We start from the raw sequence: 72,089 nt of genomic DNA on the forward strand, positions 1-72,089 counted from the left end.
TATCTTCAGATGCCATGAACTTTTTAAAAAATTAAGACAGGTCATATACGTTTTAGATCCTATATATCTAATATTCAAAATTTGGGCGATCAACGTCAATAAAAATAAAATGAAGTACGACGACGGCCAAACATGTTTTGAGACTTCAAGGATGTTTCAAAGAAGAGAAGATAAGATTCATGAAATGTTTAGACGAAGAATAGTAAAGAACAATCTTAGAATTTCCGTAAGTAAATACTAAATAGATAATTGGTGATATAACATCAGAGAAATTTGTGACAACTTAATTTCAAAAATTATGATAAGTTGGTAATAAAAACTATGTGGGTTATCAAGCAGATAATGAAACTCGTGAGAATTAGGGGATGAAATTGTTGGAACTTTGATCGGCAAGATTACAATGTGGGACTTATCCCATATTAGTGGAAGAGAAAACTTTATCCCACTTTATAAGGTTTGTCTCACTCACTTATTCAAATGAATGAAGTAATGAGTTGAGCAAATTGGGTTTGGGTTGTGGTGTTTGACTAGTTAAATTGGGCTAGTAGTAGGCTTGGATAAAAGATTAACTGCAATTAGTTTTTTAGCAGTTAATTTCGAATTTAAGGGGCTAAGTAGGCTTGGATTATTGAATATTAATGGTCAAAGATAGGGCATTGGGCATTGACTAAATAATATTTTTTATAAATATAATCCGAATTTAGTTAGTAATTAATTAGTTTTTATTTATTAACTATAAAATAAATTCTGTTAGATAAAAGATTAACTGCAGTTAGTTTTTTAGCAGTTAATTTCGGTTGGTGGTTTATAACCACAATTGCAAGCCTATAAATGGAAGATTTCTGACAGAATTTAAAGGGCTAATGAACCACAAACACTTTCTCTGAAAAATCATTCTTGATGTCAAAAAGGATCATGGTGAATTTCGACAGATTCAGATCTGTTCTTGAATTGGATTGCTGTATACTCAAGACAGACCCATTCCAGGGAAATTTCTGTCTTAGGACACTGCAAAAACAGGCCTCAATCTGTATAATTTCGAGATTTAATTTCCTGTGTAATCAACATTTCAAGTATGTTTTCTGTAATCTTATTCTTGTATAATATATATAATTGAATTTCGTTTATTTCATTTAAATTACTTTGTTGATTGTATACTTTTGTATTAACAATCTAAGACAGAAATTAAAGAGTGAAGAATGGATCAAAATTCCATCATCAAAACACATGTGGAAAAGCCTGAGAAATTCAAAGGCTCAGATTTCCGGAGATGGCAACAAAAGATGTTGTTTTATCTAACAACTCTTCATGTTTCCAATGTTCTCACTAATGATTCTCCCTCTCCTCCTATTGGTATAACCACTGCAGAAGGAACAACACCACCCAGTGAAGCCCAATTGGCAGAACATCAAAGGGCAGTGGAAACTTGAAACACAAATGAATATAATTGCAGAAATTATATTCTGAATGCCCTGGATGATTCTCTCTATGATATCTACTCTACCATGACTACTGCAAGAGAGATATGGGAATCATTGGAAAAAGAAATACAAAATAGAAGTGACATGTTCCAAGAAATTCGTGATTGGAAAATTCATGAATTTCAAGATGGTGGTACCAAATCTGTCCTCAAACAAGTGGAGGAAATTCAAGTCATTGCACATGATCTGGAAGTTGAAGGTATGGGTGTAAACTCTAACTTTCTTGTTGGTTTAATCATTGACAAACTTCCTCCTTCTTGGAAGAATTTCAAACTATATCTTAAACACTTAACTGATGACATGAGTTTTGAGCAACTTGTGTTGAGAATTTGTGTGGAAGAAGATAACAGATTGAATGAGAATGTAGATGCAAATTCCTTGGAACCAAGTGCAAACTTTGTTGCAGAAGCAAGTTGTAACGACCCAAATTTCACGTCCAAAAATTTCGTTATAACACATTACATAAAAAGCATCAATAGTTAAAACATTGTTTGATTAAACCATTTCACATCGAAAAGCAAATTGAAAACCAAACAACCAAAATGTCAGAGTGTCAATCCCAGAATAAGCTAATAACTGCGGAAACAAGAGTGTGTGTGACATGCTGCTACCGTGTCGGCTCCTTCCCCTTGGCTAAAGAGGTACCTGAAACAACAACTGAAAAACGTAAGCACAAAGCTTAGTGAGTTCCCCCACCGTACCACATACCACAATAACCACATAACACACATATATTGTCAGGCATATCTGGGTGCCTGACCTACCCCTTTGGTCCTCTCGACCGAGTATTGCCAAGCATATCTGGGTGCTGGCCTCCCCTTCGGTCCTCTCGACCGGATACTGCCTAGCATATCTGGGTGCTGGCCTCCCCTTCGGTCCTCTCGACCAGATACTGGAGACTATCTCTCCCCCTCTACTACTACCACATAGCACATATCACAATATCAGAATCCAACTAGCATGACTGGGTATAACTACCCCTTCGGCCCTATCGACCGGATATCTTGGGGACTATCTCCCCTACCACTACTAACACATAATATCATATCATATTAGCACATAATCATACCACAGGTAGTAGTAACCCCTAGATGAATATCACAGAGACAAACATCTACATACAACTCCTACTGGTGGGCCGGCATTGTGGCCGTAGACCCACCGCTACTGGAAGGCAACTCACCTCGAAAAGGCTGCTGGTCTGTGTGGGAATTGACTGTCTACTGCTGCTGCTCCGGACGTGCCCCGGCTATAATTCCCACAAAACGATCAGTCAAACACCACTAGATGTTCTTAGGGTAAAATGACCCTTTTTACCCCTTACGAAGTCAAGTCCAGGTCAAAGTCAACTTCCAGTTGACTGGACTCGCCGAGTCCGCGAGCAACTCGCCCAGTCCATCCCTCACTGATCCGGTCCCACTCACCAGGTCCCTCTCCCCACTCACTGAGTCACCCTTGACTCGCTACCCGGGACTATGGGGCCGACTCGAGTCCCAACTCGCCGAGTTCCTCGAGCAGATCCCTTGCTCGCTTTCAATACACACCAGAACACCCCATACGAGGGTTTGGGGTTTCGGGACTACGCTACACAGTTAATTCCGCGCACAGGTACGAAGGGTTGAGCCTTCGATGCTTAAACCCCTCGTGTTCTGTGGATGTTCATATGACTCGCCGAGTTTGAAGAACTACTCGGCGAGCTCCAGGCAATCTTCATAGGACTCACCGAGTTGTTCTTCAAACTCGCCGAGTCGACGACCATCTTCATAGAACTCGCCGAGTTCCACTTTGGGACTCGCCGAGTCCTGCGACCCATTCCCTGAGTAGGCCAGATCTGGGACATGCAACACTTCAAAACCACAGATCCAAGGTCCTAGGGCTCATTTACCACGTAAAGTTGCAAACTTTACGTGCATGCATGGCCCTATCAGCTCAAACATGCAATTCCAAGCTCTTTAAGAGGTCCTATACTCAATGGGGACCTCAATCACCTCAACCACAGAGACTTTATGCTACTAGGATGACCAAAAGGTCCAAATCCGAAGTCCTTGCAGAACATTAACCATAGAAACATAGAGATTTAGGTTCTTAGGGCTTAAAACCTCATTTTAGGGACAAAAAGGGGACTCAATGAACTAAAGATCAAGGTAGGAACTTTTCTACCTGAATAGAAGCCCTTCACAGAGTAGATTCCGGATCTTCTTCCCTTCTTGCACTCTTCAACCTTCTCCTTCTTCTCCCAAGCTCTAAACCACCTTCAAAATGCTAAAAAAATCACCCACAAGGACATAAAGGGGCTAGGGTTTCGTTCTACAGATCTCTGGGAGTGCTAAGGGAAATGGAGGCTGGGTTAGATCGTTTAAATAGGGTGCAAACACCCGGGTTAGGGTTTAAGTCCAGACAGGGTCTACTCGCCGAGTCCCTCGGACCTACTCGCCGAGTAGACCGAGTAGATCCCGCGTCTAGCCCCGCTTCTACTCGGCGAGTTAGTCCTTCAACTCGCCGAGTCCAAGGTTAATCATGCAATATAAGGAGATTTAATAACCAAGAATACATACCAGGAACCAGGTGCTACAAATCTCCCCCACTTATTTTAGAATTCTTCCTCGAAGTCTGCTGCTCGATCCTGAAACAGCTCGGGATAATGCTCCGTCATCTCGTTCACCAGCTCCCAAGTCCATTCCGAACCCTTGCGGTGCTGCCATTGCACCTTCACTAGCTCCACCCTCTTGTTCCTCAAATCCTTCGGCTTCCTGTCGAGGATTGCGACTGGGCGCTCAATGTAGTTCAGGTTGTCATCAACCTGAATATCCTCTAAAGGCACTACTGCTGAATCGTCCACTAGGCACTTCCGCAGCTGAGAAACATGGAAAGTGCTGTGGATCTGGCTGAGCTCGACTGGCAGATCCAGTTTATACGCTACCTTGCCCACCCGGGCTACAACCCTGAACGGTCCGATGAATCTCGGGCCCAACTTGCCCCGCTTCCTGAATCGAATGACGCCTTTCCAAGGCAACACCTTCAGGAGAACCATATCCCCGACTTGGAACTCCAAGTCGGATCGACGCTTGTCGGCGTAACTCTTCTGTCGACTCTGAGCAGTCTGAAGCCTGCTCCAAACCTGCTGGATCCTCTCGGTCGTCTTGAGCACCACTTCGGTGCTCCCCATGACTCTCTGGCCAGCTTCACCCTAGCATATCGGGGTCCTGCACCTCCGTCCATACAACATCTCGAATGGAGGGCGGTCGATACTCGCGTGGTAGCTGTTGTTGTAGGAGAACTCGGCCAAGGGAAGATAGGTATCCCAGCTACCACCGAAGTCTAACACGCACGCCCACAACATATCCTCCAAGGTCTGGATGGTCCGCTCGCTCTGACCATCCGTCTGCGGGTGAAAGGCGGTGCTAAAATGCAAATGAGTGCCCAACTCGTCATGAAATCTCTTCCAAAATCTGGAAGTAAAACGCACATCCCTGTCCGAGATAACCGATACTGGCACCCTGTGCCGCGCCACGATCTCCCTGATATAGATGTTGGCCAATTTCTCGGCCGATATGCTCTCCTGAATCGGGATAAAGTGATCACTCTTGGTCAATCGATCCACGATGACCCAAATCGAATCCACTCCACGCGCGGTCCTGGGAAGTTTCATGATAAAATCCATCGTGATATCTTCCCATTTCCACAGTGGAATATCCAATGGCTGCATCTTGCCATGCGGTCTCTGATGTTCAGCCTTGACCTTCCTGCAGGTCAAGCACCGCTCAACGTACCATGCCACATCCCGCTTCATGCAGGGCCACCAATAATCTAAACGAAGATCCCTATACATCTTCGTCGCCCCAAGATGAATAGAGAATCGGGACTTGTGCGCTTCCTCCATCAAAATCTGGCGCACGCCTCCGTGATACGGCACCCACACCCTACGGTGTAGTGTCAATAGTCCTCGGCTATCATAATCAAAGGAGGAAACCTGACCCACCACACGCTCACTCTTCCGATGCTCCTCCTTGAGAGCCTCCTGTTGTGCCTCCCGAATTCGCTCCAACAGGGGAGTCACCACGGTCATCCTCATGCATACGTCCCTGATCGGCGCCGCCTTGCGGCTAAGCGCATCGGCCACCACATTGGCCTTCCCTGAGTGGTAAAGGATCTCGCAATCATAATCCTTCACCACGTCCAACCACCGACGCTGTCTCATGTTCAGATTCGGCTGATCCATGAGGTACCTCAAACTCTTGTGGTCCGTGTAGATGTTACATCAAACCCCGTAGAGGTAATGCCGCCAAATCTTGAGGGCAAAAACCACCGCCCCTAACTCCAAATCATGCGTCGGGTAGTTCGCCTCGTGAGGCTTGAGTTTCCTCGAAGCGTAGGCAATGACATGCCCCCTCTGCATCAGTACTGCGCCCAACCCTGAAATGGACGCGTCGCAGTATACCACAAAATCCTCTACGCCCTCTGGCAGGGCTAACATCGGCGCCTCGCACAGTCTCTGTCTCAGTGTCTCAAATGCAGCCTGCTGCTCGGGTCCCCACCGAAAGACCACGACTTTCTTCGTCAGCCGCGTCAGGGGTACGACTATCTTGGAGAAATCCTGAATAAACCTCCGATAGTAGCCTGCTAATCCCAGGAAACTCCGAATCTCATATGGAGACTTCAGAAACTCCCATCTCATCACGGCCTCGACCTTGGCCGGATCGACCAGAATCCCGTTCTGGTTGACGAGGTGTCCGAGAAATTGCACCTCGCGCAACCAAAACTCACACTTGGAGAACTTGGCATACAAGCTCTCCCTCCTCAGGGTCTCTAACACCTCTCTTAGATGCTCCTCATGCTCCTCCTGGGTCTTGGAATAAACCAAGATGTCATCGATAAAGACTATCACAGACCGATCCAGTATCAGTCTACATACGCGGTTCATGAGGTCCATGAATGCGGCAGGAGCAATGGTGAGCCCAAACGACATCACCACGAACTCATAGTGGCCATAGCGCGTCCGAAACGCGGTCTTCTGTGCATCCTCCTCCCTGACCCTCATCTGATGGTATCCCGAACGCAAATCGTTTTTGGAAAACCAAGACGCTCCCTGAAGCTGGTCAAAGAGATCATCAATCCTCGGGAGTGGGTAATGGTTCTTCACCGTTACCTTATTCAGCTCCCGATAGTCTATGCACATCCGATGCGACCCATCCTTCTTCTTCACAAACAGGATCGGGGCTCCCCAGGGTGAACTACTCGGACGAATAAATCCCTTGTCTAGCAGCTCCTGCAGCTGCGTAGACAACTCCTGCATCTCGGGAGGAGCCAACCGATACGGTGCCTTGGCTATCGGAGCCGCACCAGGAACGAGGTCAATCCTGAACTCCACCTGTCGCTCCGGAGGTATCCCAGGAAGCTCCTCTGGGAAAACATCTGCAAAATCTCGAACCACCAGAACCTCGCTGACTGTCGTCTTACCCGCCTCCCGGGTATCCATCACATACGCGACATATCCTGTGCATCCCTGCTGAAGATAGCGCCTAGCCCTTGCTGCTGAACATACAGTGGATCCGCCATGTGGCCTCTCGCCATGAATCACTAACTCTCCCCCACCTGGGGTCCTGACTCGCACTAGCTGTTGTGCGCAATCTATCACTGCCCCCATTAGGGCTCAACCAATCCATGCCTATAATCACCTTGTTCCCACGCAGCGGAATGGGAACCAAGTCTACCAAGTAACGCTCCTCAAACAAACGCAGTACACAATCTCGAAATACCATCGATGCCCGCACCGATCGATCATCAGCAATCTCTACCTCTAAAGGGCAATCTAACTTACCCGAAGACTCCTGAAACTTCTTGCTAAGCGCAAGGGAAACAAATGATCGGGGCGCACCCGAGTCGAACAACACCTGAACTGGGATGCCGTTCACATGGAACGATCCTAGTGCATACATATACATACGGAGCACATATCAATATCATAACATTATAAAAATAAAAGAGAGGGAAAGAATCATACCCGTCACCACATCGGGTGCGGCGCGTGCCTCCTCGGTAGTCAGCTGAAACGCTCGGCTCCTCACCACTGGAGCCTCTGCCTTGCCCTGCCAGCCATCTGTGATCCGTAGGGTCGCTGGAGCTGGCGCCTTCACCGGCGCTGAAACTGTCAACTGGGGGCAATTGGCCTTCTTGTGGCCCCTCTGGTTGCAGTGGAAACACAGCAACTCAGACGTCTGAATAACTGCTGCCGGAGCAGTGCAATCCCTGCTAAAGTGCCCAGACTTGCCGCACTTGTAGCAGCCTGATGATCCCAACCTGCACGCCCCCTCGTGCGTCTTGCCGCATTTCCTGCAGCATCCCCGTCCCTGTTGGCCTTTCGTCCCCGCATCTGATCCCTTGGGATTCTTCCCCGAAGCCCCTCCTAACTGACCGTCTTCTGCCTTCCGTTTCCAGATGTGTTCCAAATCTATCTCCCTCTCCCTCGCCCTGGCAATCATGGAGTCCAGGGTAGGGTAAGCCGAAAAGCTAACATGCTCCCGAATGTCAACTCGTAGCATATCATGATAACAGGTCCTCCTCATATCCTCGTCACCAGCATACTGGGGCACCAACAAAGCCCTCTCCCGGAACTTGGCGGTGATCTCCGCCACAGTCTCCATCGTCTGTCTCATGTCTAGAAACTCCCTGGCCAGCTGCTGAAGCTCGACAGCCGGTGCAAACTCTGCCCTGAACCTGGTCACAAAGTCCGACCAGGTCATAGCCTCGATAACTGAGGCTCCCAACGAGTCACCCACTGACTCCCACGAATCACGAGCTCGGTCTCGCAAACACCCTGCTGCATACCTCACCTTCGACCCCTCGGGGCAGAAGCTAGTCAACTGTGCAGACTCGATGTCTGCAATCCATTGCCTGGCAGCAATGGGGTCTTTCACCCCATGGAAATCTGGCGCACCACTACCCCTGAAGTCCTTAAAGGATAGTGTGCGAGGACCCGACTGGCCAGATGCCATGTCGCTCCTGAACGCCCTGAGGCGATCCTCCATCAACTCGATGATCCCTTCCTTGATTGACCCGAAGATAATGGGAGTCAACTCAAGGATACCCCTGGTGATCTTTGACGCGATGAACTCGCGTAGTCCCTCATCTACCTGCTCGGAACCTGATCCCGAACCTGACCCCTCTCCTGAACCGCCATCTATCGGCCTCGATCGAAGTACCACCATTCTGCAATACATAATAACACATTAGTTATATTGATACTTCCTGAGGGATCACAACTACTTACAAGTTACCTGGTCTCGGGTACGGATCCTCTGCTTTCAGTAGTACGGGCCCATACTACCTTCCACATCTATCCGTACCTTCTTCAAGGACTGCCTCGACCCCACCAGATCCCTTCCACTATGGCTGATCACTACTATACTCATCCTAGGCTTGCCCTAGGGAAATCTCCGACTCTACTTGATCCAGTCCTCAGCTGTTGCAGACCTCCTTGTAATGCCAATTAGCCACTACCCGAGTACCATTACACGTGACGAGGCTCAGATAATCCTTCGAGTACCCGACTTGTCCCTACAACGGTTGGACTCAAACAAGAGCTGCGCAATAGGATCAAATCCGGTACTCTAAGATTATTCAACCCTAATCACCTATGACGTGACGTATTCACCTAATGGCTAATTCCTATTATTCAGAATCCCACATAGCACGAAACAAGCAACATTCAGACGAGGGAAACAACCTCAAGCAACTCCGCTCTCATAAAGAGAAACTGAACTAGCACACAGTGCTAAACTCATACTATCAGGCATAACCTAAATAGGCTACCCTACTGCTGTCTACTCGATACTAGCATGCAATTCTCATACAACTGAAACACATAAACCAGGCACATAAGGCATCACTCCTAGATCCTTAGTCCTATTCTAGCATGCTGATAAACATAACATAACTTGTATGGGTACTTTGGGGAATACTTACTTGAGCTCGGCCGGTCGCGCACATCACACACTTCGTTCTTTCTCGAAACTCTTTTCTCAATTTTTAGAAAACATTTTCTTTTAGAAAATCCTTTAATCCCTCGGTTTGAGTTCAGACACCCCCGAAGGTGTGTCCGAATCCCTCAAACCAGGGCTCTGCTACCAACTTGTAACGACCCAAATTTCACGTCCAAAAATTTCGTTATAACACATTACATAAAAAGCATCAATAGTTAAAACATTGTTTGATTAAACCATTTCACATCGAAAAGCAAATTGAAAACCAAACAACCAAAATGTCAGAGTGTCAATCCCAGAATAAGCTAATAACTGCGGAAACAAGAGTGTGTGTGACATGCTGCTACCGTGCCGGCTCCTTCCCCTTGGCTAAAGAGGTACCTGAAACAACAACTGAAAAATAAGCACAAAGCTTAGTGAGTTCCCCCACCGTACCACATACCACAATAATCACATAACACACATATATTGTCAGGCATATCTGGGTGCCTGACCTAACCCTTCGGTCCTCTCGACCAGGTATTGCCAAGCATATCTGGGTGCTGGCCTCCCCATCGGTCCTCTCGACCGGATACTACCTAGCATATCTGGGTGCTGGCCTCCCCTTCGGTCCTCTTGACCGGATACTGGATGTGATAACCCTATATTTTTCCAAAAGCATTGTAACGCTCGAAAGCTAAGTACAACGAAATTAACCTCGAAAATAAAGTGTTCAAGTATCTAAGTTGGGATGCATCGAATATTAGATATCATGCCAAGGTTTCCAAAAACATAAAGAACGCTCAAAACCGGGTTATATTGAAGAAATTATAACCACTCGTATATTTACGACGCGACGTTAAAACATTATTTGACGTAAAAAGTAAAATCTCAATAAAATGCATTTTAAGCCTTAAGTATCTAAACAAAAGTCATAGATCTCGTTGAAAGGCGAACGTGCATAAAAAGATCGCCCAAATTGGACCTCGTATGAAGAAGTTACGAATTTACAAAGTTTCATAACGGTAGTAGAGGGCTAAAAACTCGGATTGAAGATCGAGTGTTACTTAGCTAACGCAACCTAAACGAAAGTTGAAGATCTCCTCAGTAGTAATAACACAATAAAAAGTCAAACGAAAACCGACGTCGAATAAAGAACCTATGAATTTTTAACGAACTTTAGGAGGTCCGGCCTATTAAAAATATATCATTAAAAATAAAGTCAAAACTAGCCGACGAAGTCTAAATGAAAGTTGTAGAGCATAATCTCACCTACGCGTGGATATAAAGAACGCGAAAAACGGAGCTCGTACGCGAAAGTTACGGAATTTAGAAGTCGGAAGCAGGGATTACGCCCCGCGTAATCTGGGAGTACGCCCCGCGTACTAGACCCAGAGTCGAGTCACATCGGCCTGCCCAAGCTACGTTTAGCTAGACCCGAGTCGTAAGCCATGACGCCATTCTACGCCCCGCGTAACCAAGAACGCCCCGCGTACCGAGTACGCCCAGCATACTCCGGAAGTACGCGCCACGTACGAGGGTTTCCAGCCCTATAAATAGAAGGCATGAGCTCGAGTCTTTGCACACCTTTCTCAATTCTTCAGTCACTCTCACACCCTTCCAAGCACCAGAGACCATTCCCTCACCCCGGTTTCCGCACTCGAGCCCTGACGAAAGATTTACGCTGTAGAGATCCCCGAAGAGCCCGACGACGCGACCATCCGCGGACGAAGTTCTGCTCAACCCTAGCCTCTCTCTTCGAAACGAGTGAGTTCATACCCCTACTTTTCAATTCTTTTCATGTTTTAGGGGGGGAATACAAGTACATTATAAGTCAAAGTATCGTTTTTATAAAACATCTTTATGCTTAGAGGGCTATTATATCACCAAGTTATTCTTACTAAATGGAAACATACTTTTGAGAAGCTATAACGAGCATAGCTAACAAGTTATTCATACATTTTACATATACATCTTGACAAATGAAATACTTTCAAATGAAGTAAAGTCTTTATCATCGTATATCTGTTTATACCAAGTAATATGAGACATTCAAACTTCAACGTACTCGTATGTATGCATTTCAAGTCCTGTATTATATACCATAATCTCTTGTAGGGAGAGCGTGATACTTGTGTATAGATCTATACGGGATTGACAATCCCACACCTAAGTTGTTAGCTACAGCTAGGCCGGCAGGCCTGGGGTGACAAATGTCATAACAGTTCCAACGCCTGAAGAACGTTGTTACAGGCCAACAATGTCATTAGCATGGTTATAAAACTCACATAAAAGTATAAAAACAAGTTAGATTTACGAGATTCATATATGCATTTCAGTTTTCCATTTTATCGTTAATACAAATTTTATCACTATTATTCAAGTATGGAAAACACAAACGCACTCCAACACGGGAAACTTTTCAAATCATTTATAAAAAATATTGGATTTTCTGAAAACCTCATTCATCGGTTTACTATCAAAAAGGACATACTTTTTCAATACAAAACGCTTATGAACTCACCAACTTAATTGTTGACACTTTTTCGAAACCACTTGTATTTCTCAGGGAATCAGTAATACAGGTAACCACCAGCTTTTGGAGAAAGGAACACTAATGATGTTTTATTATGGAACATTTATCATCTCATTGTAATATTCTTTTGCCATTATGTATAACGCAACAACATACGTTTTCATTATATATGTGATGGTTGTGTTACTTTCTTTACAATATTCAATGGTTGTGATACTACGTGAAGTCATCCACCCCCGAATGTTTCCGCCATTCTGGTTTGGGGGTGTGACAGATTGGTATCAGAGCATTGTTTATAGTGAACTAAGTATATCGAACCACATACGATATACAAACTATAAATACAAAGGGGACCAAAAACCCTCTGATGAAACATTTTCATGAACAAAATACATTCTTTTAAATGATATACATTTTTACAAGCATGCATAAATCTCGTATCATAACAAGTTTTACTAAAAAGTATTACGGCAAGTTACGACACTACGATTGAGCCTCGGGGTATGTAATCATGTCGAGAATAAATATAGCCTGATCAACTATATTTATCCTGTATTTGACCAACGTACGTCGAGGAATGGTCGTAGTGGACAACAAGCCGAAAACTTACCAAATACAAAATTGTTCTAGTTTCGCCAAGTTGAAATAGTATAGAAGTATTATTAAAAATAGTTGTACAATAAAAATTATAGTTAAAAATAATAAGTCGCTAAATATAAATTCTTTTCTTATAACGTTCTCATACATCTATCCTAGTACAGACAAATGGCCGGATTCCATTTACCAGGAGATCCCTACTACCCAAACCAAGGCAACGGCGGTTGGATAGAAGAAGACCCGGAGGAAGACCCAGAGGAAATCGAAGAAGAGGTCGAGGAAGAATTCGAAGTCGAAGTTGGAGAGGAGTTCGAAGTCGACGAAGAGATTGTGGAGATTTCTAGCGGGACAGACTCCGAGCCAGAAGTGTACGACCCTCCCATCCCTCATCCTCCCGTAATCAGACCAGATCAACTGGGACCCATCCCCATCTGGGGAAGCCACCTCTACTACTGGATCCGCCAGCAAGGTGTACGCCCTCCATTCGGCATGTGTCGGGATTTTTACAACGTCAGTGGGGGAGGCTCAGCAGATCGAGCACTTCCTGTCGTCGTGAATGCTATAGCTAACCAGAACTACGAGGCGGACCAACAAGCAGCCAGAGTTCGTGAAATCAATGCTGCTACCCAAGGTAACGCCGCTGACATCCGCCGTTTGGAAGGACTACATGAGAATACCCAAATCTACACGGGAACACTTCAGAACCAAATGATAGTGGCTCTGGCAGAAATAAGAGGAATGAAGGAACAACAAGCAGATCTCGAGAGGCGACTGATGGGAGTCAAACGGTCGGATGCCGAGTCTAGCTCCAAACGCCGCAAGTAGAGCTTGTTCGATGCCCAACAATTTTGTTATAGATTATGATCTCGGATAAAAGTTTTTCCCTTATTTCCCTTTAGTATCTGCAATCGGAGACCTCTAGGAGGGTCAAATTTTTCCCGAACAAGATATGTAATGTAACACACCTCAAGTGTGACCTATATGAATGAATATGAAGTATTTCTTATTATATACCTCTCAAAAATTACGAGTTTTAAATTTCTATGCCTACCTTGAAACCATAAACTAAAGTCAAAACAAATTACAACTAACACACGATTGTCAAAACATTAGAAACTTATAGTATTCATTCTTATTTTTCTCTACCAGAACATGCCTCCTCGTAGATCAACACACAGAAACTCAACTTCAACACCACCTCCACCACCTCCTCCAATTATGGACACCGTTATGTTCCAGACTGCTGTAACCGCTGCTGTAACTGCAGCAATGGCTCAAATGAGCAACAACGGATCGGGGGGAGGAACAAACAGTTTTACAAATGGCCAAGGTCAAAGCCGTTCAGGGGTATGCACTTACAAAGACTTCACCAACGGAAAACCTATTCCCTTTTACGGGACTGGGGGAGTATTGGCTCTATCTCAATGGATAGAGAAAACAGAAGCTGTATTTGAAATCTGTGCATGTCCTGAAGAAAGCAAAGTAAAGTTCGCCGCTTTTACTTTCTCTGAACGCGCCCTGACATGGTGGAACGGCCACGTCCAGACACTAACCCTGGTGGTGGAAAACTCCATGGGTTGGGAAAACCTGAAAAGAATGCTCCTTCGAGAATACTGCCCAAGAGGCGAGATTCAGAAGCTTGAACAGGAACTGTGGAACCTCTCGATGGTAGGATCGGACATAGCTGGTTACACCAACAGGTTCAGTGACTTAATAACACTTTGCCCAGGAATGTTAACCCTGGAGAGCCAAAAGGTTGAGAGATACATTTGGGGACTATCCCCCCAACTTCGAGGAAGTGTGCTAGCTTCCAGACCCTTGACTTTCGCCAGCGCCAAGGAACTAGCGCAATCTCTTGTTGATCATGGTGTCTGTCAAGGAGTCGCGGCGATTATGGCTGAACCAACCAAAGGGAACAGCAACAATGAAATCAATGCCAACAACAACAACAAGAAGAAATTTTGGAACAAAAGGAAGGGGCAAACTTCACAAGAACCTTCAAAGAAACAAATGGTTACGGTTCATGCTGCTACTACCCCCACCACAACTCCTGCTACCTCTGCACCAACAAAACCATATGCAGGGATTCTGCCCAAGTGCAGCAAGTGCAACTACCATCACCATGGTATTTGTCGCGAGATGCACTGCAAGAACTGTGACAGGAAAGGGCACACAGCCCGTTTCTGTAAAGCACCGACACGACCAATTACTCAGGTTTCTGGCACTGGGGTAAGCCGGGCTTGTTATGGGTGCGGAGAGACTGGACACTTCAGGAGGGATTGTCCTAAGGAAAGGAATATTGGCGGTGTAGGGAGAGTGTTGGCAGTAGGACAGAATGAAGCAATAGCATACCCGACGGTGGTTACGGGTACGTTCCTACTCAACAACACTTATGCATGCATACTTTTTGACTGCGGTGCGGAGAGAAGTTTTGTGAGTCATAAATTCAAACACCTACTTAATCAAAAACCCCAACCACTCAGTAAAATATTCACTGTAGAAATGGCAAACGGTAAAACAGAACACGCAAACGATTTATACATAGGGTGCACACTAAATTTAAACGAGCGTTTGTTTCAAGTCGATCTTATGCCCATTTCCATAAGAAGTTTCGATGTCATCATCGGTATGGACTGGTTGAGCCTTCACCATGCCGATATCCTTTGCCACGAAAGGGCTGTTCGCTTAAATCTGCCAAACGGCGAAACTCTTGTCATTTATGGCAACAAACCTAGTTCAAGTTTACAAATCATTTCCTGTATTAAAGCACAAAAATATCTTCGTAAGGAATATCATGCCTTTCTAGCCCACGTAGTAGACAAGAAACGAGAATCGAAAAACATTAAAGATATTCCGGAAGTCTGCAACTTCCCGGATATTTTCCCAGAAGATCTTCCAGGAATCCCACCCGAACGTCAAGTTGAGTTCAGAATCGACTTAATCCCCGGAGCTACCCCTGTAGCAAAGTCACCGTACCGTTTAGCCCCAGCCGAGATGCAGGAACTATCCAGTCAATTAAACGAGCTACTGAGCAAGGGATTCATCAGACCGAGCTTCTCACCATGGGGAGCGCCAGTCCTGTTCGTGAAAAAGAAGGACGGATCCTTTCGCATGTGCATCGATTATCGGGAACTAAACAAACTCACGATCAAGAACCGATATCCCTTACCGCGCATAGACGATCTATTCGACCAACTGCAGGGAGCAAGCTACTTCTCAAAGATTGATCTAAGGTCTGGTTATCACCAACTGCGAGTACTGGAAGGAGACATCCCCAAAACGGCTTTCCGAACACGTTATGGTCACTACGAATTTGTGGTAATGCCCTTCGGATTGACGAATGCTCCAGCAGTGTTCATGGACTTGATGAACCGAGTATGTCGTCCCTTCCTGGACAAGTTCGTGATCGTGTTCATAGATGATATACTCATCTATTCAAGAAGCCAGGAAGAACACAGCAAACACCTCCGCCAAGTACTGGAAACATTAAGGGCAGAGAAACTTTACGCAAAATTTTCCAAATGTGAATTTTGGATTCGGGAAGTGGATTTCCTAGGACATGTTGTAAGCAAAGAAGGAATACACGTGGACCCCTCCAAGATAAAGGCAATAGATAGTTGGACTACTCCAAGAACCCCTACAGAAATCCGACAATTTTTGGGGCTCGCCGGGTATTACCGAAGATTCATACCGAACTTTTCAAAGATTGCCAAGCCACTTACCACCCTAACCCAGAAGAATGTGACCTTCGACTGGGGAGAAAAACAAGACAGTGCATTTCAGACACTAAAGCGAGCCTTATGTAGTGCGCCCATCCTAACCTTGCCAGAGGGAACGGAGGACTTCGTGGTCTATTGTGATGCATCAAACCAAGGACTTGGGTGTGTCTTAATGCAAAGAGGGAAGGTCATCGCCTACGCCTCAAGACAACTAAAGACGCACGAAGTAAACTACACAACGCACGATCTTGAGCTAGGAGCAGTCGTCTTCGCTCTGAAGATATGGAGACACTATCTCTACGGCACAAAATGTACCATCTTCACTGATCATAAAAGCCTCCAACATATCCTAAATCAGAAAGAACTCAACATGAGACAGAGGCGATGGGTAGAACTACTTAGTGATTATGAATGCGAAATTCGATATCACCCCGGAAAGGCTAATGTAGTGGCTGATGCACTCAGTCGGAAGGAGTACTCAGGTCGCCGAGTGAAATCCCTAACTATGACAATCCATTCACACCTGTTCACGCAAATCAAAGAAGCCCAAATAGAAGCCTTGAAATCCGAAAATGTGACAGGAGAAGCCGTAAGGGGAATGGATAAGAACCTTGAGACCAAGAACAACGGAATTCGTTATTTCATGGATCGAATTTGGATACCGAAGTTTGGTGGATTCAGAGAAATCGTTATGGACGAAGCCCATAAAACACGATACTCCATACATCCCGGCTCCGATAAGATGTATCTCGATCTCAAGAAGTTGTACTGGTGGCAAAACATGAAAGCCGAAGTTGCTACCTACGTAAGCAAATGCCTGACATGTGCCAAAGTCAAGGTGGAATATCAGAAGCCCTCGGGTTTATTACAACAACCAGAAATACCCGAATGGAAGTGGGAGCGGATAACCATGGATTTCATAACAAAGTTACCCAAGACAACAAGCGGACTCGACACCATTTGGGTAATTGTCGACAGGTTAAGTAAGTCAGCGCATTTCCTACCGATCAAAGAGACGGATAAATTGGAGAAGTTAACAAGGACATACCTCAGAGAAATTGTACGACTGCATGGTGTGCCCATATCCATTATCTCGGACCGAGATAGTAGATTCACCTCAAGGTTCTGGCAGTCGTTACAAAAAGCTTTGGGGACAAGACTAGACATGAGTACCGCTTATCACCCACAAACCGATGGCCAGAGTGAGAGAACTATACAAACCCTAGAAGACATGCTGAGAGCTTGCGTAATCGATTTTGGCAAAGCATGGGACACACATCTACCATTGGTCGATTTCTCGTACAACAATAGCTACCACACCAGTATCAAGGCTGCCTCGTTCGAAGCCCTCTATGGACGCAAATGCAGGTCACCTTTGTGCTGGGCCGAAGTGGGGGACACGCAACTAGCAAAAGGACAAGCAACTGACAACACGCTCACTGGACCAGAAATCATAAGGGAAACTACGGAGAAGATTGTTCAAATCCGAGAACGTCTAAAAGCATCAAGGGATAGACAAAAGAGTTACGCAGATAAAAGACGAAAACCCTTGGAATTCCAAGTTGGAGACCATGTCCTACTCAAAGTCTCACCTTGGAAAGGTTTAATACGCTTCGGAAAACGTGGGAAACTGAACCCTAGATACATCGGACCATTCGAGATCCTTGCCAGGATCGGTCCAGTAGCCTACAAACTTAGACTACCTCAGGAGCTCCACAACGTACACCCTACCTTTCACGTATCGAATCTGAAGAAGTGCTTATCCGACAAGACCCTTGTCGTCCCTCTAGACGAAATTGCAATAAATGAAAACCTCCAGTTTGTGGAGGAACCAGTAGAGATCATGGATCGGGAAATCAAAAGGACTAAACAAAGCCGAATACCCATTGTAAAGGTCCGCTGGGACGCCAAGCGAGGACCTGAATACACCTGGGAACGCGAGGATCAGATGAAACAAAAGTACCCGCATCTTTTCCCAAAGCTGTAAACGCTATCTTAGAGTAAATTTCGGGACGAAATTCCCTTAACAGGGGGATGATGTGACAACCCTATATTTTTCCAAAAGCATTGTAATGCTCGAAAGCTAAGTACAACGAAATTAACCTCGAAAATAAAGTGTTCAAGTATCTAAGTTGGGATGCATCGAATATTAGATATCATGCCAAGGTTTCCAAAAACATAAAGAACGCTCAAAACCGGGTTATATTGAAGAAATTATAACCACTCGTATATTTACGACGCGACGTTAAAACATTATTTGACGTAAAAAGTAAAATCTCAATAAAATGCATTTTAAGCCTTAAGTATCTAAACAAAAGTCGTAGATCTCGTTGAAAGGCGAACGTGCATAAAAAGATCGCCCAAATTGGACCTCGTATGAAGAAGTTACGAATTTACAAAGTTTCGTAACGGTAGTAGAGGGCTAAAAACTCGGATTGAAGATCGAGTGTTACTTAGCTAACGCAACCTAAACGAAAGTTGAAGATCTCCTCAGTAGTAATAACACAATAAAAAGACAAACAAAAACCGACGTCGAATAAAGAACCTATGAATTTTTAACGAACTTTAGGAGGCCCGGCCTATCAAAAATATATCATTAAAAATAAAGTCAAAACTAGCCGACAAAGTCTAAATGAAAGTTGTAGAGCATAATATTACCTACGCGTGGATATAAAGAACGCGAAAAACGGAGCTCGTACGCGAAAGTTACGGAATTTAGAAGTCGGAAGCAGGGATTACGCCCCGCATAATCTGGGAGTACGCCCCGCGTACTAGACCCAGAGTCGACTCCCATCGGCCCGCCCAAGCTACGTTTAGCTAGACCCGAGTCGTAAGCCATGACGCCATTCTACGCCCCGTGTAACCAAGAACGCCCCGCGTACCGAGTACGCCCAGCGTACTCCGGAAGTACGCGCCGCGTACGAGGGTTTCCAGCCCTATAAATAGAAGGCATGAGCTCGAGTCTTTGCACACCTTTCTCAATTCTTCAGTCACTCTCACACCCTTCCAAGCACCAGAGACCATTCCCTCACCCCGGTTTCCGCACTCGAGCCCCGACGAAAGATTTACGCTGCAGAGATCCCCGAAGAGCCCGACGACGCGACCATCCGCGGACGAAGTTCTGCTCAACCCTAGCCTCTCTCTTCGAAACGAGTGAGTTCATACCCCTACTTTTCAATTCTTTTCATGTTTTAGGGGGGGAATACAAGTACATTATAAGTCAAAGTATCGTTTTTATAAAACATCTTTATGCTTAGAGGGCTATTATATCACCAAGTTATTCTTACTAAATGGAAACATACTTTTGAGAAGCTATAACGAGCATAGCTAACAAGTTATTCATACATTTTACATATACATCTTGACAAATGAAATACTTTCAAATGAAGTAAAGTCTTTATCATCGTATATCTGTTTATACCAAGTAATGTGAGACATTCAAACTTCAACGTACTCGTATGTATGCATTTCAAGTCCTGTATTATATACCATAATCTCTTGTAGGGAGAGCGTGATACTTGTGTATAGATCTATACGGGATTGACAATCCCACACCTAAGCTGTTAGCTACAGCTAGGCCGGCAGGCCTGGGGTGACAAATGTCATAACAGTTCCAACGCCTGAAGAACGTTGTTACAGGCCAACAATGTCATTAGCATGGTTATAAAACTCACATAAAAGTATAAAAACAAGTTAGATTTACGAGATTCATATATGCATTTCAGTTTTCCATTTTATCGTTAATACAAATTTTATCACTATTATTCAAGTATGGAAAACACAAACGCACTCCAACACGGGAAACTTTTCAAATCATTTATAAAAAATATTGGATTTTCTGAAAACCTCATTCATCGGTTTACTATCAAAAAGGACATACTTTTTCAATACAAAACGCTTATGAACTCACCAACTTAATTGTTGACACTTTTTCGAAACCACTTGTATTTCTCAGGGAATCAGTAATACAGGTAACCACCAGCTTTTGGAGAAAGGAACACTAAGGATGTTTTATTATGGAACATTTATCATCTCATTGTAATATTCTTTTGCCATTATGTATAACGCAACAACATACGTTTTCATTATATATGTGATGGTTGTGTTGCTTTCTTTACAATATTCAATGGTTGTGATACTACGTGAAGTCATCCACCCCCGAATGTTTCCGCCATTCTGGTTTGGGGGTGTGACAGATTGGTATCAGAGCATTGTTTATAGTGAACTAAGTATATCGAACCACATACGATATACAAACTATAAATACAAAGGGGACCAAAAACCCTCTGATGAAACATTTTCATGAACAAAATACATTCTTTTAAATGATATACATTTTTACAAGCATGCATAAATCTCGTATCATAACAAGTTTTACTAAAAAGTATTACGGCAAGTTACGACACTACGATTGAGCCTCGGGGTATGTAATCATGTCGAGAATAAATATAGCCTGATCAACTATATTTATCCTGTATTTGACCAACGTACGTCGAGGAATGGTCGTAGTGGACAACAAGCCGAAAACTTACCAAATACAAAATTGTTCTAGTTTCGCCAAGTTGAAATAGTATAGAAGTATTATTAAAAATAGTTGTACAATAAAAATTATAGTTAAAAATAATAAGTCGCTAAATATAAATTCTTTTCTTATAACGTTCTCATACATCTATCCTAGTACAGACAAATGGCCGGATTCCATTTACCAGGAGATCCCTACTACCCAAACCAAGGCAACGGCGGTTGGATAGAAGAAGACCCGGAGGAAGACCCAGAGGAAATCGAAGAAGAGGTCGAGGAAGAATTCGAAGTCGAAGTTGGAGAGGAGTTCGAAGTCGACGAAGAGATTGTGGAGATTTCTAGCGGGACAGACTCCGAGCCAGAAGTGTACGACCCTCCCATCCCTCATCCTCCCGTAATCAGACCAGATCAACTGGGACCCATCCCCATCTGGGGAAGCCACCTCTACTACTAGAGCCGCCAACAAGGTGTACGCCCTCCATTCGGCATGTGTCGGGATTTTTACAACGTCAGTGGGGGAGGCTCAGCAGATCGAGCACTTCCTGTCGTCGTGAATGCTATAGCTAACCAGAACTACCAGGCGGACCAACAAGCAGCCAGAGTTCGTGAAATCAATGCTGCTACCCAAGGTAACGCCGCTGACATCCGCCGTTTGGAAGGACTACATGAGAATACCCAAATCTACACGGGAACACTTCAGAACCAAATGATAGTGGCTCTGGCAGAAATAAGAGGAATGAAGGAACAACAAGTAGATCTCGAGAGGCGACTGATGGGAGTCAAACGGTCGGATGCCGAGTCTAGCTCCAAACGCCGCAAGTAGAGCTTGTTCGATGCCCAACAATTTTGTTATAGATTATGATCTCGGATAAAAGTTTTTCCCTTATTTCCCTTTAGTATCTGCAATCGGAGACCTCTAGGAGGGTCAAATTTTTCCCGAACAAGATATGTAATGTAACACACCTCAAGTGTGACCTATATGAATGAATATGAAGTATTTCTTATTATATACCTCTCAAAAATTACGAGTTTTAAATTTCTATGCCTACCTTGAAACCATAAACTAAAGTCAAAACAAATTACAACTAACACACGATTGTCAAAACATTAGAAACTTATCGTATTCATTCTTATTTTTCTCTACCAGAACATGCCTCCTCGTAGATCAACACACAGAAACTCAACTTCAACACCACCTCCACCACCTCCTCCAATTATGGACACCGTTATGTTCCAGACTGCTGTAACCGCTGCTGTAACTGCAGCAATGGCTCAAATGAGCAACAACGGATCGGGGGGAGGAACAAACAGTTTTACAAATGGCCAAGGTCAAAGCCGTTCAGGGGTATGCACTTACAAAGACTTCACCAACGGAAAACCTATTCCCTTTTACGGGACTGGGGGAGTATTGGCTCTATCTCAATGGATAGAGAAAACAGAAGCTGTATTTGAAATCTGTGCATGTCCTGAAGAAAGCAAAGTAAAGTTCGCCGCTTTTACTTTCTCTGAACGCGCCCTGACATGGTGGAACGGCCACGTCCAGACACTAACCCTGGTGGTGGCAAACTCCATGGGTTGGGAAAACCTGAAAAGAATGCTCCTTCGAGAATACTGCCCAAGAGGCGAGATTCAGAAGCTTGAACAGGAACTGTGGAACCTCTCGATGGTAGGATCGGACATAGCTGGTTACACCAACAGGTTCAGTGACTTAATAACACTTTGCCCAGGAATGTTAACCCTGGAGAGCCAAAAGGTTGAGAGATACATTTGGGGACTATCCCCCCAACTTCGAGGAAGTGTGCTAGCTTCCAGACCCTTGACTTTCGCCAGCGCCAAGGAACTAGCGCAATCTCTTGTTGATCATGGTGTCTGTCAAGGAGTCGCGGCGATTATGGCTGAACCAACCAAAGGGAACAGCAACAATGAAATCAATGCCAACAACAACAACAAGAAGAAATTTTGGAACAAAAGGAAGGGGCAAACTTCACAAGAACCTTCAAAGAAACAAATGGTTGCGGTTCATGCTGCTACTACCCCCACCACAACTCCTGCTACCTCTGCACCAACAAAACCATATGCAGGGATTCTGCCCAAGTGCAGCAAGTGCAACTACCATCACCATGGTATTTGTCGCGAGATGCACTGCAAGAACTGTGACAGGAAAGGGCACACAACCCGTTTCTGTAAAGCACCGGCACGACCAATTACTCAGGTTTCTGGCACTGGGGTAAGCCGGGCGTGTTATGGGTGCGGAGAGACTGGACACTTCAGGAGGGATTGTCCTAAGGAAAGGAATATTGGCGGTGTAGGGAGAGTGTTGGCAGTAGGACAGAATGAAGCAATAGCAGACCCGACGGTGGTTACGGGTACGTTCCTACTCAACAACACTTATGCATGCATACTTTTTGACTGCGGTGCGGAGAGAAGTTTTGTGAGTCATAAATTCAAACACCTACTTAATCAAAAACCCCAACCACTCAGTAAAATATTCACTGTAGAAATGGCAAACGGTAAAACAGAACACGCAAACGATTTATACATAGGGTGCACACTAAATTTAAACGAGCGTTTGTTTCAAGTCGATCTTATGCCCATTTCCATAAGAAGTTTCGATGTCATCATCGGTATGGACTGGTTGAGCCTTCACCATGCCGATATCCTTTGCCACGAAAGGGCTGTTCGCTTAAATCTGCCAAACGGCGAAACTCTTGTCATTTATGGCAACAAACCTAGTTCAAGTTTACAAATCATTTCCTGTATTAAAGCACAAAAATATCTTCGTAAGGAATATCATGCCTTTCTAGCCCACGTAGTAGACAAGAAACGAGAATCGAAAAACATTAAAGATATTCCGGAAGTCTGCAACTTCCCGGATATTTTCCCAGAAGATCTTCCAGGAATCCCACCCGAACGTCAAGTTGAGTTCAGAATCGACTTAATCCCCGGAGCTACCCCTGTAGCAAAGTCACCGTACCGTTTAGCCCCAGCCGAGATGCAGGAACTATCCAGTCAATTAAACGAGCTACTGAGCAAGGGATTCATCAGACCGAGCTTCTCACCATGGGGAGCGCCAGTCCTGTTCGTGAAAAAGAAGGACGGATCCTTTCGCATGTGCATCGATTATCGGGAACTAAACAAACTCACGATCAAGAACCGATATCCCTTACCGCGCATAGACGATCTATTCGACCAACTGCAGGGAGCAAGCTACTTCTCAAAGATTGATCTAAGGTCTGGTTATCACCAACTGCGAGTACTGGAAGGAGACATCCCCAAAACGGCTTTCCGAACACGTTATGGTCACTACGAATTTGTGGTAATGCCCTTCGGATTGACGAATGCTCCAGCAGTGTTCATGGACTTGATGAACCGAGTATGTCGTCCCTTCCTGGACAAGTTCGTGATCGTGTTCATAGATGATATACTCATCTATTCAAGAAGCCAGGAAGAACACAGCAAACACCTCCGCCAAGTACTGGAAACATTAAGGGCAGAGAAACTTTACGCAAAATTTTCCAAATGTGAATTTTGGATTCGGGAAGTGGATTTCCTAGGACATGTTGTAAGCAAAGAAGGAATACACGTGGACCCCTCCAAGATAAAGGCAATAGATAGTTGGACTACTCCAAGAACCCCTACAGAAATCCGACAATTTTTGGGGCTCGCCGGGTATTACCGAAGATTCATACCGAACTTTTCAAAGATTGCCAAGCCACTTACCACCCTAACCCAGAAGAATGTGACCTTCGACTGGGGAGAAAAACAAGACAGTGCATTTCAGACACTAAAGCGAGCCTTATGTAGTGCGCCCATCCTAACCTTGCCAGAGGGAACGGAGGACTTCGTGGTCTATTGTGATGCATCAAACCAAGGACTTGGGTGTGTCTTAATGCAAAGAGGGAAGGTCATCGCCTACGCCTCAAGACAACTAAAGACGCACGAAGTAAACTACACAACGCACGATCTTGAGCTAGGAGCAGTCGTCTTCGCTCTGAAGATATGGAGACACTATCTCTACGGCACAAAATGTACCATCTTCACTGATCATAAAAGCCTCCAACATATCCTAAATCAGAAAGAACTCAACATGAGACAGAGGCGATGGGTAGAACTACTTAGTGATTATGAATGCGAAATTCGATATCACCCCGGAAAGGCTAATGTAGTGGCTGATGCACTCAGTCGGAAGGAGTACTCAGGTCGCCGAGTGAAATCCCTAACTATGACAATCCATTCACACCTGTTCACGCAAATCAAAGAAGCCCAAATAGAAGCCTTGAAATCCGAAAATGTGACAGGAGAAGCCGTAAGGGGAATGGATAAGAACCTTGAGACCAAGAACAACGGAATTCGTTATTTCATGGATCGAATTTGGATACCGAAGTTTGGTGGATTCAGAGAAATCGTTATGGACGAAGCCCATAAAACACGATACTCCATACATCCCGGCTCCGATAAGATGTATCTCGATCTCAAGAAGTTGTACTGGTGGCAAAACATGAAAGCCGAAGTTGCTACCTACGTAAGCAAATGCCTGACATGTGCCAAAGTCAAGGTGGAATATCAGAAGCCCTCGGGTTTATTACAACAACCAGAAATACCCGAATGGAAGTGGGAGCGGATAACCATGGATTTCATAACAAAGTTACCCAAGACAACAAGCGGACTCGACACCATTTGGGTAATTGTCGACAGGTTAAGTAAGTCAGCGCATTTCCTACCGATCAAAGAGACGGATAAATTGGAGAAGTTAACAAGGACATACCTCAGAGAAATTGTACGACTGCATGGTGTGCCCATATCCATTATCTCGGACCGAGATAGTAGATTCACCTCAAGGTTCTGGCAGTCGTTACAAAAAGCTTTGGGGACAAGACTAGACATGAGTACCGCTTATCACCCACAAACCGATGGCCAGAGTGAGAGAACTATACAAACCCTAGAAGACATGCTGAGAGCTTGCGTAATCGATTTTGGCAAAGCATGGGACACACATCTACCATTGGTCGAGTTCTCGTACAACAATAGCTACCACAACAGTATCAAGGCTGCCTCGTTCGAAGCCCTCTATGGACGCAAATGCAGGTCACCTTTGTGCTGGGCCGAAGTGGGGGACACGCAACTAGCAAAAGGACAAGCAACTGACAACACGCTCACTGGACCAGAAATCATAAGGGAGACTACGGAGAAGATTGTTCAAATCCGAGAACGTCTAAAAGCATCAAGGGATAGACAAAAGAGTTACGCAGATAAAAGACGAAAACCCTTGGAATTCCAAGTTGGAGACCATGTCCTACTCAAAGTCTCACCTTGGAAAGGTTTAATACGCTTCGGAAAACGTGGGAAACTGAACCCTAGATACATCGGACCATTCGAGATCCTTGCCAGGATCGGTCCAGTAGCCTACAAACTTAGACTACCTCAGGAGCTTCACAACGTACATCCTACCTTTCACGTATCGAATCTGAAGAAGTGCTTATCCGACAAGACCCTTGTCGTCCCTCTAGACGAAATTGCAATAAATGAAAACCTCCAGTTTGTGGAGGAACCAGTAGAGATCATGGATCGGGAAATCAAAAGGACTAAACAAAGCCGAATACCCATTGTAAAGGTCCGCTGGGACGCCAAGCGAGGACCTGAATACACCTGGGAACGCGAGGATCAGATGAAACAAAAGTACCCGCATCTTTTCCCAAAGCTGTAAACGCTATCTTAGAGTAAATTTCGGGACGAAATTCCCTTAACAGGGGGATGATGTGACAACCCTATATTTTTCCAAAAGCATTGTAACGCTCGAAAGCTAAGTACAACGAAATTAACCTCGAAAATAAAGTGTTCAAGTATCTAAGTTGGGATGCATCGAATATTAGATATCATGCCAAGGTTTCCAAAAACATAAAGAACGCTCAAAACCGGGTTATATTGAAGAAATTATAACCACTCGTATATTTACGACGCGACGTTAAAACATTATTTGACGTAAAAAGTAAAATCTCAATAAAATGCATTTTAAGCCTTAAGTATCTAAACAAAAGTCGTAGATCTCGTTGAAAGGCGAACGTGCATAAAAAGATCGCCCAAATTGGACCTCGTATGAAGAAGTTACGAATTTACAAAGTTTCGTAACGCTAGTAGAGGGCTAAAAACTCGGATTGAAGATCGAGTGTTACTTAGCTAACGCAACCTAAACGAAAGTTGAAGATCTCCTCAGTAGTAATAACACAATAAAAAGACAAACGAAAACCGACGTCGAATAAAGAACCTATGAATTTTTAACGAACTTTAGGAGGCCCGGCCTATTAAAAATATATCATTAAAAATAAAGTCAAAACTAGCCGACGAAGTCTAAATGAAAGTTGTAGAGCATAATCTCACCTACGCGTGGATATAAAGAACGCGAAAAACGGAGCTCGTACGCGAAAGTTACGGAATTTAGAAGTCGGAAGCAGGGATTACGCCCCGCATAATCTGGGAGTACGCCCCGCGTACTAGACCCAGAGTCGAGTCCCATCGGCCCGCCCAAGCTACGTTTAGCTAGACCCGAGTCGTAAGCCATGACGCCATTCTACGCCCCGTGTAACCAAGAACGCGCCGCGTACCGAGTACGCCCAGCGTACTCCGGAAGTACGCGCCGCGTACGAGGGTTTCCAGCCCTATAAATAGAAGGCATGAGCTCGAGTCTTTGCACACCTTTCTCAATTCTTCAGTCACTCTCACACCCTTCCAAGCACCAGAGACCATTCCCTCACCCCGGTTTCCGCACTCGAGCCCCGACGAAAGATTTACGCTGCAGAGATCCCCGAAGAGCCCGATGACGCGACCATCCGCGGACGAAGTTCTGCTCAACCCTAGCCTCTCTCTTCGAAACGAGTGAGTTCATACCCCTACTTTTCAATTCTTTTCATGTTTTAGGGGGGGAATACAAGTACATTATAAGTCAAAGTATCGTTTTTATAAAACATCTTTATGCTTAGAGGGCTATTATATCACCAAGTTATTCTTACTAAATGGAAACATACTTTTGAGAAGCTATAACGAGCATAGCTAACAAGTTATTCATACATTTTACATATACATCTTGACAAATGAAATACTTTCAAATGAAGTAAAGTCTTTATCATCGTATATCTGTTTATACCAAGTAATGTGAGACATTCAAACTTCAACGTACTCGTATGTATGCATTTCAAGTCCTGTATTATATACCATAATCTCTTGTAGGGAGAGCGTGATACTTGTGTATAGATCTATACGGGATTGACAATCCCACACCTAAGCTGTTAGCTACAGCTAGGCCGGCAGGCCTGGGGTGACAAATGTCATAACAGTTCCAACGCCTGAAGAATGTTGTTACAGGCCAACAATGTCATTAGCATGGTTATAAAACTCACATAAAAGTATAAAAACAAGTTAGATTTACGAGATTCATATATGCATTTCAGTTTTCCATTTTATCGTTAATACAAATTTTATCACTATTATTCAAGTATGGAAAACACAAACGCACTCCAACACGGGAAACTTTTCAAATCATTTATAGAAAATATTGGATTTTCTGAAAACCTCATTCATCGGTTTACTATCAAAAAGGACATACTTTTTCAATACAAAACGCTTATGAACTCACCAACTTAATTGTTGACACTTTTTCGAAACCACTTGTATTTCTCAGGGAATCAGTAATACAGGTAACCACCAGCTTTTGGAGAAAGGAACACTAAGGATGTTTTATTATGGAACATTTATCATATCATCTCATTGTAATATTCTTTTGCCATTATGTATAACGCAACAACATACGGTTTCATTATATATGTGATGGTTGTGTTACTTTCTTTACAATATTCAATGGTTGTGATACTACGTGAAGTCATCCACCCCCGAATGTTTCCGCCATTCTGGTTTGGGGGTGTGACACTGGAGACTACCTCTCCCCCTCTACTACTACCACATAGCACATATCACAATATAAGAATCCAACTAGCATGACTGGGTATAACTACCCCTTCGGCCCTATCGACGGGATATCTTGGGGACTATCTCCCTTACCACTACTAACACATAGCATCATATCATATTAGCACATAATCATAGCACAGGTAGTAGTAACCCCTAGATGAATATCACAGAGACAAACATCTACATACAACTCCTACTGGTGGGCCGGCATTGTGGCCGTAGACCCACCGCTACTGGAAGGCAACTCACCTCGGAAAGGCTGCTGGTCTGTGTGGGAATTGACTATCTACTGCTGCTGCTCCGAACGTCCCCCAGCTATAATTCCCACAAAACGATCAGTCAAACACCGCTAGATGTTCTTAGGGTAAAATGACCCTTTTTACTCCTTACGAAGTCAAGTCCAGGTCAAAGTCAACTTCCAGTTAACTGGACTCGCCGAGTCCATCCCTCACTGATCCGGTCCCACTCACCAGGTCCCTCTCCCCACTCACTGAGTCACCCTTGACTCGCTACCCGGGACTATGGGGCCGACTCGAGTCCCAACTCGTCGAGTTCCTCGAGCAACTCGCCGAGTTCCTCGAGCAGATCCCCTGCTCGCTTTCAATCCACACCAGAACACCCCATACGAGGGTTTGGGGTTTCGGGACAACGCTACACAGTTAATTCCGCGCACAGGTACGAAGGGTTGAGCCTTCGATGCTTAAACCCCTCGTGTTCTGTGGATGTTCATATGACTCGCTGAGTTTGAAGAACTACTCAGCGAGCTCCAGGCAATCTTCATAGGACTCGCCGAGTTGTTCTTCAAACTCGCCGAGTCGACGACCATCTTCATAGAACTCGCCGAGTTCCACTTTGGGACTCGCCGAGTCCTTCGACCCATTCCCTGAGTAGGCCAGATCTGGGACATGCAACACTTCAAAACCACAGATCCAAGGTCCTAGGGCTCATTTACCACGTAAAGTTGCAAACTTTACGTGCATGCATGGCCCTATCAGCTCAAACATGCAATTCCAAGCTCTTTAAGAGGTCGTATACTCAATGGGGACCTCAATCACCTCAACCACAGAGACTTTATGCTACTAGGATGACCAAAAGGTCCAAATCCAAAGTCCTTGCAGAACATTAACCATAGACACATAGAGATTTAGGTTCTTAGGGCTTAAAACCTCATTTTAGGGACAAAAAGGGGACTCAATGAACTAAAGATCAAGGTAGGAACTTTTCTACATGAATAGAAGCCCTTCACAAAGTAGATTCCAGATCTTCTTCCCTTCTTGCACTCTTCAACTTTCTCCTTCTTCTCCCAAGCTCCAAACCACCTTCAAAATGCTAAAAAAATCACCCACAAGGACACAAAGGGGCTAGGGTTTCATTCTACAGATCTCTGGGAGTGCTAGGGGCAATGGAGGCTGGGTTAGATCGTTTAAATAGGGTGCAAACACCCGGGTTAGGGTTTAAGTCCAGACAGGGTCTACTCGCCGAGTCCCTCGGACCTACTCGCCGAGTAGACCGAGTAGATCCCGCGTCTAGCCCCGCTTCTACTCGGCGAGTTAGTCCTTCAACTCGCCGAGTCCAAGGTTAATCATGCAATATAAGGAGATTTAATAACCAAGAATACATACCAGGAACCAGGTGCTACAAAAGTACGTCAAGGACAAAGCACACAAGAAAGGGAAGCAAGGCTCCAAAAACTCCTCCAAAGATGGCAAAAATCATGGCCCTAATAAGAAGAATTTCAAGAAGAATTCTGGTCCATGCTATGTTTGTGGCAAAATTGGACACAAGGACAACGATTGCAGATTCAGGAGGGGTCAAGGAGGAAACAATGGAGGAAATAATGGAGGGAACAATGGAGGGAACAATGGAAACAATGGTGGCAATTCTGGGGGAGGAAATTCCGGTCAAGCCAACATGGTTGAATCACCAAATCAGTTTGTTGCTGTGATTCAAACCAACATGGTTAGCAATTGTGTGGATTGGTGGATTGATACTGGAGCCACAAGACACATTTGCAACTCTCGAACCATGTTTTCTACATACCAGAAAGTCTCGGATTCTGAACCAATGTTTATGGGGAGTGGCTCTACTGCAAAAGTTGAAGGAAAGGGAAAAGTGAAGCTGCAATTGACTTCTGAAAAAGAACTTATTTTAAGTGATGTTTTGCATGTTCCTGAAATTACTAAGAATTTGATTTCTGGTCCTATTCTTAGTAACAAAGGTTTTAAACTTGTATTTGAGTCTGATAAGTTTGTTCTCACCAAGGGTGTGGTGTATGTTGGAAAGGGATACCTTAGTGAGGGTCTCTTCAAAGCCAGTGTCTTACCTCTGTACTATGGTGTTGAAACACCAAACAATGATGTAACCAATGTTAATGCTAATGCAATAATGGGCACTACTAGCCCCTCTTCTATGTATATGCTTGATCCTTCAGTTTTGTGGCATTCTCGTTTGGGACATGTCAATTTTCGTTCAATTCAAAGAATGGCAAAACTTGGCATGTTACCAAAATGTTCATTAGATAAAAACATAAAATGTGAGGTTTGTGTAGAATCAAAATTTTCACAACATCCTCATAAATCAGTTGAAAAATCTAATGAAATACTTGGCTTAATCCACTATGATTTATGTGATTTTAGAGCAACACCTACAAGAGGAGGAAAAGAATTATTATATATCTTTCATTCATGATTACAGCAAGTATTGTTATATTTATTTGTTAAATACCAAAGATGAAGCCTTGAATTATTTTAAGAATTACAAGGCTAAAGTTGAAAATCAACTTGACAAAAAGATCAAAATTCTAAGGTCTGATCGAGGAGGAGAATATGAATCCAAAGACTTTGCTGAATTTTGTTCTTTAAATGGTATTATACATCAAACAACCGCTCCATATACTCCTCAACAAAATGGAGTGGCAGAAAGAAAGAATAGAACATTGAAAAACATGATTAATTCAATGTTAATTACTTCTGGAGCACCACACAATCTGTGGGGAGAAGCATGTTTTGCAGCAAATTCAATACTTAATAGAATTCCTCATAAAAAGAATGATAAATCACCCAATCATCTGTGGAAAGGGAGGTTACCCTCTTATAAAAGGATGAAAGTGTGGGGTTGCCTTGCTAAGGTACAAGTACCTCTTCCTAAGAGGACTAAACTTGGACCAAAAACCATAGATATTATCTATCTAGGCCCTGCCATGAATAGTGCAGCCTATAGGTTTCTTGTGTTTAAATCACATGTTGATGATATCCATAACCGAACCATCATGGAATCAGCAGAGGCTAAATTCTTTGAAAATACTTTTCCTTTTAAGGATAAAGGGAAAGAGGTTACCTACTCTAGGAAAAGACCTCTAGATGATGGACTAAATGATACCATTCCAGACAAAAGTTTACAATCAAATGAAGAGAGTTCTTCTAAGGTTCAAGAAGAGAACTTAGAACCCAGAAGAAGAAAACTGGGCAAAATAGCCAAAGATTTTGGACCTGATTACATGACCTATGTAGTGAATAAGGAACCACAAACCTACAAGGATGCTATGGATTCGTCTGAAGCTCCCTTTTGGAAAGAGGCAATTAAAAGTGAGATTGATTCCATTGTGCAAAATAACACTTGGAAATTGGTAGATTTGCCACCAGGGCAAAAACCAATTTGGCACAAATGGATATTCAAGAAGAAGTTTAGACCTGATGGTACCATTGAGAAGTACAAAGCTTGTTTAGTAGCTAAAGGGTATCGTCAAAAAGATGGTCAAGACTTCTTTGACACATATTCACCTGTTACAAGAATTACATCATTTCTCACATTAGTAACAATTGAAGCCATTCACAATTTGGAAATACACCAAGTGGATGTGAAAACTGCCTTCTTGTATGGTGAACTAGATGAAGAAATATATATGAACCAACCTGAAGGGTTTGTGGGTAAGGGTCAAGAAAATAAAGTTTGTAAGTTAGTTAGATCACTTTATGGACTAAAGCATGCTCCAAAGCAATGACATGAGAAGTTTGACAACACATTACTTTCTAATGGATTTAGAATTAATGAATGTGATAAATGTGTTTATGTTAAACAATACAAGAATGCTTGTGTCATCATATGCTTGTATGTGGATGATATGCTTATAATGGGTACTAATTTGGATGTGATCAATCAAACCAATAAAATGCTACACTCCTCCTTTTCCATGAAGGACTTGGGAGTAGTAGATGTGATCCTTGGTGTAAGAGTTCAAAGAAGATCAGATGGTTATACTCTTACTCAGTTCCATTATATTGAAAGTGTACTTAAGAAGTTTGGACACTATGATGACAAGCCGGTAGTCACCCCTTTTGATCCTTCAAGTCATCTTAAGAAGAATAAAGGTGATAGTGTAGCTCAGTTAGAATATACTCAAGTTCTTGGTAGCTTAATGTATATTATGAATTGTACTAGACCGGACTTGGCTTATAGTGTAGGTAGACTGAGTCGGTACTCCCACAATCCTGGGAAAGATCATTGGTATGCATTAGTGAGAGTGCTTAGATATTTAAAGCATACAATGAATTATGGACTGCATTACACGAAGTATCCTTCTGTTCTTGAAGGATATTGTGATGCAAATTGGATTTCTAATACTTCAGAGGCAAAATCCACAAGTGGATATGTGTTCACTCTTGGCGGAGCTGCTATCTCTTGGAAATCATCTAAGCAAACTGTGAATACTCGTTCTACAATGGAAGCAGAGTTTGTTGCTTTAGACAAAGCTGTTGAAGAAGCCGAATGACTTCAAAAGCTTCCTAGATGGTATTCCTCTATGGCCTCAACCTGTTACTGCCATTGCCATACATTGTGATAGTATGGCTGCTCTTACTAGATCACAAAGTCATATATACAATGGCAAGTCGAGACACATTAGGCGCAAACATATTACAATAAGAGACTTGCTGAAGAATGGAATCATTTCCATTAGTTACATAAAGTCAAAGGAAAATATAGCGGATCCCTTGACAAAAGGACTTAGTAGAGAGCAAGTTCTCTTCACATCGAGGGGAATGGGCTTAAAGCCAACACAATGAGTCACCACCTGGCAGAAACCTAACCTAGCAACATTGGAGATCCCATGGTCTAGGTTCAATAGGATAACTAGTTGGGGAAGACTCAAAGAACCACCAACACAAAGGTATGCTCAATCCTATGATATTATTTTGTGTTTTCCGTTGATGATATAGGGATGAATTCTTTATTATTAATAATGTTGATAACTTTTATAGTGGAATAGTACAGATTGTTCCATATTAGCATTACCTATGTGAGATGGATGTGAGGTCACATCTTTGGGAGCTGATATGGCTAAGCTCTCTAAAAGTCTCATGAAGAAAGGATTGTTCACGACCGAAAAGAACACAATGGTAAGTAATGAACCATGCTTAGATATGATATGTGTGCTACTTCTTGCTCTTGATTCAACTATAAAAAGTGGTTACTTCAAGACTCTAGTTCACTATCCACAAAGTAGATCCAATTAGTACTCACTATGAAAGGTTCAAGTTTTCCAACACCTATTCAGATGCATGTCATATCTTACTTCCCTTATTTGAATATCAAAGTTCACTTATTTTCTATTCAAATGTGGGGTATCCTTGGAGTTTGAATAGAAAATGTGGGGTATTGTTGGAACTTTGATCTACAAGATTACAATGTGGGACTTATCCCACATTGGTGGAAGAGAAAACTTTATCCCACTTTATAAGGTTTGTCCCACTCATTTATTCAAATGAATGAAGTAATGGGTTGAGCAAATTGGGTTTGGGTTGTGGTGTTGGACTAGTCAAATTGGGCTAGTAGTAGGCTTGGATTATTGAATATTAATGGTCAAAGATAGGGCCTTGGGCCTTGGGGCTCTTGGGCTCTTCCTGACTAAATAATATTATATATATATATATATATATATATATATATATATATATATATATAATCCGAATTTAGTTAGTAATTAATTAATTTTTATTTATTAACTATAAAATAAATTATGTTAGATAACAGATTAACTGCAGTTAGTTTTTTAGTAGTTAATTTCGGTTGGTGGTTTATAACCACCATTGCAAGCCTATAAATGGAAGATTTCTGACAGAATTTAAGGGGCTAATGAACCACAAACACTTTCTCTGAAAAATCGTTCTTGATGTCAAAAGGAATCATGGTGATTTTCGACAGATTCAAGATCTGTTCTTGAATTGGATTGTTGTATCCTCAAGACAGACCCATTCCAGGGAAATTTCTGTCTTAGGACACTGCAAAAACAGGCCTCAATCTGTATAATTTCGAGATTTAATTTCCTGTGTAGTCAACATTCAAGTATGTTTTCTGTAATCTTATTCTTGTATAATATATATAATTGAATTTCGTTTGTTTCATTTAAATTACTTTGTTGATTGTATACTTCTGTATTAACAGAAATATCATTGCAAAAGTAAACCGTCAAAAAATATAATAAGTACATAAACAAACGAATACTAATAATAATGAATTAAATGAACATAAATCGATATAAACTATAAAATGTACGTGGATTGAGGAGTACAACATGAATTTTGTACCGATAGAGGCAGGTGATTGCAATGGTTTAAGACAGTTTCTACCAATGACCACATTCAACTATCTATATCCTTATTTTAATAAATGAATATGTTTATTCTCTTATTGTCAAGTGTATTAGAATTCCTTGTTAATATTGTATGTTACATATCATGTCACTTGTGAACCTATTAATTATTGATTTTAAATTTTAAAATTTCACTCTAATTACATTAAATTATTAATTGATTCTTCATTCTAAATTTCAAATTTTAAATTTTTTCACTCTAATTATATTAAATTAATAACATTAGATTAACAATAAAATTAAATTAATACAGATTATAAGATAATATAACTTTACGTATTTATTTAAATCAACAATTATAATTTTATATAACTAAAAAAATATATCTTAAGTAATAATTTATTTAAGATAATTTATTAATAATTTTGATTTTTTAATATGAAAGTTTAATTAATTTTATAACTGTGGTTCTCATTGGTTATAAACTAATTCAATATAAACTTAATCTGATGAATCAAATAAATGGGTCCATTAATAACGAGGAACAAGGTTTTAAAATTTTCAGTGTTCAACCCAAAAATTTGATACATATATGGTATTTATAGACCTTCATATTAACAATTACTAATATTAATGTAAACTGAATCTAACCGTCAAAACCCCGCCAGCTAGTATAACTTCCATAAACATGTTACCGCTTTTATTTAATACTATGTATTTTCAAAATGTAATTAATTAAATAAACATTCATTTACAAAAATATTTCTAACTCAATGGTATCAGATATTGTACTCTCTTCTTTAAATTAAGGTTGGAATCTCGTCTATATAGTATAGGATTAAAAAATATTTACGGTTTCAAAAAAATAAACATTCATTTTCCGGATTTAACATATATTAATTATTCAGAAGAGCCCATAGGCCCAATAAATAGCCAAACACCACAAATTTGGCCTAAGATGTTTTATTGAAAACTTAATATAATTTGTTAACTAAACTAGATAAAATATTTTAAGACAAGTTAACATTTATTCCCCTTCGTATGTGGAACAAGCCTCACATAGAAAGACCATGCAACCCGTTCACTACTTATTTGTCCGGTCGGTCAAATTCTCTAGTCAGTTCATAACTCTTACCCGAAACACAAACCGCTAGTCACTATCGCTACTCTGACATTGCAAGATACAAGTACATTTAGTGTCGTTTGGGAGTGTAACGTCCCAAAATTTTAGACTAAAAATTTCTTTTATAAAACATTACTTAAAACATAATTATCAATCCATAACATAATCAGAGTATTAAATTCCAAAACATATGTTCATTATCAGAGTAAACATCCCAGACGGTTTAATCTATGGTGTGTGCCATGCGATCACCCCGAGCTCTTCCCTCCGCTGCCGGAAGAACCTGAAACCAAAACTGAAAACCGTAAGCACGAAGCTTAGTGAGTTCCCCAACCTACCACATACCACGCATAACTACATACTGCACATACTGGGCCACGCCCGCTATTCTGGGCCTCACCCCTTGCCTCAGGCCTCGCCTGCTACAACGGCCTCGCCTGGCTTCGAGCCCCGCTTGGATACATATCTGTTTCACTTAGGCCTCGCCTGTCACTGGGCCTCGCCCGCTAACATATAATAGCACATAAACATATCACAACACATAAGCTAAACATATACTAATGGATCCTGTCCTAAGGCCTCGCCTATCCTGGGCCTTGCCCTTGTCCTGCTACTGATGAGTCATGGAACCCCATCCACACTCCTACTGATAGTGAGATACGGGTCCAGCCCACACTCACTCTTTCCCTAACTTAGGCCTCGCCCCTCATCTGCTGCTAATGAGATGTGGAACATCATCCACACTCTGCTATTGGTGAGATACGGGACCTCGCCCACACTCACCTACCTACCAGGCACATACATGTATCACACAGACAACAAGTATAAACTATCATATAAACCATTCCTTGGGCACCCACCCGCTATCATTGGACCTCGTCCTGAATCTCATACTGGCATACTGTGCCTAGGGCTAACCCCCGGGTCTTCTACTCATAACTACATGGGCCGACATTGTGGCCTTAGACCCATTCACACAAAAGGGAAACTCACCTGCACTTGCCGAACTTGCTGAAACCCCTCTGTTGCTGCCCGACAACTCTTCTGAACTGCGGCTCCACTAGCTCCCCGAGCTACCAATTCCAATATAACACTTAGTCTAACTGTCCTCCGAAAGTCAACTAAGTCAACTCTGGTCAAAGTCAAAGTCCTGGTCAAAGTCAACCTTCCATGTCAACCCTACTCGTCGAGTCTGCCTACTGACTCGCTGAGTTCATATGCTCAGAGTCCTTCCATTCGCGACTCGACTCGCCGAGTCCACCGATTTCCGAGTCCTGTCCTGTCCAACTCACTGAGTCTCCACTCGACTCACTGATTCGAGTCTTAACTCGAAGGGTTCGGGGTTTCGCGACCTGACTCGCCGAGTCCAAGAACAGACTTGTCGAGTCCAAGGCAAACTTCAACATACTCACCGAGTTGCTTATCCAACTCGTCGAGTTCCTCCTAATCTTCATGCTACTCGTCGAGTCTATTCAGTCTTTCATACATTTAGAAGCTTTTTGAGTCATGCAGGGACTCCAAACTGTAGATCCATTCTTCCAAGGCCTATTCCTCACGTAAAGTTGCAAACTTTACGTGTAGCGAAGGAGATCTAGGCCCAAAACACTCCATACTCGGGTTTAAGACAACCATGCTTCACTTACACCCCAAGACCGATACTTTATGACTCTCTAGGCCAGAATACACTTTGATCTAAAGTAGCAAATTCAGATCTGGACTTCTAACTCCAATTAGCTCTAGGACATGGCATAAAAGCCCCAAATCTCATGACAACAAGGAAACCATGAGCAAAGGAGTGAAGGTAATGACTTCTTACCTTCAAGTGCTCAGAAAAGTCACACCAACACTAGATCCAAGGCTTCCTCTTACACCATTATGAACTTCCTTCTCTTCCAAGCTTCAAATCACAACACCAAGGCTAGATCTTTGCTCAAAACAGATATGGTGGCTAGGGTTCGATGTTCTGGATGAGGGGAGCTATAAAGGAATCCTAAGGAAGAGAATGAGGTGCTTAAATAGTGCACAAAGTCCCGGATTTAGGGTTTCCCTCTTCAGACCAGACTCGCCGAGTCCATTCTCCGACTCGCCAAGTCGGTCACTTACTCCTTGACCCGGATCCCGCTCGGACTCGCCGAGTTCCTCCTTGGACTCGATGAGTTGACCCCCTTGACTTAGAGTTTGGGTGTACAGGGAGTCTATGCAAATGGTGTATTAACCGAGACACCTCCCAACTCCTAAAAAAAATGTTTGATGTGGTTATATATATATATATATATATATATATATATATATATATATATATATATATATATATATGGCTAGGTTATTTTGTTTTTTTGCTAAGTATTGTGTGCCTATGTAAAGGATTTTAGGCCAATCATTTGTGGTAAATTAAGAAAGTGGTTTTCTTTTTAAAATAAATAGAAAAATAATCAAATTAAAGGGATTTCATTAAGTGACCAGTCAAGGAATGGTAGAATGGTACATTGTGTCGTCATTTAATTAGGAAACGGTGGATAAGTATGGAAGTGATCATCCGATAATCCCAAATATCTCGCATACTCACAAAATCAAAAACCCAATTCCTTCGGACGTTGAAAAACATTTTGATTTCTTGTAATCAATCTTCAAAATCGGAAGATCCTTTAAAGGTTTTTCATATAAATATGGACACTTAACCCTAAAAGACGGAATCGACATTTAGGGGCTTCTGTGAACGGTATTCGATACGAATGAGGAGTACACGATCCACTTCGTTCAAGTCAAAGTTCAAGAACACATTAGAAACGACCTTGAATCTTGAAGATGATGATGATGATTTCGTTGCCGAACCTGAAGGTAACAATTTGTTTGTGTTATATGATGTTTATTCAGTTCTATGTGTATAATTTATGGTTTGGAAGAAGAATGTTTCATTTTTTTGTAGTATCGTAAGAAAAATTATTCTTCATTACAGTATGCTTTGAAATTATTGTCCCTTCTGGCAGAATGTTCTATTCATATAAACTTAAAGATTGTTGTTATTCTTCTAGAATTATTTTTGTTGTTTTATTAGCTAAAACTGTAATAAAAAGTTATATAAATAAGTAGTTAATTAGCAAGGTATAAATATTTTATATTCTAATGGAATCAAAGGTTGTACATGATTAATGACTTAAACTGAAACATTCAGAGTTGTTAGATATTGATGAAGTTGATATGTGTAAAATTCAAGAAGAATAGAATGTTGTATATGAGTGTGACTATCCACATTGATAATGGATTATAATTCTTGAATTAAAATGTATATGAGTCTGGTAGAATTGAAATTCAAATGATATGATTCTGGTAGAATAATAATTTGTAGAGTATTTTAGTAGAATAGAATATAAGTATTTCAGTATGCAGTGGGTTATGTTTCAAAATGAAATTTATGAATTTTTTTGTAGATTATTTTATATTCTGTTAGAATTGCAGATATTCTAATATATTTTTGTAATATGTTTTTTTTTGTATTTTGTTTGAATGGGAAATTTGTGTGTATGTTGATTGTGTTATTGAAATTAATTGTTATTCTGTTAGAATATAATGAATATCTTATATTTTAAAACATTAATATCTAATTTTTTTATACTAACCCTTATAATTTGTATGTAATATCATCTGATAGAGTTTAAAGAGTGTGTTTTTTTGTTAATGTTTCCTTTTTCTGTTATCATTGAAACAAGTTGTATAATATATGTAGTATTTGTTATGTAAATGTTATTAAAATATTAGTATGAGTTAAAATCAAACATGTACAACTATTCTATACTATTCTAGAAGAATACGAATATGTGTATGAATATAAGTATTTTAATGTGAATTGGGTTCTGTTTCAATCCTAAAGCTTATGATGTTTTTGTAGTTTATTGAAGACAATTCTAGTAGAATACGAATATATGTATGAATATAAGTTATTGAAGTAAATTGTTATTCAGTTAGAATATTAGGAATGTCTTATATTTTAAAATATTAATATCTAATATCTTATACTAAACATTATATTATTTATTATGTGTTGTAGCGGAACAAGTACATGAAGAAGAGCAACATGTGAGACAAGAAAGAAGGTCAGAGAAAAAGCTTGATAAATCAATTGAACAAAAGAAAAGTCCTAAACCTTTAAATGTACTACTTTTGGAAAGAGAGGTAAGGTCAAAGAGGAAAAGTGATAGAGTTCCAATTGTATAAAAATTAAAGAAAAAGGGAATTGATGAATCTGTCAAAGAGGAACAGGAAGATAATGTTAGGAAAACAAATAAGGAATATCCACCTGGTTTAAGATACCTTCCAACCAGAATGAAAATGTAATAACATCACTGTAGCTGTTATGGGGATGTCACCAGAACAAAAACAAGCAGTTTTAAGAATGGGTTTTGGATCAATTCTGCAAGTGAATATTACAAGTTATTCGGGGCAACTAAGCTACTATCTTTTAGATGTGTATGATACCGATAGTAAAAGACTTGTCTACAAAACTCTGTTATTGAGATAACAGAACAGACAGTGCATGATATGATGGGTTTGCCACTTGGTGGAGAAGACATTAATGAGTTGTCGTTGTGTGATAAGGACAATCAAATTCAGGCTACAACAAAGGATACTATGATTTTTAGGCTTAATTTTTTAACCATTTTTGTTAACAACTTCATAGAGTCGATGTTGATGGGAACAAATCAAATAAAAGTTATAAGGAAGTTGGCATTGGTAGAAGACTTTTCAAAGTTAAATTGGTGTAAATATATGCTTGATTGTTTCGGATCAAGGAAAAAACTATGGAAAAGGGATGACAAATCAAGCTATTATAGTTGTCCTATTACACTCCTGATTGTAAGTTTGACATAATGTTATATGAAAATATAGATTTGGTATTGATTTATTATTGATGTATTAATTAAGTTAATGTTTTTTTAGTTGGTGTACGTGTATAACATGAAGTATTCTATCAAGATAGATAAAAGGCTTCCTTTTATTGGGCATATTAATGCTGCTAAATTATTAGAGATTCAACAATTGGAAATCAGTTTGGGAGGGTTCGGGAGGCAATTTCGGGATGAGCATGATGATGTCGATACGAGGGATGAAACAGGAGGTGAAGAACAACAAATGCTCAACTTTAAGAGGGATTTTAGAGATGAAGAGGTAATATTATGTTTCTTTATGGATAATTATTAAATCTGTAATTACTGTGATTAATATTTGAATGTATATTATGGTAGAATATAAATTTCAATGTGTGGAATACTACTAATTTGTCTATACATTTATAATATTCAAGATTGTGAAATAGTCTTGTAATGTAATTAATAATTAATAATATGTATTGCAGGCATACGCTGCTGTTATAGAACATAGTTATGGGGTAATTCTAACAGAGAAAAGTACTATGGAGGTTGCGTTGAAGGATGGTTTGGAAAAATTCCCTGATAGTGTGGTGCTGAATGAGTGGATGGAAAAGATGAATGAGCTTTTCAAGGAAGTGCAAGAAGGGGCGACTAACAAAAAAGTTCATGAGCCTGAGTGTTGCAATGTGTAACAACCCGAAATTTCCGTATCAATTATTGTAACTCTTTCGTAGTCCAATTCGCGCAACCAATCGTCATTCCAAATTCGATTTCCGATCTTCCGTATAATTAAGTCATTTATTAGTACACATTTAAAATGACTTAATGGGTGTCTTAATACATTTAGAAATCATTTTAACATCCAACTTTAGTGATCGGAATATTTCTAGAAATTACCGTATCGGGTTACGGTAACTCAATCGGGTACGACCAAAAGCCTCGTCTAACGCCGGTATCGGGTAGAATTCCTCCGTGTCCAAAACTTAAACACTATATAAACGTGTTTAAGACTCCATTTGAAGCCTTTGGTCAATTTACCATTAAACACTCACAACCTCTCTCCTCAACCCAAAATCAAGGTCCAAAACAAAGAATTAAGGCTTGAAATCAAAGAGGTAACACCCCTAACTTGTTATTCAACCTCTTTAGCCTTCAATTTTGTGTTTAATTTGTGATTTGGGACCAAGAATATGAGTTTACGGCCAAGGAACTAGCTTGGGCCGTAAACTCCTATCAATGGGGTTTTTAAGCCCTAAAACCCCCTCCTAAGCAATGTTAGACATTAGTAATGGCTTAATGACTTAATGGAAGGGACTTACAACAATTAAAACATTGATTTTAAGTGACAAAAGTGAGTTTACAGCCAAGACACATTCTTGGGCCGTAAACTCATATTCAAAGGGTTTTTGAGCCAATTAACCCTTCCAAATCATAGTTGGGACTTAGATATGACTTGTGGGACATTGGTTTTAGCATCTAAACACCTTAAACATGATTTTTGGGGGACAAAAGAGAGTTTACGGCCAAGACATATTCTTGGGCCGTAAACTCCTCTTAATTGGGGATTTAGAGCCTTAAAACTTGTCCAAATGCCTTGAAACTCAACAAATGGCCTTGTGGTAAAATCTAGATGCATCTAAAAATAGTTTAAGGGTTTGAAACATATCAAAAGTATCATTTACAAGAGTTTACGGCCTAGGAGCATACCCTTGGCCGTAAACTCATAAAACCTTGTCAAATGATGCATTAAACCACCCCAAATGGCTTGTTCAAATTTTTAGAATCACATGTGATTGTTTTAAGCATCAAAAACTAACTTTTCTTGGGGTATCATAGAGTTTACGGCCTTAGAACATGCCTCTAGGCCGTAAACTCCAAAATGTATGCAAAATGATGTTTAAATTCATGACAAAGCTTGGAAAATTATCTAGAATCACATGTGATTGTCCTTTGAAGCTCAAATCAATTTTTCCTTGGCCATAGGTGAGTTTATGGCCGTAAACTCCTATGGTATGGCCGTAAACTCCCTTTTAAGTGTTATAATTTCATTCAATTAATTCCAAGGCATTTTAGAAATCCATTCCAACAATCCCCATGTCCATTTAAGCCATTTAAACACCCAAAACCACACCCACATGAGTTTACGGCCGTAAACTCATGTATGTGTATGTTCAATGGTTGTAAACTCTTTAAAATGTTTACTCTTGGGGAGTAAACTCAAGTCCCAAGTCCCTAGTGTCATTACACGTCCGAAGATGTCACCCGGGTCACTCCAAACGCTCGTTTTAAGGTGTTTAACCTCATTGGAGTGTAATGTTCCATATGATTAGTGAACGTATCCCTAATTGTATATATATGGACATTATTTAATTTTACATAGGGACATCGCGAGTAATCAAACCCCGAACCAACGTCTAGCATTCAAAACCGACACGTTTCCGAGTCCGGTGAGTTCATACCCCTACCCTTTTTCACAGTTTTTCACTGTTTTCAGGGGGGGAACACAAGCAAAGTACACGGGTTTTCTTGTACTCAAAACTTATTTTCATGTGTGTACTTCACATTTCATATGCTTTTAATATTGATTACACAACTGATAACGAGTTGAATACACAGATTACTTAAGCATTTATTTGTGAAATGAGTTTTATAAACTATTATGTTTTATATATTTCACAAATGGTTTCCACATTTTATCAGTTAAAAGCATGACTTATAACACACGAATAATATATTTCGTACACTGTCTTGTCCTCGGTAACATTCCACAGAAATACGTGAATGGAGGATTATCCTATTATTACTAGTAAATTTGTTATTCCGTATGATTGGAGACACGTCCTCGGCAAACACTCCACAGAGATACGCGAGTGGAGGACTACACCCATAACCAGAATCTCTGGTATTTAGAGAGCGTGACTTGAGTGTATAGATCTATACGGGGCTGACTACCCCACACCTGGCTGCTAGCTACAGCCGAACCAAAATGGTTCAAGGGTGACGAAAGTCATAAGTATGTGGACGACTTATTGCCACATGTGGACTACTTATTGCCACAGGTTTTAGTCTATTGTATGGTTATTGAACTCGCAATTAGGATAACAGAGATTTACTTATAGTAATAATGAATCACTTTATACATCTTTTACATCCTTCACATCTTTCACATACTGTAACTAACATTCAGGAAAGTACGGGACTTTCCTGGGGAAAACATGGAAACCAATCACAATTACATCTTTTATATCTTTAACATCGTTTACATTTGAAACCAACATGCAGGAAAGCATGGGGCTTTTCTGGGTAACACTTACCTAAATAGAAAGAGTAACAAACTGGATAACATTACATCTTTTACAATTTGTAACATACAATAAGGAAAGTATGGGACTTTCCTGGTAACACATCATAAGTAAACAGAACAGTTTAAACAGTCAGATAACCAACTATACATTTTCACATGAATAAACATGTTTTCAGTGTACAAACTTACTATACCTTACATTTGTGAAACAATAACCAACTATTAAGAAAATATGGGATTTTCTTGGTGCATATAACATTTCAGAAACAGAAAGGAAACTCGAAACATGTTCACAAACAAAAACCGCTTATGAACTCACCAGCTTTATGCTGATTTTCAAACCGCTTGTGTTCTCAGGTCAGCGTTAGAACAGGTACCCGAAGATTTCTTTTGATCAGAAGACGGAGTTCATGAAGACCCGTTTCATTTTGTCTATATATACTATGTATCACAACTGTACAAACTTTACTTTGAAACAACTGTAAAACTTTATTATGTAATGTAATGGTTGTTTTACTTTACTTACTATGTGCATTGGATTGGATACTCAACGTGGAGTCAACCCCGGAAATGTTTCCGCCTTCGGTTTTCGGGGTGTGACACAATGAGTTGAATATGAATGATGTAGGCGATGGCGGTGAAGCAAACAGTTCACCTATTTGAGGATTGATACTTATTGAAGTTAGTGTAGAAAAACAAGTCAATTATTGTACACCTGTTGATACCAATTCTTTAACAATGACTCAAGGGTGAATGAGGAAATGATTAAGTTGTTGGATGAAACTGAGTTTCAGGTGTATAGAAGGAAACAACTAATGTCAGGAATCAATGGGGATAATGTGGTTGGAAGAAATATAGGATAAGCTGTTGATAATGCTGTAGAAGATGATGATAATGACGAAAGGGAAAAACGTATCCCTAAAAAGGCAAAAATATTTCATTCGCCCTATATTGAAAGCATTGTTAAGGTTGGGGATAAACTGACTAAGGATGAAACAGTGATATGCAATTCAGTTTTTGCATCTACTAGAGATGATGGGTTCGTATATATATATATATATATATATATATATATATATATATATATATATATATATATATATATATATGACTCACTTATTATATTTTTAGAATATAAATGTGAACGTATTTATATATTTTATATATAATTTTTGTCACAGCCTCACAGGGATAAGATTTGGGACATTGGAACAGGTCATCTGTTGCACCAGGGTTTTGCATATCAATTCAATCAAGGGATGTTTTGCATTCTAGAGTAATTGATTGTTGGGCTGTGTTTTTGAATAAAATGAAGAACTACAAGTATGAATCATCGCTTTCAAGAATTTTCTTCGATACAACTATTGTGGTATGAATTTATTTTTTAAATTAATTGTAAATTCAAATTTATTTTTGTAGAAGTTAATATTGTTGTTGATGTGGGTTTTTACAGACAGAAGAGATATTGAATGAATTAAAATCGGAAGATCTGAAATGTAGGCTTTTTGCTACTCTATTGTGAATCTACATTAATAAATTTGATGTCAAGCCAAGTTTCAGAGATGTTGCCCTTCTAAGTTTATGTAGTAAATGTAATATTTTTTGCATCACTTAATATTAAAGTAACTTCTTTTTTTAATGTGTACAAGGTTTTCTTCCCAATAGTTGATGATGGGAAGTATTATTTACTCATCTTTGATATGAGATCAAGTTTATACTACATTGTAGATCATGTGAAGAGAACAGGAACTTTGGAAAGAAAGTATGACATGATACCAAACCTGGTGGTAAGATAATCAATAAAATTCTGATCACTAGGTTTTCATTCTAAAGTATGTTATAAAACTATGTTTGATTTATATGTTGTATTTAATGATAGAAAAAACTGTTTTGCAACTACTTGACATCACAACATCATCCAATGGCAAAAGCCTTAACTTTTAAGGTGGGACGGGTGATGAACATATATTGGCAATTAGAAAAAGCTGGAATAGAATGTGGAATCTACCTCATAAGGCTTATGGAAAGTTACACGGAGGAAAATGAAGGGCGTTGGGAGTGTGGTCTTACAGGTAAAATGCTTGGTGATATGAATGCTATAATTAAGTTAAGGACGAAATACATGGCAAGATTGTTGACAGCTGAGTTCAATAAGTTTAAGACTATGATAGTTAAAGATTTTGAAGCGTTTCGTAAGCTGGATATTTTGGAACAAGATATGCTTCTTCAACAGTTAGTTGAAAATAGGAAGAAAAAAAAAAACAAGGGGTCGTAGGTAAGAACTTGAAGTGGTAGTTTGGTTTTTTTTAAGATAAATATTGACATGGCATTAGCTGAACCTTTTTTTTGTGGTTGTTAACATACTATTATGCATCATGTTAGATGTTTGAAAAGGTTCTTTGTCTTGTAATGGATTATTAATTTTGATATGAAGTTTGTGTTGATGCATTGTTTAATTTCTGGGATGATGATGTTGTGCCTTGTGAAAAGCAATTCCGGTTGAATGGGAAGTAGTTTAATAATTTCTGGGATGATGATGTTGTGCCTTGTGAAAAGCAATTATGGTTGAATGGGATGATGATGTTGTGCCTTTTAAATATAATGCAAGGTTGTTGTTGATAATGTATGTGTTGATGTATTTTTTGTAATAATGTTGTTAATATAATTCAAGGTTGTTGTTAATAATGTTGTGTGACTGTACTGTTTTTGATGCTGATATAATATAGTAAATGTTACGATTCTGATAGAATATGTTATAGTTTTCTTAGCTATAATGTACCCTTTTTGAAATTAAGTATGTGTGGGTTCATGTGTAATGCATAAAAAATCTAAATATAAAATAGTTTTGGAATGGTTATGTTTTAGAAATATGAAGTCAAGTTCATCGACTTCTTATGTTGTGTGCCCGGGCTGTTTTTGCAATTTTTTTTATGCTGATAGATTAGTTTGTAGTTTTATTATTCTATCAGAATATTTTATACTTGTATGCAAGTTGGATGTAGAAGGTAAAAGCAGGTTTAAAAATAAAATTCGTTTGGAATGAATATCTTTACGTAGTATATAGTATTTTTGAAAGAAAATATGATATAATGAATACTTGTATATCACCATAAGCAGTAAAGCATTTTTGTTAAAATGAAAATAAATCTTAAAATGTTTGATAGAAGTTGTATAATTTGCTGTAAGTAAGGAAAATAATGAGTTTATACAAATGATGGAATGAATATTTGTATTACGTGATATGATTATTTTTAAGTAATAAGAAAATATAAATATTGTTAGATTAATTTACAATGTCATCATCACTAGCAATGAAGGTGAATACTTTATTAAACGACATAAAAGATAACAATGAATGTGAACCGACAAAATTAAAATGAAATGTCCTACAAAAACCAATAAAAAAACGATCAAGGAAATTATTTCTCGGCGTTCTTTAAAGGACAATTTCTTTTGTCATGATGAACCATCTGTTGACATGTAGCACACTTCCTCTTGGCTTTCGAGATTTCTTTCTCAATCATCTCTTTTGTAGATTTTAATCTTTTCCCACGACTACCGGATCCTTTGTTACGAATATCTGTAGGATTTTGAATGTCGCTAACATTAGATACTACATCAGGACATACTATGCCTAGAAGCTTATTGAACTGTTATGCTCTGTTCGGTACATCATGGGTTGGACAATCGTCTACGATTTTTTTTTCAACTTATTCTACTCGTCAAGGTATAACTTTGACTTAGCTACATCATGGCTTAAAAAAGACACACAACGGTCAACGGTTGAAAAAATATCAATAGCAGTCATGTCGGAATTAGAATCGTCAAAAGAAATATTGAAACGTCTTTTCAGTAATTCTGTTGGAATAACATCCCAACGCCAACCACTATAAGAAAAAGACCCTTTTCCGACGCGCAAACCACGACACTCGGAGATTTATGTTACGCAAAAGAGATCGGCATTAAAAAAGTGTTATCTCTTCAAAAAATTGAATGAGTTACGTCGCGCATTATTACGTGCCCTTAAATTAGCGTCTCATGTAAAAAAAATTAAAAACACAGAGGGCACTTTATGTAAAATGGGCGTCCTCTCTCTTAATGTCGCTTTATATTTTTACTCAAAACACGCGTTCTAAAAATTTTAAATACCCGACTTCAAGACCTCCCTTCATTGTCTTCCCTTTCTCTCTGGAAACCCTAATCACTAGACCATCTCTGGTCGCGTTAATTCCTGAAGATCACGCGGCCAACCACTAGGGCTTTTATTTCCCACTTACATATAATCGTGATTTTCATCCTTGCATTTGTCTCAGATCGCTGCTTCTCGGCTCTTCTCCACCGCCATATCTCCCTTCTCTGATACTATATCTTTGTTTCTCTTTCTTCCTGGATGGTTCTACTACTCCGGCTTCTCTATGGTACTATTCATCGGCTTCCTTAAGTCCACCAAGGTAACCGCCACTTTCGATCAGTCGGTGTCACCTCCTTCGGTTCCTTCAGTGATGGTGGGTTTTCTCAGTAAAATAAAATGCAACTATGGTATAAATACAAATAACATAAATGGGGCTAATCGATTTAGGGTCTGATTTGTGCGTGGAGAAGATTAACGAGACTTCAAAGCACAAATCAATGACAACGATGGAGGCAGAGTGAAAGCAACAAATAGAGACCTTCTTTTACACCCTCGATTCAAGGTTTGATTTCTGTATCTTTAACCCACTTCCGGTGGATAATCGTCACTGAAATTCTCCGTTTCTGGGAGTTTGAAACCGGATTTTTATATCCTAATTCATATGTTTCTCTCTCTCTCTCTCTCTCTCTCTCTTATTCATTTCTCTGTTTTTCTAGTAGTTTAAACTAGCCAAAAAGATGGAGGGCGAATAGATCGTAATCGTGATGCTTAAAACCCGTGGGATTTCTATCAGCGTTACAAACGAGTACATAGAGTTGATGAATCTATCAGCGTTACAATCGTGATGCTTAAAACCCACTTCCTTTTTAGCACATGTCATTCAACCAATTTACAACACACTCTCTAAGGTCAATAAATCTTTTCCCCTCTTTTGTTAATAAAAGTAATGAGTTTGTTATTAATTAAATTGTCACTCACATATTTAAACAAATCTTACTTTTTCACTAGAAGCAGAACGAAACAATAATGGGAAAGCTGCCCATTCAGCATGGCGGAATTATGATAATTTCAATGAATATTTCTGGTAGGTATTTCATCTTTGTTACAAATTACTCTTATTTTATATACTTTTCAGAAGCTTATACTTGAAATTATTCAGGTCACCTACTTTCATCTTTGTAGTATATGATATGAATTATCTGGAAATTGCAAGATATGCTTTTCTTTTTGTCTTGGGTGGAATCTTTATGGTTGGTTATATATATATATATATATATATATATATATATATATATATATATATATATATATATATATATGCAGCAGGATGAGGATACAAATGTTGGTGGAACAAATTCGGATCACAAGACAGACATAAAGCATTCGGCAGAAAACAGTGCGTCCTTTTTTATGAAATGAAGAATAATATTTAAATAGATGAGAAAGAGTTTTGGTGGTGATTTTTTAGAGTCGGTCTCAGATGGTGAAGGAAATCCAATGCAGAAGCCAAACAAAAGGAATGATATGGAATCAGATAGCAGCCAGAAGGAGAAGGAGGATGATGGTAAGAAGCATTGTATTGGATTTGGATTTTGGAGGAGATAAATGAAAAATGAAATGTTCTTTGTTGACTGTTTAGCAATATGATTGATTGATGAGTTTTGGAAATTTAGGGGAAGGGGATAGAAACGAAAAGGAAAAGTACAACGAGAGACAGGTGTCACCTGATACGCTGTATAGGGCTGCACTTTTGAAAAACCATTTTGCGAACACAATTCCATATCATTCCTTTTGTTTAGTAATATAAAAGAGGACCCCCAACAACTTGAAAACCAAAAAAGGAAAGGTTTGCCAATACTATAAATATTTTAAGTTTTTCTTTCTTTAGTAATATAAAAACATAAATGTTGTGGTTTTTGAAAAAGCACGACTGCAAGCAGAAGCCAAGGCAGCTGAAGATGCTTGGAGGCGAGTGAAGGCAGAAGCTGCTGCAGAAGAAAAATAGAAAAGAGACCTGGAGAGGAAAGCAGCCAGACAAGCATTATTGAAGGTATTCCGCATTTCTATTTTGTAACATATATTTTACTATAATATATATTTTATTGTACTTTTTTCAGATTGAAAAGACGATTGAGATCGATGAGGTGTCTCGGTTTCTGAAAGACTTGGACCCGACAAATAAAATTTAATATTAAATCTTAAATCTTAAATATTATCATGTTATGTATACATAAAGTAATAAACATAATTCTTGTTAACTTTTTATTTGAATTTGTTTTTATATTTTTTAGGCAAAAGAACGAGTGTGCAGATTGATCCAAAGTGGAGTTGAAAGTGGAGCTAAACTACTGCTTGATGGAAGAGATATTGTAGTATTTTTTTTTCAACTTCATATAATTCTTTATGATATAAGGGCAAAATGATCATTTAATCCCATTCAGCAGACTTAAGTAAATAGATATTGGCCCCACAATCTTGTCTGGTGTTACTGAAGATATGGAGTGTTACAAGGTATAAGTTTTCTAGTGCTATTTTCAGTTATGAGGATGAGGAAGGGCATTTACGTCTTTTGCACAAAGTATGTTACAAGATTTAAACTTTTATCTAAATGCAGGAAGAAATCTTCGGTCCAGTTCTTATTTGCATGCAATTCTGTTAATACTTTCTATATATAATACTTTTTAACTGCTCATGTTCATAATTCATTCTCTTGAGGCCTAATTTTGTAATTTCACCTTTTTTTTTCAGGCCAACAGCTTGGAAGATGCCATAAATATTTCACAACATCTGGTGTGGCTGCTAGAAAGTTTCAAATTGACAATGAAGCAGGGCAGGTAAGTAATTTTACATATCCTATGAATATTATGACTTAAGAAAACATTTAAACTATTAAAATATGAAAATCTTTTTTTTTTTGTGTGGGTGTTGAATTTACGAATATGCCCTTGTGATGTAGCTCAAAATGCGGTTTCTGTGAATGAATTTTTAGGAGATACTTGGGATAAGAAACCGGTTGAGATTGAAAAGTCAATAAAAACAAGTTTTTTTTTTTCATTTTGACTTTTTCTGATTATCTGTTGACCTTTTGACTTTTTTTTATTTGAAGATAAACAGAATGTGTATTTGAATGAGTACCATAATCCACATGGGAAGAGAACATTTCAAGCAAATGTAACAAAAACTTTACAAATTGTTAAAGCATGAAAATCCTCCTTTGCCAGGTGTTCCTTCTCTCCCTCTCTCTCACTAGTAGTTTTTGTCCCGTTATAGCATCCTACTTTCATTTCCTTCCCTATTACATCATTGTACTTTCATTTCTTTTTCTATTACAACATTGTATTAAATAAAAAAAATACTCAATCATAGCAATGCCTGTTACAAAAGGTTTGATCTCAATGTCTTGTGAACCACTTGTTCATTTTGTAATGTAGATCTCAGTGTCGGAGATGGCGAAGGAGAAGGCTTCAAGTTTTAGAATTTGGATTCTGTTGTAGATTTGGAAACAGAAAAAGATAAGGATGTCATTAATAAGTAGGAAAAGGTTTGACTTCATGATTTTATGATGATTTCCTTTTTAATTATATATATATATATATATATATATATATATGTTGCTATTCTTTTTTTAATCAATTCATTGGTATCTTGTAGCAGCTATACAAAGAGCTTTTGGTTGCTCAGGAGGAAGCCCATTTGGCTCATCAACAACTTACCTCTTCAATGGTAATAATGGAGAATTTTGAATACTAAAAACATACAATAACACTCTGAAGCATTGGCAAAGTTATCAATAGACATCCAAGAAATCACATTTGAGATTCAACAATATATTTATTCTCATATGTATCTTTTTAATAGGAATAGGTCCAAGGGAACTAATGTTGAATCATCAAATCAAGCAAATGTTGATCTTTTAATGTTCTTTTACAGGTGATTGGAATTGGACCTAAAGTTGGTTGCTGATATAGGAATAGTGGGTGCTCCAAATGCAAGAAAAAGCATGTTTTTAAGTGTTATTAGTGTTGACATGTAGTGTTGTTTGACATGTAATATTAGGTAACTTGTTTGACATGTGATATTTTTTTGAAATGAATTATCGTTCTTATGTATGGTATTTTATTTTGTATTATGATAATTTCAATCTGTTGTTGAAATTGAAAATTAGTAATTCTATCAAAAATATATATATTTTTAAAACATTTAAAATTATGACACACATATGTGTGTCGTCTTCCTTTATGACAAGGGATTCCTTGATACGCATTGCGTGTCATAAACACGCGCGTCGTAAGGTTACGACACGCATATGCCTGTCGTCTTCCTTTATGACAGGGCCTTCCTTGATACGCATTGTGTGTCATAACTGTGCGTCATAAAAGCGTGTCATAAATGCGCGTCGTCTATAGACGACACACAAAAGTGCGCCGTCTCTCATTATGACAGGGCCTTCCTTGACACGCATTTGCACGTCGTCTGAGCGTTTTACGACGCGCATTGCGCGTCGTAAAAGGTTGTTTTTCTAGTAGTGAACGTTTCAAAATGTACTTTTCAGGAATTTGTTCAATGCCATAAAACTTAAACACACAGAATATGTGTCTGCATAAGATCCCTACATGTTCAAAATTCATACAAGTACATCTGAATGAACCATCTTTGGTTGAGTGTGTGACCTGGAATATATATAAGATGGTTAGTGAGTATGTTTAAGTTGTAAGTTTTTAGTATTTAAATTCGAATGATAGAATGACAATTAAAGTGAAAACAAATATACCGTGTATTCAGTATCCCTTATAAGACAATCGTAATTGTATTCCTCATCTTTGTCATCCACATTGACATCATTTGTTTGCCTAGTGAATATGTTGTTTTTTTTCTCCAAAACAATAATTGTGTCAACACCGTTGGAAGATATCACATTTTTTTTTGGAAAGAATTATCTTCAGCTCTTGATATCTCTTTCTGAACCTGATAAAAAATCTTACGCGTGTATACATTTGAAGCATGAGGTTCATTCAGACTACGGGTAATGAATTTAGGAAAAGTGGTGGCAGTATTAAAATCATTTAGAATTTGGTTATGTCTTTTTCGTTCCATGGCTGATTCAAATGTCATCATAAACATGATAAGATAAGAACCAGTTAATGTGGTGGTTTGAAATGACCAATTCTGACTTTCAGATAGTGATGTAGTTCGCATAAGACCAGACATTGGAATGAGCTTGAAAAATGTGGGGATCCAAGATGTTAGCAAACCATACATAGTATTCAGCCAACTGTTATCTGTAATTTTAAACTCATCCAACATCATACACCATACATTCTCAAATTCATGTGGTTCCAACTTAGAATTCCAAATTATATAGTGAAAACGCTTTCGAAATTTTTAATTGGTGGCTGCCTCTTCAATTGATAAAATATGTATAAAATGAAATTTCATGAGGATGAGTATAGTTTAAGAGTTGAAGCAATTGATTCTATTAGAATATGAAAAAATAATTGTATAATCATAACATAAAGTAAGAATAATATTCGTTTGATGTATACCTTATTTGGCAACTTCTTTGTTATATGCCACATACATAACCTATGATGTGCAAATGGGAAAACCTTATCTATAGCTTTTTTCAAAGCTGGATGTTGGTCAGATATAACCAATTGAGGTTGTTTTCTAAAAGCTTTCAAAAAATCCCTAAGCAACCATTCATAAGAAACTTCATCTTTTTTACTTAAAAGTCCAACACCAAATGTTACACACTTTTTGTGGTTATCGATGCCAGTGAATGGAACAAAAACCATATCATACCTATTTTGGAAATAAAATATTAGTTTACATAAATGAAAACAATGAAATTGTTATTGTAAAAGTATTCAAGGTTAGAAATACTTATTCATGCTAAATGTGGCATCGAGTGATAAAACGTCTCCGAAAGAATTGTAGTTATACTTTGCTATTTCGTCGGCCCAGAATAAAGCATTCAATCTTTTGTTCAACACTTTATACTCAAAAGTCAATGATGGGACATTTTTCGTCCTTTCATTCATCTTGTCAATAAGAAATTTCGCATCCCTCCCACCTATGTAATAATTAAGATTTCTCCTAGCATTCTTGAAATTAGAAACCAATGCACCTCGAACAGAAGGACCGACCTGAAGAGCACTATACAATCTATGTGCTTTTACAGGACCAATATTTTGTTTTGACAAATTATGAATGAAAATTTCCTGGGAATAATCAAGTTTTCTCTTTGAACGAGATAAGTACATATTGCTCTTGCTAAAAAAACTCGTGATTATGTTGCTCGACAAAATCACTCACAACATATTTAAGAGTACCGGGAATTATTTCTAAAACAACTTTCGCTTTACAATTCCTCCTAAATAAATCTTTCCTTCTTTGAGTTTTTTTATGTTGAATGTCCAGAGTATCTACTTTACTAGTATTTGGATTACCTTCCCGAATGCATACAAGATGTCTATTTGTAATAATCCCAATTTTTGTTTTTTCTATTCTTCCAAGACTGACATCAAAACCAGATTCTAATGCATAGTTTCTATACATTGTTACTGCTTCACCATATGAATTAAATTTTGATGTAACTTTTGGTTTGATATCGTCTGAAACAATAGGGGTCCAATATAAGGTACCACCAGGAGAAACGTAATCATTTGTAACATGTGGTTGTCCTGTTTAAACATAGCAAATAAAAAATTATTCTGAAAGAATTATATAAATATTATTCTGAAATAATTTTATTTTTCCTGTAAAAATTTCAATATCCTGAACTCAATTTAGTACCTTCACTGAAATCAATATTAACCTTTGTATCTTCATCAACGAAGTGATTTTTGTCTTCTGCATGATTTGTGTCCTTTGTATGTCATCGATGAAAATATTAACATTTAACATTGAACTTGTTTGTTAAAATATAGAATCTGAAATACAACTAAAAATTAAACAGTATATTCAAAAACTCACCTAAATTAGGATTACTGCTTTCTCCTATTTGAAATACGTCATCATATAGTGTATCATTATCAGGAAAATCGAAATCTTCAATTCCATTGTCATCATCACTAGCCAAATAATGTTCCTCATAAATATGATTATTGACATCTGGTTCTTGATCGCCCATAACTAAGAAATTTTGATAGTGTTTGTATATGCTTTGGAAGTTGAAAAAATAAAATATTATAAACTGTCATACAAAATAAATAGGGATGAAAATGGATTTTATGCAAATTAAAATGTTTGATATTAGGAATCACTGATAAAAATAAATGATTCTAATTTGATTGTTTTTTAGAACATGATAAAGATAATAATATTCATAAGATACTATATTCACATTCCAAATGTAAAAAATACCAACAACACATTAAAGTAATTACTTTACAATATTATTATGTATTTTTTAAACTAATTACTTTACAATATTATTATGTATTTTTTTAAAAAAAAAGTTACACAATATTTTATTAACGACATAATTCTATTAGAATGATATATCAATATGGATTATAAAACATTGCATATTATCAGAATGACATAATTCTATTAGAATGATATATCAATATGGATTATAAAACTCTGCATATTATCACAATGACATAATTCTATCAGAATACTTTACCAATATGACTTATAAAACTTATCAATTTGTGCTACCTTGAATCAATGCACACATTGAATATCATTCTGAAAGAATTATATAGCAATATGGCTAACAAAAAAGTTTACTATGTGTTATCTCCAAATCAATCTACAAGAATATTATAGTAATATGGTGCTGAAGACAATTAACTCTTAAACTGTTTAAGTTCAATTATTTGTATTGCTCATTGTTTATAGTATATATTTTTTTGACATTATGTGATTTGAATTTATGAAACATCATACATATTTTATGAAATATAATGAACATTATTTTTTTGACATTATGTTGGAATGAGAACTGTAGTGTTTTCATCTGATATTCTGTTAGAATGATATACTATATGATCCTACGAAACATAAATATACCAGAAACCACATACATCTTATTAGTTGTAAACATAATAATTAAAGGAAAACACCTAGAATTCATCATACGATAATTTTATTACACTGAACTGAAACTTGATAATATCATATAATTCATCAAAAACATACTTTTATTTTACTGAAATCAAAGTAAATAATATATAAAAACGACTAATTTGATGAATTTCTTGTAGTTCTATTCTTTCTTCAATCAAAAAGGACAGTTCCTGCTATCATGACCAAATCCAAAGCATTTTTTACATCTTCTTTTTTTCTTCACAACTTCATTCATCAGGTTATTGGGATCATTGACATTACCCAGATCCTTCTCGGGATTTTGATCTTCATTTTCCTGGAAGATTATCAGATTTGATACATATGTATATATAAAAACAGTAAAAGGATGTGTGGGGAACGTTTCAAAAATATCTTCATTATCATAGAGAGATGTTGTTAGTAATGTATGAATACCTGGTTCCGATTTCCAATATGAACCTCCATCGATTGTGTAAAACAAATTGATCAGCAGCTAATTGAATCGACAATTGTGGTCTGTAAGGGGGGACGTTTGCATCGAGTATATAAATAAAATTATATTAATGATAACTAAATCAATCATAAATCATTGCCTAATATAAAGGGATAAGAATCAGACTCACTAAATAAAGAATTTAAATGAAAGATTACATAATTACCCTTAAATAATAAATAAAATAATTAATAATTTGCAAAATTCACATTGATGTATTTAGGCACACAATACTTGCTAAAACATTTATATATATATATATATATATATATATATATATATATATATATATATATATATATATATATATATATATATCAAAAAATTGGTGAGAACTATGGGGACAAATCATTGTTGTAGCATTGAAAAAAATAAGTGGATAAAATTTAATTTTATTTATTGTCAAAATATCGTGAAATGAGATGACGCTTTTGTAATTATCTGCGAGATTTTGACAAATTCCAAAAAAAAGTTTAATGTTGGAGCGTTGAAATGAAAAAAAATTTAAAAATAGAATCCCCCTCAAGCCTCACCCGTCTCTCACACACGATGTCACTCTTCTTCTTACGCTCTCCCCACTCTTAGCGTCACATGTCATTTTCTTACTGGTTGGGTTTATTTTTTTCCACCCATTTTGTTTTTCGATAATTATTTTTTTTTATTTGAAAAAAAAATCTGAAAAAATCAAAAGTTTTTTTTAAATTTAATTCCATACAAAATCAACACAATCATGAAATTAAATTTTTTTTATAATAGAATCGAAAAAATAATTCTTAAATATTCATAAAATTCAAGGGATACTTTTACGCAATATACTAGTGATTTTTTAAAAAGGTTTTGAAGAATTCATATTTTAATTTTAAGAAATATTAATTTAAAAAAATAATAATTTTTTTATACAAATTTAAAAAATAAATGATAGAGTTTTTTGAAAAACTATATTAGTAAGTTTGTAAACAATATTCAAAAATATTATAGTTAATGGTACACAGGTTTTCTTTAAATAGTTATAACTTTTTATAAAACAGATAAAATGAGGAAATTTACGTTCTCCAAATTAAAAATCATTTTAAATGTTTATTATATATATCATATATTATGAACTTTTTGAATTTTTTTTAAATAAGGTTGTTTAGATACGAAACTTTATTTTAAAAGAATTTGAGTTTTTCTTTTAAAAATATTGAACATTATATGATCCAGAATAAGATGATTTAAAATATTTATGATTAAAAAAATTATGATTTAACATATTTATGACGATTAATTTGTTATGAACTAAAATTTGATTCAAATATTTTATGATCCATAATTATATCTTTCATAATTCAAAATTAAGTGATTCTAAATATATAATGATCTATAATCTATTATGAACAAAAACTTTATTTAATTAAATATATTATAGATCCAAAATCATGTGATTAAAAAAATAGTATGATTCAAAATAATTTAATCCAAAAATTTATGATCTAGAAATAATATGACCTAAAAATATTATGATTTATGATGCACTATATTTTTATGATTTATAACTTTTATAACCGTTAAGCATTAAAAACTCAAACGATATTTAATCTAAAAACATAAAAAATTAAAAATTTTCAAAACAAATTTAAAAAAATAAAAAATATGTGGAAAGGACATTATTATAAAAATAAAAAATAAATGAAGAAAAAATGAAAAAACATAATAATAATAATAATAACAAAAATAAGGCAAAAAAATAAAATAAAAAACCTGCCAACCGAGTATACATATACTTCACAATATTATAAAAATAATTGTTTTGAAAAACATATATTAAAACAATATTAAAAAAAACTTAAATAACGTTACATGGACGTACTTAAAAAGCAAACGCATCACGTGCAAGTATTGAGTTTGACATTTGTACCTTTAATAAAGTAAGTGGTGGAAGATTATGTTGACAATCATCACCATTTGTTGAGTCATCCCACATCCACACCCTATATATATATATATATATATATATATATATATATATATATATATATATATATATATATATAGGGTTAGTTTATTTTGTTTTCATTATCTATTGTGTACATGTATGACTGATTCTGAACCAATCATTTTAGTTATTTTAAGAAAGTAATTAATGAATATTATATGTTGAAGATATAATAGGTATTAATTACATCTTCAACATTTAATAAACATTAATTACTTTCTTAAAATAACTAAAATGATTGGTCCAGAATCAATCATACAGACACACAATAGATAGTGAAAACATTTGAACCTAACTCTCTCTCTCTCTCTCTCTCTATATATATATATATATATATATATATATATATATATATATATATATATATATATATATATATATATATATATATATATACACACCGTACAAACCAATCAAAAAAATAAATAATCAAATAATCAAATAAGGGTAGATAAGTAAATTAAATAATAACCAAAATTAAATGCTTTTAAATCATTAAATCATGGATTCCTTTAAATTTGGCATCCCTGGTCAATCCCTAATAATCTCTGTCACCACTCCTAAAACCGTTACTATCGTCACGGTGAAGAAAGTCGTCGTCCTTTTCAACGGTAACTCTAATGTCGAAGGTTTTGTTACCGTCACTCAAAAAGACGACGGTATGTATCTCTTCCCCTATCCCTAATTAAACAACCCTTTTATTTTGGTACTTAATTTATCTAATACTAGGCGAATGCCTGCGCGTTGCGCAGAAGCATCTATATACCTGAAATCTTTACAAATATATGGTTTTTTAAATAACTATAATGTTGTTGTTAAATTTGATATAATAATTCGTATACTAAGTTGATATAGTATATTGACTATTTTGAATTATATGATAATATATATACATCTATAAAAACTGCATAATCTCAATCTTTTGAATGACCTTTATCCGCGGGTTACTCATGAATAAAATTAAATATAATATACGGTTTAATGTTATCTATAGTTGTTGTTATTGTTAATGAATTTTTAAAATTTATTTGCTTAATGTTTTAATTTCTATCATTGTAATTATTTAAGACATCATACATTTTTTTTGATTTTAAAGGTAACAATATAATCATTTATATAGGGTTATTTTTAACTATTGTTATTATAAGTTATTTTAAGCTGCTTATTTGAAAATTTTTAACGATTATAAAAATATATTTAGGAAATATTTTAGTTAAATTGATATTACAATTTAGTTTTTGCATTTAGCACTACAATTTATCACTTTTAACTATTCACAAAATATTCTTTGAGTTCTTTAAGTGGAACTAAAATTTATATTGAAGTTAACCCTATAATTTTATATTTAAATTAACAATTTAAGTATTTTCTCAAAACTATTCGAAAGTTGTAGCTTTAAACTGATAATGGTTTGTATTCAACAACATATTAAATCTAATAAATTAAGTATACTATGTTAAAAGTTAAAGACATAACTTTATAAATAGAAGTAAAAATATTATTTTAATATTGAAATTTAGTTTATTTATGATTACACTTTAGGTTTGATACTTATTTAACCTTATTAACCAACTTATAATCATCATTAGAAAGACACTACAATTTATCACTTTTAACTATTTACAAAGTATTATTTAGGTTGTTTAAGTTGAACTAAAATTTATATTTAAGTTGATCGTGTAAGGTTATATTTAAATTAACAATTTAAGTATTTATATAAATTTTTCAAAAGTTGTAGCTTTAAAATGATAATGGTTTACATACAACAACATATTATGACCTAATAAATTAAGTATAATATGTTAAAAGCTAAAAACATAACTTTATAAGTAGAAGAAAATATATTATTTTAATATTGAAATTTAGTTTATATATATGATTACACTTTAAGTTTTATATTTATTTAACCTTATTAACCAACTTATAATCATTATTAGAAAGAAATTGAAAAGTCATACGAGTTTCAAATGAATATGGTGAAAGAAAAAAATGAATGGGAGTTTCAAATGAATATGATGAAAGGAAAATGCTTCCTTTATAAGTATAGAATGATGCACTTTAATTTTCTATCATCAGTTACTTTTCAAATGCGCTTGATATCCTTTTTGACGCACTTTAAAATTGCTATTATTCAATTTGCGCCCCCAAATTTAAACTTACTTGCCACCTTTTTCTCATATATATTCCTAGAACATGTGGATTTAGTCCAGTCGAATTGTGGTAATGAACCACAGTAATACAACTTGTTAAAAAAAGTTAATGATTACAATGTATATTAAAATAAAACACTAAACCATATCACGTTTCTTGATACTATATTGATATTATATTTATATGTATGAAATAGTATAAGGGTTTTCACAAGAATGTGTAATTGAAATTAAAGACATGATTTTTTTTCAATAAATTTTCATCTTATTTGTATATATATCATTGTTCAATATCAGCACCAACAAAGTAGAGAGTTTTCTCAGCATCATATAAGAAAAAAAGCAAAGAAACTTAAATTGAAGGTATTTTTTTTAGCATATACAGTTTTGTTGATATTCATGTTTTTCTCACATTTTACAGGAATAATGCAATGATCAGAAATTGCTTCGTGAAGCTTAGCGTTCTTAAAGAGTGGAACAACAAATGTCAAGTTTTGAAGTGTACATTCAACATGAATTCTTGTAACAACCATTTTTTTATTTCAAACTGAAGAAGATCAAGTCAATTCTATAGACCATTGAAGAAAATAAAGTCTATTCTGCTAAGCAAGTTACATTTTCTAGAGGCATTCGGTAAGAATATTACACATTCTTTAAGAATACTAATTATTTTGATGTATTTTCTTATAATAATAGTTTTGATTCTTCATTATTTTTTTGTTGTTGCTGTAATTATTCATTATTTCTTGGTTGATACATCGAATGAAGATTTTTCTTGTAAGAATTGTTTCAAATTCAGAAATTTTTTCATTTGTTGTTGTTTTGTTTAAAATTTAGAAATTTCTTTCTTTGTTGTTTTAATTCTACTAGGAGATATTTATAAATATTCTTTAATAATTCTCGTTGATTTGAAATTTTGAGGATGTACAAGGGAAAACATTTAGCTTTGCCTTATATAAATTGTTCTTAGTGTGTTTTCATGGATTCTAAATGTTGAAATAATATACAACTATTCTTTAAGAACTATAGATAATAATTAATTTAATTATTTAATATGATTTCAAGTTGCCTAAAATTAGGATATACAAAAAGTCTATACTACCCCTAAGACAATTTAAATTTGAATCCATAATTTTTTATATATATTCTAAAATAATTTCAGATAATTATTATTACACCCAAATGATTGGTTCACAATTATCCTCACATCCACACAATAGTGCCGAAAGCTCTTCTTCTCAGGGACTTCTGGCGCTCTAGGACTCACTACTAACACCTAAGAGGTGCTAGAGAAAAGATCTTAGGATCTTAGGGGGTTTGGGAGGGAATGGAGTTGAAAGGTGTGAGGAATGGAGTGATTTTCGACTCTATTTATAGGCTGTCTAGGGGCTCTTCATGTCTTGAAATTTATCTTCGCGTCGTGAACTTGCATAGGCACCAAGGCTTCGCCTGGTGTTGACATATGGCGCAGGACGCAGGTAAAACAACCATTCTTAAAAAAATCATAACTTTTGCATATGAGCTCCGTTTTTTTACATTCTTTATATCCAAACGTAGGTATTGATAAGATCTACAACTTTCGTTTAGACATCGTCATCTAATTTGGACTTTATTTTTTAAGTTATATTTTAACTAGATTAGACAGTTAAAGTCTGTTAAAAATTCATAACTTTGTCATCTGACGTCTGTTTTCGATTGTCTTTATATCGTTAAGCTTCTATTAACGAGATCTTCAATTCTTTTTTAGGTTGTGTCGGCTAATAATCGATCGATCTAAAATTCGATTTTCGGACTGTATACTGTCATGCCAAATCTTAGAAAAATTATAACTTTTCAAAAGAATTCAGATTTGGACGTTATCCATATGTACACTCTCGATTTAACGTATACTACAAATTTTGTTTAGATCGCTAAGTCTAAAAAGTATTTTGTCAAAAACTTAGTTTTTACGATACGCGATGCCTTGTCGGTTTAGTCGCAAAACTCCGACGGGTCATAACTTCTTCGTTATAAGTCGGATTTCAGCATTCCTTATATGTACGGAATCGTTGTAACATATACTATAGCTTTGGTTAATCAAAAATTCATTTTAACGCTTGTTATCTCTAAATCGACCAGCCCAAATCTGCAGGCGTTACAATTATCTCCTCATTAGGATGATTACGTCCTATAATCATCAATGAAACAGGGCTTGTATAATGACTCCATACGTTATCTTTTCATCCTAGGTAATAACCGTAATTCTTATGTCCTTTCAAATGAGTATCTAACTCTTAGGCTTCTTGACTGCTGGCACTGCTCAATCTTGCACCCTCTCTTCGTACTATGTTGGGCTTTCAATCGTAACCTTCGAGTTACAAACTCAATCCTTATTGGAGACTCCTGCTCCTTCTTAAACAGACTTAACTTAAGATAAGTTCTTTACTTCGATTACTATAACAGACCAATGAATTTTGTTCTAATGACCTCTGATCATATGATGCAATGCTTAGAATCAGGTCTTTTAGAGCCAAATTCCAGAATAGAAGACACCTTCCTTCATGTTCTAATGTGATTCATATTCTAGCATTTAACACGTCTAGCTACAAGCTTCTTACGGTAACGGTGATTGCGATACTTCTACTGATCGCTTCGATTATTTTTTAGTTCAATATTCTGGCTTAAGTCGGATGCTACATCGAACTTGGTTGTCTAAACCACGTAACATACTTATCTTATCCGGACTCGATTTGATATTACCACTAGGGTCATAATAACAATATTCTTCATATTCATTACCGAAACGATGGTAACGATAGACATGAACAAAACATAATCAATTACTAGCACCTTTGTAACCTTGTCACTTTTCCTGATCTTAGTGCGAGTCCTATGCTTCCGGTAGTATAGTCCTCTACTAACTTTCACATCTACTCATACTCGTCCCAAGTATTATCTTGTAGTTCTCCAAGTTAACACACAAGAAAAATCATATAACAACTTAACACATCAGATAACATAACTAAGGTTTATATTATTTATTGAAACGATTACATAGATATTCAAGTTCACCCTCCACTAAGCCTCTTATATTTGGCTACACCACATGATACCGTTTATATGGATACTTTATATCTCGCTTTTTGGATATATAGATCCTTACTCCTGATCCCTTGCATCGTCACCTGCTTCATCAAGGATCATTTGGAATGTTCTTGACTTTAGATTCGGCGGTACGTTGGGCTTTGTAGCTCCTTTCCTCTTTGGGCAGTCTTGCTTGAAGTGTCATTCTTCACCACACTTATAGTATATTTCTCTCTTGGTCGTGCATTCGTTGGCATAGTGACTGGTCTTCCCGTATTTGAAGCAGGTCACCTCTTTAGAGCATCTCTGTAACATCCCAGAATTCAGGTATATTCCTTTGATCCTTTTCTTTCCCCAAAGGTGGAGACTTTATGAGCAAAGGGAGCTCCATATACCTTGATATGTCCTTATTCATTGTATTAAGTGTTATAGATCCATAAAGATCCGATATTGGACGTTAGGAGTGAGCCATGCATGAGATATGGGCTCTTTAGTTAAGAAAGTGGTGTGTTTTGGTTGATGATGACCTTTATAGCCATGCAAAGGCGTAAAGTCCTCGACTTTATGTATTAGGAGGCTGTAGGGGGTCCAGATATGTATTTTGAGCCAAGGTCTTAACTGATTAAGACCATAAATGAGTTAATAGTGAAATTGGGATGTACACTGAGCGTAAATCCCAGTACGCGGGGGGTAGGGTGAAATCAGCATGTTATCTGCATAGTGGTCGAGTACGCCCAACGTAGGGATCGAGTACGCACCGCGTACTCCTTAGGGTTGAATTTTGTTGACTTTTAGGGTTTAGTCAACAAGTGGACCTTTGGACCATTGGAGGGGTAGAATGGTTTTTTACCCTTTTAAATGAATATAGGAAGGGATTAGTCTAGCCTTTGAGAGTCGTTTATAATTAGAAGTGAATTCTGTATGTGTTTAGGCGGAGGCTAGATCAGTGTTTTGAGTTCGAGATCGTTTGAGTTTACCCGAGGTGAGTCTTGTCACTATACATTACCTAGGGTGGTATCTATGTTTGGACCGGAAGGTCATGCGTGTTTGCTGGAGATTATGTGTTTTAATGATTATGTATGCTATGTGCTATTCTGACCAGACCGGAGGGTCCAACGATTTACGAGGCCAGAGGGTCCTCAACCAGACCGGACCGGAGGGTCCAACGAGCTAGACCGGACTAGAGGGTCTAACGAGCTATAGGACTGGAGGGTCCTGCTGAGACACATTGACCTGAGGTTCGTACTGAGTATAGCCTCGAGTGGCAAATTGTTGTGTGTGGTATTTTGGGGAACTCACTAAGCATTCGCACTTACCGTGTTATGTGTTATGTGTTTCATGTACCTCAGAGGATCGCAGGAAGGCACCGACGTGATTGTACACACACTTTTTATTTGGACCTATATTTTTTGATCTTGGAATCGAAAAATTGTTTTGAAAACTTGTTAATTGGTTTTTGGAGATTTAATGATGAGACATATGTTTTATGAATAGTAAAAATGAAAATTTTGGTTTGAAAAATTATGTTGTTACAAGTTGGTATCAGAGCCTTGGTTTGAGGGATTCGGATACACCTTTGGGCATATCTGGACTCAAACTGAGGATTTGAGAAAAGTTTTCAAAAGAAACAATTTTCCTAAAAAGAGAAAAAGATTTCCAGAAAGAGCGACAAATAGAAGTGTGTACAATCAGCCAACACCTGAACAGTGATTTCCTAAAATACCCTTATGTTATGTGTTATGTTGTTATGAGATGTGTTATGCATGCTAGAGTAGGCTAGGTAAATCATATCTTAGGACTAGGGTGGCCTGATATGTGATGCCTTAGCCTAGGAGTTTAAGCTGCTGTGAGTTGCTTTGAGTGCATGTAGGTAGCAGAGAGTAGCTTGTGAGAAGTCTGCTAGAGAGTAGGCTGTATTCAGGGTGGTATAGAGTACTTGCGAATTGGGATCCTAGGAGGAGGACTTGGTGTGGATACGGATACGGTATGGAAGGTATTATTGGGCTCGTACTACTGAAAGCACCGGATCGGTAAGCATTCCAAGTAAGAATCCTTAGGGTGCTAAGGAACAAGTAGGAACGGTTGATCAAGTGTGAGTAATCTCGGTCGAGTCTCCGGTTATTTTGTGTCGTATTTCAGAGGCATCATGGTGGGAACGCGCCACAACCTAGGAGCCAGTGGTACCAGTGATACTAGTGATGAGGAGATTCGTAGGTTGATTCACGAGGAGGTGGCTGCAGCCATTCGAGCTGAGATACTAGAGATGTTTCGGTCTATCAAGACCACGCTGATTGAGACATTCGACGAGTGATATGTTACTCTGACCGAGGCTGCTACTGTAGCCACCGCAGATGTCTTCGTTGCTAGGCCACAGGGTGGTGACTCGTTGCTGTACCAAGAGTTCAACAACATGAAGCCACCAGAGTTTGACGGGACGTAGGACCTGATTGCTGCTATGTGATGGATCTCTGACATTGAGGGGTGTTTCTACACTTGTTCCTTTGTAACATCTGGATTCCCAGGTATAATATTTTATTCCTTTATTTTTGGAAGTTGTGAGGAGACTCGGTGAGTTGGTTTTTAAACTCGTCGAGTATGGTCGCGGATTCGTATCCGGGTTCACAGCCGGACTCGGCGAGTTCATGAGTGGACTCGGCGAGTCCATGTTGTTTAATGAAACCCTAATTTCCTGGGTTTGGGACCTATTTAAAGGCCCTTAGGGCCATCATTTGCGGCTACCAAACCCCAGAGAGAAACCCTAAGAGATCTAGAGCGCTTGTGAGGAAGGAGAGGCCATTTTTGATCCTTTTGTTGGTGTATTTGCAAGAAGGAGATGACCAAGGCATGAGGAGGCTGAAGGAGGTGCGATTTTGGTGACTTCTAAGGTCATAGAGATCGTATTGAGGTATTTGTTCAGACCGTCTTCAGTTTTGGTGTTGATTCTTAGAGTTAGGGTTTTCTAACCCCTTTAGAGGATAGATAAGTGGAGCAATTGGTCCCTTCTCGAGTCTATGCTTTGGATCTGGACCCAAAGAGGTCCAGAGACCTTAACCCTTGGAGCTTTATGAGTTATTTTGGGAGCCATGAGCTTGGGATGTCATTTTTGGGGCTAAATCACCAAGTTAGACCATTTAGATGTTATATGAGTGTCAAGGTCTGAACTTTACGTGATTATCATGCTTGGGAAGGCCAGATCTATGAATTTAAGGAACAGATCTGACCTCAGGAGGTCTATGGAGTTTGTGCATGGCATGAACTCGCCGAGTCTGAAGATCAGACTCGGCGAGTAGGATGAGGGTTTCCCGTAAATCACTCAGTGAGTAGACTTTCCGACTTGGGGAAATAACTCGGTGAGTCAGGGAGAGTTAGGGGACTGGAGTTCAAGGCGGAACTCGCTGAGTTGTTCTTGAGACTCGACGAGTTGAGTCGGGGTGGCCCCGCGATTCATGCCAGGTGTAACTCGTCGAGTAAGGGGAAGGACTCGACATGCCAAGAGAGGGACTAAGAGAGTCAGTGGACATGTGTAGACTTGCCGAGTCGCCCAAGTGCACTCGACGAGTCGGGTCAAAGTTTGACTGTTGACTTTTGTTGACTTTTAGGGTTTGGTCATCAATGAGGCCTTTAAGCCAATAGAGGGGTAAAATGGTCTTTTACCCTTCTGAGGGTGTTAAGAAAGGTTTGAGTATTGTTATATTTATAAGATTATTTACTTTATGTGATTAGGCGGAGGCTAGATCACATTTCTACTGAGTCAGAGACTTACCGAGACACTTGAGGTGAGTCTTCTCACTATACGTTACCTAGAGTGGTATTATGTGTTGACCAGAGGGTCTTATGTGTTACGTATGAGATTATGTTCTATGTTATATATGTATGTTGTATGATGTTATAGACCGGACCGGAGGGTCCAACGAGCTATGACTGGACCAGAGGGTCCAACGAGCTACGGGACTGGACGGTCCCGCTGAGACACATCGACCGGAGGGTCGTATTATAGCCTCGAGTGGCATATGTGTTGTATGCGGTATTTTGGGGAACTCAGTAAGCATTTATGCTTACAGTTGTTGTGTTATGTGTTTGAGGTACTAGCGAGGACCGTGTGAAGGCGCCGGCGTGACTTGTACTCACGTGAGAGAGAGAGAGAGAGAGAGAGAGTTTGATTTTTATGATCTTGGGATATGTTATGTCTTAAAAAATACGGTTGGAAGTGTTTGAGAATGTTTTATATGAATTTGGTTGATGAAAAATAAGAAAAATTGGTTTTGAAATTTACGTTGTTACATCCTGCCTGGAACATTTGAGGGTACGGTTCGCACTGAACCAGCTTCGCTTGGGAGCGAAGGACTGGTGGATATTTGTGACAGATGACTTTTCTACTGCAGAGCTGACCGTGGTGACTTGGGAGAGGTTTACCACTATGTTTCGAGATGAGTATGTTCCCCCACTGGAGAGAGAGCGATTGGCCCAGGAGTTCTTGTCCCTCAAGCAGGGGACTGAGTCTGTGACTGTGATCACACAAATGTTTCATGAGAGGGCATTATTTTGCCCTGAGCTCGTGTCTATTGAGCAGGCGTGTAGGAGTCGATATCTGAGCATACTGAGCAGAGACATTCGTGAGTTCGTGGCGAACTCGTCATACCGGACATTTGCCGAGCTCCAGGAGAATGCTCAGAAGAGGGAGATTGAGCTAGAGACTCAGGCAAGGGAGGAGGCGGGGTCTCAGAGGAGGGATAGGCAGCCGGCATAGTCTTAGTCGGTGGCCAAGTGGGCAAAGCCTTTGCCCGCTGATGCGAGATCGGGAGGTCAGAAGGGTCGCACTTGATGGAAGTGCAACAAAAGCCATGATGGGGCTTGCAGATCAGGTGTGTGTTACATGTGCGAGAAGGAGGGATTATCGCGAGGGATTGCCCCAAGGGATTTTCGGTTTGCTTTCATTTAGACCAGACTAGCCAAAGGTGTATCCGAATCGCTTGGTGCTACTCGGAGAAAATTGGTTCATCTCGGCCAACTAAAAAAAACTAAATTTTTTTGACCTTTTTAGAAAAAAAATCTATAATTGTTATTGATATTAATTTGATTTGATATAAATTATAACAAACTTGTGATATTTGTTATATGTATAAATTTTCTAAAATTAATTTCATATCATTTATCCAATCCTAATACTTCGCGAGTACACCCCACCTAGACTTAATACTCATTGCTCAATAGTCGGCTGTCTGAGGTACGCATAATGAGTTTTGCAGCATTGGCATGGATTTTTATTACATTCTTATGTTTTCAAGTTAACAATTATATTATGTAAACCTAGTATTTGATAAATCTCTAGCCCTAACAGTTTAAGTTGATAAACTCACTAAGATTGAAGTTCATATAGATAGATTGGTATTCTAAACTACAATAACCTCATATTTAGATAATAAAAACCAAAACTTTATTTCTTAAGTAGAACAGTCAGTTGTAGATAATAATCAAACTTTACAAATCCATCTAACAAATCAAACCAAAGTTGTAACGACCCAAAAAACAGTGATAAAATTTTCAATTTTAAAACCAATGGTTTCATTCACTAAATATTGTTGGATTAATGTCTAAGTCCATAACTATTTTGATATGTACTTTACCCGACCCGACATGGTCCATTTGGGTTGCAATTTACCGGCACAATTTATGTGGATATTCTTTTTAGAATAGTATATTTATGATTATATTAATATATTATAAGTTCTAATATATTAATATGGAATCATATTATTTAATTAGTATTGATCAAGACTTAATTTAGAATTAATTAAGTGATCAAAATGAACTAATTAAATATGGACTCTTATATATATGGAATGGGCCAAGTTCATTTTGGTTGGGCTAAGCTTTCATGGATAGTCCATGGAGTGTTTAAGCCATGGATCATATTAAATGAAAGGTCATGGGTTTAACCCTAGTCTCCATACTATATAAAGATGTCATTGGTTAGTGAAATTGGCACTAGTGTGGGTACACTAAGAGGGCTAGCCGATTTCACTAGAGAGAACCAAAGTATTCTTATTCTCAAAGTCTTCCAAGGTGTTTTGGTGATTTGTGATTCCACTTGAGGCTTCCACACTATTGGGGCTAAGCTCTTAAATCTTGAAGACATCAAGCTACACCAAAAGGTATGTCATCTAACTAGTCTTCGTAGTATAGTTGCCTCATAGTATGCTAGTTAGGATTAAAGACTTGGAAAGTTCTTATTTGCATGTATAATAAAGAAAACATAGATCCAAGGTTTATAGGGTTGCGTGTACACCATAGGAGTGTTAGAATGCTTAAAACCCAACAGTGGTATCAGAGCCTAGGCTTGTTTTCTTGTTATACTTGCAAAATTGGCTGAAAAATCGAGTTTTTATGTTGTCTGCTTAGCAGACTCGCCGAGTCCAAGATAAAATGCATCCAACTCACCGAGTTGGTTCATGCACTCGACGAGTTGGACCCCCAGACAGCGTATATTCGATTGTTTTGGCTGGAATTGGACTAGGAACATTACCCTAAGATGTTTTTGGACTTATAAACTTGTTTTTGATGTGGTAATGTTCATGCTAATCCAATTTCAAAGATAATTGTCAATGGATTCATGTTTTGTATTAGTTTAAAGTTTAGACTAATTACATGAAAAAGTTTGATTTGAATTATCTTGTTCTTGTGAGTTGCTTAGATTAATAGAAAAGTTAATTGATTATGTGTTTTCAATCCATTTTAATCTAAGAGTTGACTCTAAAATGTGTTTTTGTAACTTGTCCTCATGTTATATGAAAAGTCTCATTTAAGTTTCATAAAACTCATAAAAGTTAGCAATGGTTACAAAAAATGAAGAGTCTTGTCCTCAAGTTATGGAGGTTCAAGAGTCACTTCATTAAGTAATAAAATGTGTAACCTTAATTAATTCCATAAGTTAGAAAATAAAGAAAAGTTACATTCTTTTATTAGTTTAAAGTGTTCCATAACTTGTCCTCAAGTTATGGAACATGAAGAGTCTTTTAATTAAAACTACTTTCAACACATAAGTTATGGAATTAATTAGTTTTGAATGGTTTCAAAACTTTCCCTCAACTTTTGGAAATTGGAAAAGTTTTCACTTATGAATACTTTAATTCCAAGTTAGACCATAGCATTTGAAAAGTTAAAATTCAACCCTTATACTTTATAATATTATAAGTTAATAATATTTATATATATAGAGTAAAGTCAGTCTTACCGTTAGTAGGCCTCATTCACGAAGCTGGTCTATAAGGGGGGTATAAGGTTACTGCCTATAAAATGGCAGTTTAATGGGTGTCCACTCTCACCCACCGCTTCCTTGACTGGTGGAGGGTTGTTAGCCGAACGGGTAGGACAAAGACTATAAATTCTCCCTTCATTAAAAGTATTAATGATAAATACTAAGTGACTAAACCTTTTATAAATACCCAATCTTAGTTACTTAGGAAAATGTGAATAAGGTGCTAATCCATGAAATTACACTTTGTACTTTGTTTAAGTCGGTTAGTGGAGCGTGTGTGGTTAACCGGCTCACTAACTCGTATTTAACAAGGTAGG

General features: G+C 38.2%; 2 long non-coding RNA genes across 6 annotated transcripts; both read left to right on the forward strand.

Annotated features, from left to right (window-relative positions):
* The first annotated feature begins 48,811 nt into the window (after positions 1 to 48,811).
* LOC145051297 (uncharacterized) lies at positions 48,812 to 49,604 on the forward strand. Its single transcript, XR_013683515.1, has 3 exons — positions 48,812 to 49,154; positions 49,229 to 49,343; positions 49,498 to 49,604. It is a non-coding gene; the product is annotated as an uncharacterized LOC145051297 (long non-coding RNA).
* Positions 49,605 to 49,640: 36 nt separating this feature from the next.
* On the forward strand, positions 49,641 to 52,890 carry LOC145051298 (uncharacterized). Of its 5 annotated transcripts, none has more exons than XR_013683518.1 (11): positions 49,641 to 49,689; positions 49,790 to 49,865; positions 50,105 to 50,177; positions 50,250 to 50,345; positions 50,455 to 50,627; positions 50,707 to 50,831; positions 50,899 to 51,359; positions 51,530 to 51,615; positions 51,888 to 52,002; positions 52,213 to 52,322; positions 52,436 to 52,890. It is a non-coding gene; the product is annotated as an uncharacterized LOC145051298 (long non-coding RNA). The 5 variants fall into 5 exon arrangements; XR_013683519.1 differs by having other exon boundaries at positions 50,262 to 50,345; positions 52,433 to 52,890; XR_013683516.1 differs by having other exon boundaries at positions 50,262 to 50,345.
* The last annotated feature ends 19,199 nt before the right edge of the window (positions 52,891 to 72,089 follow it).

This window comes from Lactuca serriola, chromosome 5 (assembly GCF_051521515.1).
Source record: "Lactuca serriola cultivar US96UC23 chromosome 5, Lser_US96UC23_V15, whole genome shotgun sequence".
Taxonomy (NCBI): domain Eukaryota; kingdom Viridiplantae; phylum Streptophyta; class Magnoliopsida; order Asterales; family Asteraceae; genus Lactuca; species Lactuca serriola.